This window comes from Corylus avellana, chromosome ca5, assembly GCF_901000735.1.
Source record: "Corylus avellana chromosome ca5, CavTom2PMs-1.0".
Taxonomy (NCBI): Eukaryota; Viridiplantae; Streptophyta; class Magnoliopsida; order Fagales; family Betulaceae; genus Corylus; species Corylus avellana.
The window spans coordinates 29530040-29601239 of NC_081545.1; the positions used below are offsets into that span (position 1 = coordinate 29530040).

At 36.3% G+C, this 71200-nt stretch overlaps 7 protein-coding genes and 1 pseudogene across 11 annotated transcripts in view; 4 read left to right on the forward strand and 4 right to left on the reverse strand.

The window, feature by feature from the left end:
- The first annotated feature begins 1865 nt into the window (after positions 1–1865).
- On the forward strand, positions 1866–2267 carry LOC132182106 (uncharacterized). Its single transcript, XM_059595308.1, has one exon. The coding sequence runs from the start codon at positions 1866–1868 to the stop codon at positions 2265–2267; it is 402 nt and encodes a 133-aa protein (XP_059451291.1).
- A 4290-nt stretch (positions 2268–6557) lies between these two features.
- Positions 6558–8460, forward strand: LOC132182785 (zinc finger CCCH domain-containing protein 14-like). The gene is made up of 2 exons (XM_059596126.1): positions 6558–7611; positions 7749–8460. Exons 1-2 carry the CDS (start codon positions 6868–6870, stop codon positions 8052–8054), a joined length of 1050 nt encoding a protein of 349 aa, XP_059452109.1. The 5' UTR covers positions 6558–6867; the 3' UTR covers positions 8055–8460.
- Positions 8461–9630: 1170 nt separating this feature from the next.
- Positions 9631–12551, forward strand: LOC132183345 (nuclear transcription factor Y subunit C-2-like). Its single transcript, XM_059596771.1, has 7 exons — positions 9631–9859; positions 10003–10060; positions 10971–11041; positions 11624–11830; positions 11948–12034; positions 12137–12225; positions 12450–12551. The coding sequence occupies exons 1-7, from the start codon at positions 9746–9748 to the stop codon at positions 12463–12465; spliced, it is 642 nt and encodes a 213-aa protein (XP_059452754.1). The 5' UTR covers positions 9631–9745; the 3' UTR covers positions 12466–12551.
- Positions 12552–35825: 23274 nt separating this feature from the next.
- LOC132180859 (protein DETOXIFICATION 8-like) lies at positions 35826–43576 on the reverse strand. Its single transcript, XM_059593836.1, has 10 exons — positions 43082–43576; positions 40007–40551; positions 39828–39914; positions 39686–39742; positions 39326–39564; positions 39025–39230; positions 38092–38936; positions 37758–37988; positions 37007–37194; positions 35826–36832 (listed from the first exon to the last, which is right to left on the reverse strand). The coding sequence occupies exons 1-7, from the start codon at positions 43310–43312 to the stop codon at positions 38874–38876; spliced, it is 1428 nt and encodes a 475-aa protein (XP_059449819.1). The 5' UTR covers positions 43313–43576; the 3' UTR covers positions 35826–36832; positions 37007–37194; positions 37758–37988; positions 38092–38873.
- A 1481-nt stretch (positions 43577–45057) lies between these two features.
- LOC132182107 (protein DETOXIFICATION 12-like) lies at positions 45058–48596 on the reverse strand (annotated as a pseudogene).
- Positions 48597–53393: 4797 nt separating this feature from the next.
- On the reverse strand, positions 53394–59041 carry LOC132182769 (2-hydroxyacyl-CoA lyase). The gene is made up of 2 exons (XM_059596107.1): positions 57178–59041; positions 53394–53872 (listed from the first exon to the last, which is right to left on the reverse strand). The coding sequence occupies exons 1-2, from the start codon at positions 58588–58590 to the stop codon at positions 53558–53560; spliced, it is 1728 nt and encodes a 575-aa protein (XP_059452090.1). The 5' UTR covers positions 58591–59041; the 3' UTR covers positions 53394–53557.
- Positions 59042–61453: 2412 nt separating this feature from the next.
- Positions 61454–68767, forward strand: LOC132180945 (uncharacterized). Of its 3 annotated transcripts, none has more exons than XR_009440214.1 (8): positions 61454–61543; positions 62793–62979; positions 63572–63622; positions 66166–66413; positions 67137–67262; positions 67353–67412; positions 67500–67690; positions 68270–68767. XR_009440214.1 is itself a non-coding variant. In XM_059593955.1 (7 exons), the coding sequence occupies exons 2-7, from the start codon at positions 62814–62816 to the stop codon at positions 67581–67583; spliced, it is 735 nt and encodes a 244-aa protein (XP_059449938.1). In that variant the 5' UTR covers positions 61454–61543; positions 62793–62813; the 3' UTR covers positions 67584–67745. The 3 variants fall into 3 exon arrangements, 1 of the variants encoding a protein (XP_059449938.1); XR_009440215.1 differs by having other exon boundaries at positions 68273–68767; XM_059593955.1 differs by lacking the exon at positions 68270–68767 and having other exon boundaries at positions 67500–67745.
- A 90-nt stretch (positions 68768–68857) lies between these two features.
- Positions 68858–71200, reverse strand: part of LOC132180946 (probable histone chaperone ASF1A) — a 3850-nt gene continuing 1507 nt past the window's right edge. For all 3 annotated transcript variants that reach the window (XM_059593958.1, XM_059593959.1, XM_059593957.1), the window contains 2 exons: positions 69630–69745; positions 68858–69526 (listed from right to left, as the gene is read on the reverse strand). In XM_059593958.1, the coding sequence (XP_059449941.1) occupies positions 69167–69526; positions 69630–69745 (476 nt within the window). In that variant the 3' untranslated portion in view covers positions 68858–69166. The remainder of the gene's footprint in view (positions 69527–69629; positions 69746–71200) is intronic.

The following is a 71200-nucleotide window of genomic DNA, read 5'->3' on the forward strand; positions in this document are numbered from 1 at the left end:
AACCATCACTCTTGCCCAAAATAAAAAAATAAAAGACTGAAAATAAACCATTGGCCATAATGCTTGGATATATATCAACCTGCAGAACGAATAATTCAACAAACATATATAAAAGTTCAAACAAAAAATTAGAATTGGTAAACAAGAAATAATTGCTCTTCATATCAGAATTATAATATTACATTAATATTTTTTTCTTGTTTGAATCTGAAGACTTCTGCTTGGACATGTGTGATTCTAAGGACTCGAAACTAAAACCATATCCAATCCCTTGGCCGTATCCAAACCCCACACCAACACCACAACCAATCCCAGCCCCAAAAACCACCTGCAAATGGTTCCACGGCCACCCACCATAACCGATCCCTCCGACCAACCCGAACCCCACTCCAACACCACACCCAATCCCAACACCGACTCCCGGCCCCAACACTAGTTCCTCCGCCGCCTCCCGGCCGTTTTGGAAAAATTTAGCAACCGGGAATTGCTTATTCTCCTTCTTTTTCTTGTTGCTGAGGTTCCCATTCCATTTCCAAATCGAGTCGGAATCGGCTTTGATGCTTTTAAGGCTTGCCATCATGGTGTGAGTCAAGCAGCAAGCGGGTGAAAATGATGGGTACGTAAGGAGAAGTTGGTCCAGTCGTTTGGGTTGAATCCTTATCGGTTAGCTTGTGGATATGCGAGCGTGTGACCTCTCACCTCACACACTTCTTGTCCCATCTCTCTTTGTTTGTTTATGAAGGAATTTTTTAGCATCCCACTTGTAGCAAAGCAAGGAATCTTAATACGTCTCCATCGCACCATGTTCTTCTCTATTTCAACCAACCATTGGGTCGACGTTCAATTAGCTGGTTGGTTAATCAGTTATGGTGGCGGTGGAGCCGGAAATTCCACTTCAGGCGGCGAAACTAAAATAATAGAATGCAAGGAAAATCTTTCAGCTTCCCAACAAGAAAATCTCTAGCCGCAATAAAGATGGTGCATGCCTTTAAGCACAAGGTTGAAATTTTCAACAAAATCGCAAGCACCTCTCTGTTGAGGGGAAGAAAGTCAATGCAGACATGTTTGCACAAAAATTTCCTTGGTAATTTGTGGGTAATTTGTGTTCAACGTGGTAATTCAAGCTAGGCATCCTAGCTTTTGAGTGGGTAGCTAGGAAGAGTGAAGGCGCACCTACAAAAGCTTTTCAAAAATCTCCACCTAATAAAAGCTATTATTAAACATTTGGACTTTTTTGTGTGGCTCTGTGGTCAAACATTTAGTACATATGATTAATATTACGTGTATTCGCGTCATTCTCAAATACATTACCATGTAATTGGATTAAGGACTTTCAAAGTCCCACGAGCGGCATCGTCCTTTTCAATTAGTTGGCTAGGCTCTGTTTGTTTTGTTCTGGTTAAATATATGCTTTATAATCAAATTAAACAAATTTTTTTTTTTTGGGTTTTGTTTAAGGCTCATTTTATTCTACTGGGTATATAGCTCCTGCGATGCTCGGACAAAACTTTAGTTGAATGAGGACTTTTATTACCTAATTAATCTTAGAGAATAATATAGAAACTTATTTTATTTTGGGGTTTGAAAAAACAAAAAGAAAAGACTGCTCAATTTTCTACAGGAACAAACGTGACTATTTAATGAGGTCGTAATCCTCCCAAAAAGCAATTACTCTGTCAAACCGGCTTTCTTGACCATTTTTAATGAAAAAAAGGGTGTCTGTTGAAATTGAAGTTGCCGCGATGGCGAGATGTTTACATGCGCTCTCTTATATATATATATATATATATATAATAAGAGTGTCTCCACCCAGCTCATTCACATTCAAGCCTCTCTCTCTCTGAGTCTCTTTCTGTGTGTCTGAAATGGAGTTAATTCCTAAACCAATTAAAGGTAGCCTGAAGAGATACTGGAGAAGACAACGGTACCAGCGGCTCCATGGATCAAAAACAAGCAGAAAGAACGTAAAGATCGTGAGGTTGGGAGACAGCCCAAGTAGAGTTTGGAGGCTGAGAGCAATCCCAAAGCTGCGGTTGAAGATTGTCTCACCTTTGAGGCTCTGGATAAAGCTGAAGAATGCTTATATGAACACCATGCTTAGCCTGGCAGGCAACGTCGGCCACTTGAGTAGTAGCAACGTTTTCGGTGGAAGGCGCATTCCAAAGGCTCGCCAAGTTTCCCTAAAGTATTCGTCTGAAGAAATTGAGAATCGGCTGATTATTGAGATTTATAAGGCCCTGGCTTCTCGCGAATTAACTCCCATCTAGAGGAACTCTATCTTATTGTCACTTCATTTTTTATTTTTGGTCTTTTTTCTGTAAGGAACTTTTGGGTCTTGCTTGTATCCCTTGAATAGTTGGGAAACTCAAATTGTTCTGTTTTTTCTTTTGTAATTTCTTCTTTCTTTTGTGATCTTATATATAATCGTTATTGGAAAAAGCTTAATGGCCAAGAACCCTTTATTCTGTAGAACATATATGGTTCACATGTTGAAGTTTTGCAAGCACAACAAATCTGGTATTCGAATTTTCCTAAACAGAGACACAAAGATAAAAGATTCACCTCCGTGCAACAAAATGATTTGGCATGCCTATCGAACTATAGGATAAAAATATAGTATTTAACATTACTCTACGACACTCCCCTAAGCAAAAGCCGTCAAGGCAATTAACAACATAATAGAAGCCGCAGGAACATAAGGACATAAATATTTACAAAAATATACAACTAACCTAGGAAAATGTTCAACTCTCATGAGATGCACATATTCAGACCGGACGACAACCTGGGCACAGCAATAAGAAGCCCATTAGTAGACCACCAAGGTGGTAGTTGAGTTAGTAGAAGAACTTCTTTCATCCTAGTGGTCGCGTGTTCGAATCCACTTGCGGTAGTAGATGTGTGAACCAGATGCTACTACGAAAGGGCTCTACCGGCTCACATTTTGGTGGGGTTGTGGTGACAGGCTCGCCTTCCCAGGCAGTAGCTATGGCTCAAACCGGACATTCAACAGCGGATGGAAACCCCGATTGTCACGCCTAAGGGGGGAAACTACACTGGTCGCCCCTTCCCATCCTTTAAATTAAAAAATAAAAAAATAAAAAAAGCCCATTAGTAGGGATTAATGGACATTATTAGTCTCATTCCCTTGGCAATATGGCATTGTGTCCTGAGGGATTCAAATTCATGTCACTCCCCTTACCAAACCACTTAATTAAGAGTAAATCCTTGGAGTTAGCCATTTTTAAGTGAAAAATTATTGTACATTTTCTGTGCAAAAATAAATTCTGAAAATTGCAAGATCAGAAGAGAATTGATCTATTTATTTTTTCAGCGGAGGCAATTGGCAGGAAACCACGCTTCAAACCCCCTACCTCCTACCCATTTCCCCTCCTTGTGTGAACATGTAAAAAAAAAAATCTCATTTTCTCATCCTCTTCAAAAGAGCACCGTTGGATAAGGAAATTCTTTCGACATGATGTGTCGCCGACTATGAGGCTGTTAATCTAATGGGAAATGCTAGACATTCCAAAACTTCCTTCCCAAAAATTAGTTCCTAAATGATGTGTCACTATCCCATGAATTGGTGACACACTTTCCAAAATAATAAATCTCATGAGATTATGACACATCATTTGAAAACTAACTTTTGAAAGGAAAATTTGGAATGCGTAGCACTCCTCTAATCTAATAATCAATTGAAGAAGATTTAATCACTAATTAGCATCCAATTTGGAGGCAAATGCCCACAACTCATCTTTCAATAGTGACATCAATCACGTGGTTGGGCTCGCGTTAGGCCCCAGAACGGCAAGACCACAAGGGATAAGTTCAGGTCTAGCTTGGACCGGAGCTTTAATTTCCAAAAAAATGTATATTCGTCAAGTTAATCCATCCCAGATTTCGACAATTACAAAACAACAAAAGAAACAAATAAAGAAAAATAATAAAAAAATTCAAAGCAGTCTGAGAATTTAGAAGATTCAATCTTGACCGTTGCTTAAACTATAGTATACATATTGTTATTAAAATAATAGCAAGCCGGATCCGGAGTTACAATATTAGTCAACATTTCATGTTTTTAATTTTGAGAGTCAGAAATAATTTTATTTTAGTCTAATCATAAATATAGTAGAAAAAATATCCGATTAATTTTCAACACCAGACAGCTCGCGTACTTCCTGCGTGTAAATTAGAAATAATAATTGTGGTCGTTGGCCCGCCCGACCCCGTGCAAGGAAAATCAATTAGCTATTAATATTATTGCCTTCCACGGAAAGCAAATCACGATTCACGTTAGTTTAAGTCAATGGTTTCTTTCCTTTCTTATTTTTCTTTCCTACATAATTCCTCAGCCGACATTATTTATCAATCAGCCTTACAGTTGTACATACTTAGCCAATTAATAATGAATAACAAGAAAGAATCAGTATCTCTAAAATTCTTTAAATATTCTATTAGGCAGATTTACTTAAATCCTGATTATTTTTTTCAAATTAAATATTTAAGATTCTACTATCTCAGTATTTATACTTTTTTTTTTTTTAAAAAAAATAGTAAATATTTAGAACTAGATAGAGCACCCGGTTGTTACTGAATTTATAGCTTTTTGCTAAAGAGATGGGGGTGGCATAAGGTGAAAATATTCTAAGACAATGCACTTCAAGTTGTGTAGGCGCTTACACTTATGGATAAAAATTGATGTCCTTATAGCCAGTTAATTGATGATGCTTGATTTATGTTGAACTCCTTCCAACAATGGGGGTGTTTCATGTGCGACAGGAGGCTAATGAAGCCGCCTATATGCTCGTAAAGCTCTCACTTTTCTGTAGGAGATGAAGTGGTCTATGTAGAAGAAGCCCTCAATGTGTTATTGATATTGTAATAATTGAACGTTGTTGTTAGGTTTTTGCGTGTAATGAAATACGTGTATGATTTCAGAAAAAAATAAAATTCTAAAATAAGATATGTGCTGTTTATACAAACTGTAAATAAACCGAAACCTATTCACCAGTTAAATTAATTTTTCATTGGTCATTTTTGGCTTTGCAAAATGAAGTTGATCCAACTTGTTTGGATTAAAAACGTTGTGCAAATAGTATGACCCCTTTCTTAATTTGATCCAGGCAATCAAAGTTTTAAGCAAACTCAACCAAATAGCCCATTCTTATTTTGGGGAATGCTTTTAAACTGTAGACTTATCTATTATTTATAAAACCATTTCTTTCATTTATTTTTTTTTAAAAAAATAGTTTTAGGAAATTCAAACTTATTCCAGTAAATATGGGGCAATAAAAAAGAAAAAAGAAAAAAAAGGTCATTTTGCAATAGGACTTGGACGATGGTTACTTTCAGGTACAGTTACTAGTAAAGGTGTACAAACAATTGCGGTTATTTCTTCTTAACCGCAACCGGTTTAGGTGGTTATATGTTTTTAAATAATTGTAATTGATTAGCGGTTAACTACAGTAAGGGTTTTCAGTTAGTGAAGTTCGGTTATCAATTGATGACAGTTTTTCATAAAAATCCAAAACACCTTTTTTTTAGTTATAACTTTTTGACTCAGGAAAAAAAAAAAAAAAAAAAACGTTCATGGCTTTTCACTTTTAAGGCGTACTATTTGAATGAGAGACGGACAAAGAGTGGGGGCTATGGCTCCCTGCCTCCCTCCCTTTTTTGAAAAGTTCGTTATAAACACAGTGCTGAAGCATTACCTGAGCCATAAACTTTAGATTTGGTCCCGGGCCATTGAACAGGCCCAAAGAAAACCACCCCTTTTAAGCATTAGTTCCTTTAAACAGACCAAATATCAAGGGTCCAGTTGGATCCATTTAATTCCATTCCATCTCTCGCCCAAAAGGAAACTAGCTCATTTCAGTTCCCACACCGCCACACGCCCACATGGGTTGGGTTTTCCTAAGCATAAAACATCAGAGATTTGCCTTTTCGGTGAATCCTGTGTTATTCTCAAGAGTCTTAGACCATGACCTCTTTCTTCTTTTAATACTAAAAAAAATACAATTTTGTGGAGCCAATCCGAATTTGTGGTCTTGCTTAGAAAAGGACTGGGGAATTTGATTTACAATCAGTACCAGAAATTAGGCTTAGGACCAACTAATCAATGAAACGAAATCAAAGAAAGTCTAATAATTCACAAATTAAGTGATTGTACGTTGGTTACATAACAAGGAACATATGACCAAATTACAATTTGATTGAGATGGTGACACCAGAAGAGGGCCATAGAGTTAGTTAAAGTTGTGATAAAGAAGCAAACCCCCCCAATGCTACATTACAATTATTATATGTCAACCTTACTTAAAATAAAAATTATATCTTATAAAAAAGCGAGTCGATCTTAAGCCACCTCATGACAAGGAAAACGAAACCTCCTCAAGAGAGAACCACCGCCACCACCACCTCATATGCTTCCATGCCACGCCAACATTTCCCCTCTACCAAACTCTTTTGTTTTTCAACTGCAACCCAAAACTCATTTATATTTATATTCCTCTCTCAATCTTTAAGCCTTATTCATACTCTTCACTCTTTTCTCTCTCTCTATAACTGCCAGCTAGGACTAACGGTCTGGGGGGCTTTCTTTGGTGCCTTCTCGCAGATTCCTTTTAAAGAGAGAGCAAGCTAGCTAGGAATTTTGAACGAAGCCGGCCAATCAACTGTTTCCATGTGTTGTTCAGTCGATTAAAATTCAGGGCTTGATTTGTTCATTCCATGCGTACTGTGCGGGCGCAAACACTTGCACTTTATCGCTCCCGCCATAAATAAATAGCGTTTCTCGTTATCTTTTTTCTGTTTTTCTGTTTTCAGAAACTTTTGTGTTTGGTTGTCCTGAAAATTCAGCCTCACATGGAGAAGGACGCGTCTCCTCCTTCCAACGGCAGCGCCAACACCACCGCGGCGATCTCTTCACAGATCACATCTCACAGCGCTCCAATATCACCACCACATCCTTCATCTCCACCTCGCGACACTACTCGCGCTGATCATCTCCCTGAGAACCAAAGCTTCGGCGCCGACTTCGCGTCAATGTACCACTCCATATTCCCTCCAAAATCATCCTCCCTCTCCCTCAGCCCCTCCACGTGCTGCTCCTCCTCCATCATGGACGACTTCAACGCCGACGCCACCGCCACGCAGCAGCGCCTCAACCAGGCCCGCCTCATCCTTCAGTACCATGAACTCAACGGCCACTACGACCTCTGCCGCGCTAGCCTCCTCGACCTCATTGCCGAGGCCGACGTCCTCCGTCAAGAGAACGCTGAGCTCCGCGTCTCCAACGCCGAGCTCCTCAAGCTCCTCTCCTCTCAGGCTTCCTTCCACAACCGCCTTCTCTCCTCCCCCGCCAATCCGGACCGCTCTTTCCTCCACCACTTTCGCCGCCTCTCCATCGACGAAGAACGCACTCCTACCACCACCACCACCAACCGCTTCGATCGGATTTCCTCCGACCGGTTCACTCTCCCGAAGAGCATCTCCGTCCGCTCCACCGGCTTCGCCAAGGCACATAACCTCCCTGCGGCCACTAGCAATCCGAGTCCAAGTCTCTCCTTCACTAGGCCACGTGTCCCCAGCCAACTCGCCGCCGGATCGGTGAGTGATTTCGAAACCTTTGCTTAACAAACTTCAAAAAGCACGCGAACGGAATTCATTTTTGTTTATTATCAATTCTGTAAATTCCATTTTCTTTCATTTGTGAAAAGTTTTGATAATATGTGCCGCGGGTGCAGCAAAAGGTGTATGTGCCTGGGAAGAGGGACGAGGAACAAGAGGCGCTGGAGTTGGAGGTGTACAACCAGGGGATGATCAAGACGGAGCTGTGCAACAAGTGGCAGGAGACCGGCACGTGTCCTTACGGGGACCACTGCCAGTTCGCCCACGGGATCACGGAGCTCCGCCCCGTAATCAGGCACCCGCGCTACAAGACGGAGGTGTGCCGGATGGTCCTTGCTGGCTCCACGTGTCCATACGGCCACAGGTGCCACTTCCGCCACTCTCTCAACGACCAAGAGAAGATGTTGCTGGGCCCGCGTTGATTCTGTGATGGTACTCCTCCTACCATTCGATTCACGGTTACAAACTTACAAATGGATTGGGATTACACTAAAACTGTGTACATAATTCTCATCTTAATACTCATAAGAACAAATAATAATAGTAACAATTGATGATATTCACTGTGATAAAATAAGACCACAGTTGAAAAATGATAAAGAAAAAAAGGGGGGGTTAATGTTGGATATTTTGGTGACGAAAAAGCGGTGTGGGGGCAGAAATAAAGAATTTGTTAGATTGGTTTTTGGTTACTGGTAGAGAATTTTTGAATGATGTATGCATGCTATTAATTGATGTATACGCATAGATGCTGGCGGGCATCTCTAACTAGCCAAACAGCCAAACTCAAGTTTGTAATGATGATATTTGTTGGCGGTTGGTACGAAACTTTCAGATGAAGCTACTTACAATTGCAAATTACAATGCATCTCTCTCTCTCTCTCTCTCTCTCTCTGGAAGAACATTTTTGGACTTGTTTGGGTGCATGTAGACCATATTTGATGCTGCCTGCTGGAGTTTGGGCTCCAAATATCATTTTCTTTTTCTACATTAATTATTGAATTCGTCTATTTCATACCATGAATGAATGTGAAAACTGAAGAGGGGGAGTTTTATTTGATATGATTGCCAGATTATAGATAACATTTAATTATTTTGTTGCTTCAAAGATAGTTTTATGAAGTAGTAAAGTAGCTGATGAGTGATGATAATAGACAAAGCTATCTCTATACTAAAATATATGGTGCTACAATATTAGGATTTTAAAAATTGCCTCTACATATTATTAAGAGAGAGAAAGAAACAAGCTAATGAGCACAGCAGGAGGCATGCAAAAGGGCTAGGATAATTAAGATAGTAAATTGGCTTTAAGATGGTTGTGGACTTGGGATAAGGATTTTCTTAATTTCACTTGAAATGGAGATGAGTTATTTTATGGTCAAAATTTTATTTTATTGTATTTAACGGTCTATACGATGTTATGTTATTTAAATTTTTTAAATAACGTGACAACATATTCATCACGTGTCATCATGTATACCATTAAATATAATAAAATAAATTTTTTATTATAAATTGACCGATCATTGCATTCCACTTAAAATGGGGAATACTGACTTGCAACCTAACTAGGAATGTTACTATATATCTTGTTAATTAAGTTTTCAAGAAATTTTCATATTGAAAGTTCGGTGTGTGTGTTTTTTTTTTGTGGGTATTACATTTCAGTGGTTGAAATTATAAAATTAAACTGTTTTCAGCCAATTCAACAACTTTGAAAGAATCAGATTCTCTTGTCCATTTATGACTTCAAAAAATAACTGGTCATTAATGGTAATATTAAAGTCAAGTGATTCCTTGGAGAGACATCTGATATAATCCCCTGTGGACAAGGCTATCATAATAACACTCACTGTTTTGCTACAACCACTCTCTATCCTTGAGGATTACCTCAAACTTAATGCTAATTGCTCCCTCTGAGCGCAAACTTATTGCTCATTGATTCTTCTATATCACTTCCACCCACCCCTGAAAAAAAATAAATAAATAAAAAGAAATTAAGGAGAAAACAATCACAATCTTTTAAATACTTTTACATGCATATAGATCTGTTTAATGACAGTCCCTTCTCATGAAAATTGAGGTAGCTAGCTAGAGAGGCCGGCTAGCAGAAATGGATTTGAACCAGTCAGTGGATTTCCCATTTTCCTCACCCCCATCTCCACAACTGCAAAACGTCATGCCTTTGGCGTCTTTCATGTTGCCTAATCACCATCAAACAAGCAAAGTGAGGTTCTATTAATCCTTAATTTTGTGCTTAATAATTAGATCGATACTCTTGTTTTCTGCTATTCTTTTTTTCTAGCTTCTTTGTTTCCTTAACTTAAAGAATGCTGAAGGGGATTCCTGGGTTAATGTGCATGTACACAGAGGAATATTTTGGAGTTTTTTTGGAATCAACAGTTGGTGGAGATTTATAATACTTCAGGTTCTCTCTAAAATATTTTAGTGATTGTTGTTTATATCTTAGAGGGATTGAAAATTGGAACAGGATCCTTTCCGGTCTAGAACTAGAATATCCAGTTTATGGTTAAGATTTTTTTAAAAAAATTATAGAGCTACAAATGAGACACATGTTCCACTACAAAAAATAATAATAAAATATTATTTCATATTAAAAAAATATATAAAATAAAATAATAAAAAAATAAAGAGTGTTCGGGCTACCCCCAAGGGCCAAATCTTAAGGAAAAAGAAAAAAAAAAAAAATTGTTTGGTCATTGGGGGTGACTAGATCGCTAGTTTAGGGTGGCCGAAGCCACCTCAGGCCCAATGGGGATGGTCTGGCTACCCCTAAGGCCAAACGAAAAAATAAAAAAAATTTGTTTGGCCCTTGGGGGTGAGGGTGGCCGGACCACCCCCGTTGGGCCTAGGAATGGCTTCGACCACCCCATGGCCATTGGGGTGGTCTGGCCACCCCTAAGGGCCAAATTTTTTATTTTTTATTTTTTTATTTTTTAGATTTGGCCCTTGAGAGTGGCTGGACCACCCCCAAGGGCCATGGGGTGGCTTCGGCCACCCTAGACCGGCTGTCTAGGGTGGCTTCAACCCCCAACTGTGGTGGTCCGGCCACCACTAATGGGGTGGCCAACCACCCCTTATTATTTTATTTTATATTAAAAAATATAAAATAATATTTTATTATTATTTTTTTTGTTACTAAGACATGTGTCTGATTTGTGGTTCTAAGATTTCTTTTTTAGAAATCCTAGCCATAAACTGGATATTTTTCAGTCCAAAATTGATCGGAGAGGATCCTATTCCTTGAAAATTGTTGTTTTATTAATTTCCCATAATTAGCCAGTGGTTATGTAATGGCTTTTCATGATGCATTCTAGTGTGTAAGAGCCACCATCAACTACCTCTCGCAAGGATCAAAAGGATAATGAAATCCGATGGGAAAGTTAAGGTTAATTTTTCTCTTTATTCTTATCATTTCCTCCTTCTTCTTCTTCTTCTTCTTCTTCTTCTTCTTCTTATTATTATTGATGTTTATTATCATATATGTAGACTCTTTATATAAAGTCTTACACCATTTTTAATTAGAGAAATGTTACATATTTATCTCTTACTCATTTTTTTACAAATTCACAATTGAATTTATAGGACCACATGCAACCCCATGTGAATCTCACAAATTTAATAATAAATTTGCCTATTGCTTGTACGGAAATGAAAAAGAAAAAAAGAAAAAAAAAGAAATGAAGTATTGCTTTAAACCTTGTTCAATAATTAATTAATAATAATAATAATAATAAAGGTTTTCACATAAGTAGATATCTACATGCAAATGGAAAAATGCTACCCTTATTAAATTTTCTTAAAATTTATATAGTTATTGATCAGCACAGGGAGTTGAGTTCACCTTCATAAAATGATTATTTTCTTTTAGATGGATTAATGGTAGTGTAATTTTTAGAGAAATTAGAGTAATGTTATGGAGCTTTTTAATTATTTAAACTAATTAATTAGAAATTACATATATGATTAGATGATCAGCGCAGACACTCCTGCTATCTTCTCCAAAGCTTGTGAGCTGTTCATTCTGGAGCTCACACTCCGCGCATGGCTGCAAACCGAAGAGTGTAAGAGGCGAACACTCCAGCGCTGTGACATTGCCACGGCCATTAGTCACGATGACCTTCTTGACTTCTTGGTTGATCTCGTTCCCTTGGATCGTGATCACCATTACTATAAGGTTCCTACTTTTCTTTTTCTTCCTTTCCTTAACTAGCTAATATATATATATATATATATATTGGATTTCAAGGAATATTATATTATAGCTACTAATTAAGATGGTCAAATTGTTCAGGAAAATGGGACTGGAAAAAATTTAGAACAAACTCTTTCTGGTTCTGCTGAATCACTGCATCATCATCCTATGATGATTAACATAGGCGTGAGTAATTAAAACATGTTTTATTAATAATTTGATCACTTCATCATGATTAATTAATTTACATTATATATATTTCATACTGTCAATCATTTTGGTATTTAGGAATCGGCCCCAGAAGTGCCGTGGCCATACATGATTGACCCATCAATGTGCTGTGCTGATCTGGATCGGAGTATGATTCTCCTTCCAAGGTGTGATAAAATTAATTTGTTACATATTTGAAGATAATATTTGACTATTAGTCCTTTTTCCTTAAAGGGCCGGGAAAGTTTTAAGGCCCCTGAAAAATATTTCTCTTTCGTTTTCCTCCCAATAGGCCTCATGGTATACTTTATTTCACATGTTAATCCAGCAAAAATATTCATTTCATATATACGTACACATTGATATTTTGTACTTTATTTCGTTTTTGCAGTGATAAATCAATGTAATGAAGGAATGTGGCACAACAACATGCAGCTGGTAGCCAACACCATGTTATAAATAAATTAATAAATGTATAAAATATATATCAAAGTGTGTGCCTTTCTTATTATGGATCATAATATAAGAACTTAATTGTGACAACTGTTATATTTTAAGTAGTTTGCAAAATTGTTCTTGTTTGTTAATACATTTGTGTTAAATCCTTTATTGGGTTTTTTTTTTTTTTAAGTAATAGATTAAAATGAAAAGGGAAATGCTAAGTGTTCTTCTAGTGTTCTCTTGGTGTATCTTCCCAACTGTGATGTGGCTTTTAAAATCACATATAGATAAAAAGTCAATAATGATAATTTCAAATTCAACGATAATTTTAAAAGTTACATCACAGTTAGAAAGACACCAGAAGAACACCTAACATTTCCCAAAGGAAAAACAATACAAAAGTAGTGAGTTGCAAACTAAATACACCCAATTCGGATAGAGACTTAAGGCAAAGATTTTCATTCTAATTCGGACATCAGCATGAGCTGGATATTTAAGACTATCTTGACCCAATTAAAGATATCATCTCATGCGTCCACTATGATCTTTACAATCAGGCTAGGTTTTTGTGTAAAAGAATTAATAAAGAGTATTTACAATTAACTCTAATCCAAAATAGAAAATCATAGTCCCCAAGGGGTAGCTCAATCGGCTGTGGACCACGCCTAATGAAGCGAAGGTCACTAGTTCGAATCTCTCACTTCCCTTATGTGGACATGTCAAAAAAAAAAAAAAAAAGAATATCATCATGAATTTAAATTTTAAATTTTGTTATATTAAGGGTATTTTCGTCTTTAGGGAGGTGGACATTGACAATTTTTTAGTAGTTTAAAAGGACATTGTCAATTGAGCAGTAATTTGACGGAGTATGTGAACTTTTGTATGCTAGCTGTTCTCGCAGTCTTGAGAAAGCCTTTTGAAATTCTTCTAGAACTCTTTTCTACCTCTTACCGGACATAATTTTTTTCTAAACTGGGTTGGAAAAACTTTATTCAACCTATTCTACAAAAATGATATGTGTCATTTTTTTTAATAGCATGTGAAATGCACATGAATTTTAATATTATTTATTCTAACTTTGTTCCTGTTATTAAAAAAACATGTTCATCTCACATATTTAAATGACACATGTCATTTTTATAGACTGAGTTAGAAGAAATTTCTCCAACTCAGTTTGAAAGAAAACACTGTTTTCGCTTAATTAAAGTCTTCTCTGAAAATTACCGTGTTTCCATGAAGTCAAATCTTTCTTGCTTTTGAGACAATTAGTGATCGTGTCCATAGTGCGAAATAATTATGTTTCTAGAGGTTGAAAATTTCGTGTGGTCCCAAATTTCACTAAAAGAAAAAAACAACCATACAGCATCTCGGGCGAATTTGGTTCCCATTTCAAGGAAACTGCCCTTCTATATAGCCCTTTTCTCACGCAAAGCATCTTTGCTACTTTTTGCCTTTTCTGTTTATACTTTTCCTAAATTTCAACCTTTGGTCCCTTTTTGTTTCTTTAATATGAAGACACCCTTGGCCTTTGAATTATTAAAATTACAATAACCGGCTATTTTGCTTCCCAAAAGAAAAAAAAAAATGTTCACATCCCTTATACAAATCTTTTACAATTTACTAATACATGTCTGTATGTGATTAAAACAAATTATTATTATTATTTTTAATTCTAGCATCACAAAAATACTAACTTATAGCGGGGAAGCCTGGATGTTCATTCACAGTGGGCAATTTTTTTATTTTATTTTATTTTTTATGAATAAAAATAATAAATTTAAATGAAAATTAATTAAAAAGATTTAAAAAAATATAATTAACAGAATAAGTGATTTAATCTCTATTCCTAGAATGATAATGGCAAAAATTGTAAATGAGATAAATAAGAATACATTTTTATAAAGGATCATTCTGCAATTAATTTGCTTTGTGGGTAAGTGGGCATCGGTGCGCCAGTCTATAAAAGGCCGAAATCTTTCGCTTTTACCAAAGCTAAGCACACACATGGGATGGGGGCAAAGAAGAAGATGGAAGATGTAACTGAGAAGAGGGAAAGGGAGATTGGAGCTACCGGGAGTTGTAGGAATGGGCTCTTTGGGATGAAACAAAGTTCTTAGATTTTTCTTCCCAAAACCGCCCATTCCTATGGTGTCCGGTGGTTCCTCCCTTTCCCTTCCATCTCTACAGCTTTTACCCATCTGGGTTCTGTTCGATCTCCTGCCTTGATTTGTATGCAGGAGGAGGTATCATTTTTAGTTTATTTCTTTTAGCTTTTCCTGCTCTATCTTTTCTTGATCTATTCTATACATTTACTTGGTCACTATTTCTGTTTTTTTTTTTTTTTTTTTAACCTATTTGAGCAGATTTACTTGGAAAAGAGTTTTGAATAAGATTTAATGTTTGAAGCATATTATATTAAACTCGTAGTTTTAATCTTATTTGGATCTCTGATGTACATAAAAAGGACAGCTGATTTGAAGCTGAGTATTTTGCCGTTTAGCTGACCGGTCTTCATTGCGAATTTGAACTATTGCTCGGGAGAAGGGTGTCAGGACTGGGATCCCGGACAATGCTCCCAAAATTGCTCATAAGCTTTTTCTCAAATTTTGACCATTTAATGTCCTTCAACGGTCACAATTTTGCCACGTGTCCCGGTTAAAGATAAATAATATAATATTATTTATTTTTTTTTTAAAAAAAAGGCCGCTACCCTCATGGCCTAAGGAGTGGTTCAGCTACTCCCTAGGGCCAAAACTCAAAAATTAATTTTTGAGTTTTGGCCGGTTGGAGGTGGCCGAACCACCTTCTAAGGCCACGGGGGTGGCTTCGACCACCCCAGGGGCTGGTTGGGGGCGGCCGAAGCCTCCCCCATGGCCTTAGGGGGTGGTTCGGCCACCCCTATGGCCAAAACCCAAAAATTAAGGGCCAGTTGGGGGTGGCCGAACCACCTCCTAAGGCCACGGTGTGGCGGAAAGCCACCCGCATGGCTAAGTTGGGGTGACTAGCCATCCCAGTTTTTTTAATTTTTAATTTTAATATTTTGTTTTATATATTTTTTTAAAAAAAATAAATAATATTTTATTATCTATCTTTAGTTGGGACACGTCACGAAATTGTGGTTGTTGGATGACATTAAATGGCCAGAATTTGTGAAAAAGTTGATGGGCAATTTTGGGTGCATTGCCAGGGATCCCAATCCGTCAATGTCATCATGCGGCCTACCTATTTCTTGGATTTTTACCCAAAATGCAAAGGTCCTTTTTCTCTTTTTTTTTTTTTTATAAATTTTTCCTAATTTTTATCTATCAGGTCCATCTTGATAACACATTTTTTGCAGCCTCCAATTACTATGTGACGCATCATCAATTTAAGAAAAATACAAAAAATAAAAGTGAGAGCAATCACACTAAATCAGACAAAAAAAAAACCCGTAGCTTCCGTGGGTCTTGCCGGACCCACGTCGTGGGTCTCACCAAACCCACGGATTTGGCCAGTGGTGAACGCCTCAAACCCCGCCGGCCGTGACCCGTTTCAAACTCATTTCTAATGTTCAAAAACTCATCTCTAATGCCTCAAAACCCGTTTCTAATGCCCCAAAACCCGTTTCTAATTCCTTAAAACTCATTTTTTGATTCAAAACAAAAACCTAGAGGTGGAAGGTTAACCTTTTAGGAATTTTTATCACCCTAAAATCTAGTGTATTTTTGTCCAACTTATTTTTGTACATTTTTTATGTTTTTACTTATGTGTCTGTTATTGATTGGGGGTTGTAAAAAGAATGTTATCAGGATGGTCCTAATAAAAGGTTTTCTCAATTTTTATTTGTATTATTTTCTAACATTATATTTTTGTTTGGGCTTATTATAGGAAGCCTATTGCTCTTGAATTTTGTTTTCTTTGTAATCCGTTTCTCAAATTGTTTAGAAAATAAAATAAAAATTCAAATGACACTTTCCTGTCTAAGTTTTGGTTCGCGTTTGGAATATAAAATATAACTTGGAAGACCACCGGCTTCGCATGAATTGCTTTCCTAACTAACTTCCTCGATCGCTCAACCATAAATTAGCGACTTGGTCATCCTACACTAAACAAAGATTATCTGTAAGATGCTTTGCTTAAACAACCGAAAAGCATTAAAACAAATAAGGGTTAAACTAATAACCATTCACATTAACAACTAGCATTATTTTCTTGAAAAAAAGTAATAATCAAGCTTTGGTTGGTTAGTACTTGAGCTAAATATGAAAGAATAATCACATCATTAATCTAAATTAATGATGTGATTATCGTTAATTTACAACTTATCAGCAATCGAAGCATTGAAAAAGAAAAAGGCTAGAGCTTGTTACTCATTGATCATGGCAATCACACTTTGCCTTTGAGGGTGACCAAACCGCTCAAAGGCTAATGGTCGGTGGTTGATTTACCTCTTCTATTTTTACTCGCTTTTAAATAAGTTTTTCATTTTCTTCTTGCTTTTGTTCGTGTGTATATATATATATATATTCAAACTAGGGACTTTTATTTTATGATAAATAATTCTTAACCGATTAATCTATCCCTTAAAAACTATTCAAACCCATCTCTCTCTCTTTCTCTCTCTCTATATATAATGTTGCTGACATTTAAGCGGGAATGAAACGACCACGTTTTAGTTAAATATATATATTTTTTTGGTTAAAACTTAAATATGAACCTTTGATGTTTTTACAGGGGGATGTACACAGACACAGTACACCCAGAAGCATCGGATCTTAGTACACCCACAGCAGACTTGCCGTGATGGGTACAGTGTACTCAAATCACATGCCTTTCGCCTGGGGCTCTTTAACGGCTCACTGACCCCAAAGGACAGTTCCGTGAACACACAATTATGTCCTAAAAAAAAATTAAAATGACAAAAATGTCCCTAAATTGGATGCTCACCGGAGAAAGTGATAGGGCTTTGACTAGTCAGTTATGGTCTGAGATAAGATTAAAAAAAAAAAAAAAAAACTGCTAAACACAAGGACTACGCTAGCAAATAACCCAAAATGAAAGGACCATTCAGCAACTAATTTGCTTAATGGGTAGGTGACCGGGAGTTGCATGAATATGCTATCTGGGAGGAACAAAATCGAAATAAAATTATTAGGTTTACAACATCAATTCTTCCCAGAACCGCTTATTCCGTTGATTTCCGTTGGTTCCTCCCTTTCCCTTCAATCTCTACAGATTTTACAAGATCGAAGATGAAACTTGGAAATATAGATTGTAGCTACCTGGAGTTGTAAGAATGGGGTATTTGGGATGAAATAAAATATTTAGATTTACAACATTAATTCTTCCCGGCCAACACCTCCCATTCCTGTGATTTCCGGTGGTTCCTCCCTTTCCTTTCCATCTCTACAGATTTGACCCATCTGGGTTCTGTTCTCCTGTCTGCCTTGATTTGTATAATTAAAATTTGTTTATTTCTTTTAGTTTTTCATGCTCATCTCTTTTTCTTCTTTCTCAAAATTTTTCTCTAAAATTTATTATCTTATGTAATTTATTATTTTGAAAAATACGACACAATTTTATATGATTGTGAGATTGTAATTTTAATTTGCGTTTTTAAAAGATATCGTAAAACATAATAAGCTTTTTAAGAAAATCGTGAATTTAAACCAAAATTACGATTTCACATAATAAATATTTGATATTTTTTAACATGTTTTACCAAACGCTTTTGCAATTTTAAAAACACACGCACTTATTAAAACCGCAATTCCAAACAGACACTAGCTAAGTAAATATAATACCCTTAATTCGTATTAGGAGAATCAAATATTGTGAAGATCATGGGGTCTTTAAGATAATGTTTTTGGGCTAACTTTTTCCAGTCAGTTTTGTTTTCCACGATAGTTTTGTGATTCATCTGGGGCAATGGATATTTGATTAATTAAGACCTACAATATCGTGAGTTTTGATATTTCTGGCTTTGTTATGCCCAAATTTAGTTAAAAATTGAAGAAAATGGAAGCTGCCTTATCATCTTGATCAAATGCATGTTTTATGGATAAAATTGCATGCGTCGGGTTGGATGAACTCTGGAATTGATAGACCAAGAAGATGAGATTTCTTCTGTAAACTTGGAATATTATAGAAACTAAGTTGAATTAAATTACATATATGCTGAAGTTAACCATAAATTTGGAAAGAGAAAAGAATGAAATTATCATCGCCCTGCCTGGCTCCCTCGATCTCTAGTGGCTATATATTAATATAGGTTAATTACCAATAAAACTTTAAAACCCAAAATTTCATGAGACAAAACAAACACCAATTGTGTGGTCAAATTGGGTCCATAACCAGCTTGTTCGGACCATGAAGTTATGGGGTTTATTCTTGGGCTTTGGACAAAGATTTTGACTTCAGGTCCATTATACATTAGAAATCTAAATCGTATTAGTTCAGAAATGACTCCTTTATTTTTGTAGAGAAATGTTTGTTTTCATCTTTTGTTCATCTCTGTATGAAAAATGAGTAAATTTATACCCTTGAATATGTGAAACCACGTTTAGGTTTCATAGATTTAATGGTGGATTTAGAAAAGAGATGAACACACGCTAATTTCTTTATGGTTCTTTAATTGACACCCTCTTTGACTCTCTGGTTGATAGATTTGGTGAAATGATCATCCATGACTCAAATTTAGAAAGGTGTGTCATGTCCTCAAGAGGTAACTCAATCGGTTAGAACCATGCCTAATGAAGTGGAAGTCACTAGTTCGAATCCCTCTTCTCCCTCTTGTGTGGACATGTCAAAAAAAAGAAAGGTGTGCAGTATCATGGTCGGGGTTATCTAATGGTACTATCAATTTCATTTAAAAATAAGGGAATTTATTTTGTAGAGTTGGCTTTCTCAAACCCATGGGTTTGCAGCTCAATCTATTATGTGGAGTGATAAGGAATGGCAATTCTTGAGGACTTTAAGCCCAATTCCATGGACTTAAATATCGAAGTTGGGAGGATATAATTGGTTGGATGATCCAAAGCTTCAAAGACAAGTTTCCCTTGAGCAGAAGATGCAAACTTAATTATGATGGTCATAGCGGTTTATGCAATCTAGCAAGAGGGAACATTAGAATCTTCCATGATAAGGGTCAAAATGTCTGTAATGGTCTTCATGAAAGTAAGTTTGAGTTAATTATCTTTTGCTTTAATGAACTATCATGCATTTATAAGTTGTCTCTATGAATTGACGCTTGTCACACTCTGCTTAGGCGGAATATACCTCTTTTATATGTTAAGTCTCGTTAAATAACTAATACACCAAATTAAAAAAATACCAAAATAAATAAAAAAAAAACCAAAAATAGAAAAACTAAATAAAAATTCAAAATTAAGAATTAAATAAAAAAAATATTAAAAAGCCATTCGGGGGTGACTAATTCACCCTACGATGCTCTTTTACCTTCTTTTTTTTTTGAATTTTTTAGTTGTAGGGTATTTTTGTAAATTTATTTTCTAAACTTAGGGTATTTTCATCATTTTACAATTTTTTTTAACGATTTTAATTAATGGAGGGTTTTTTTTTAATTAAAAAAAAATAAAAATAAAACGGTAGTCCAATGTGGCTGAGTATGTCGTGTATCATTTCATGAATGTATTATTATTATTATTATTATTTTACAAAAAAAAGTAGCTTATATGGGATATTCGATTAATTAAGACCTAGTGACCTAGCTACAATGTCGCAAGTTTTTGATATTTGTGGATGCATGTTATAACAAGAGTAATGTTAGGGATCGACCATCTTTTTTTTTCTCTTTTTATCTTTTAAAAGTTGATGTAGCTTTTAAAATCATTATTAAATTAAAATTTAATAATGATTCATCCCAAATTCAATGATAATTTTAAAAATTACATCAACTTTTAAAAGATAAAAACACAGTTCATAGCATTACTTCTTATAACAATTACATGGATAAAATTGAGACTGGTTGGATGAACTCTTCCGAAATTGATAGACCAAGAAGATGAGAATTCTGTAAAGTACCTGGAATGTTATAGAAACTAAGTTGAATTAAATTACTAATAAGCTGATCATTGAATTTAGCCATATCCCCATTAAAGGAAAGGAGGTTTGAAGGCATCGCCAATCCATGATTTATAAAACAAGAATGTCTTTTTTAACATCAATGATATAACTTTGTTGTCTTGAATGGTTCCATCGATGGAATCAGTCAAGACAACAAAGTTATGTCATTGATGTTAAAAAAAAAAAAAAATTGAATACAGCTATAATTTTGTTGTTCCAAATGCAGCTAGAATATTCAAATATATGGTGGGATGAGTATAAATATAATAAATAGTAAAGATTATAACTTTTTATATATGTGACCAAATCTGAGTACAAAGATATTAATGCTAATTAATTTGTGACTTGGAGAAGTCCTCGTTAGAAGCAGAAAACCATTGCAAGAAAGCTCCATAACCATAAACATACACTAATGACAGAATCTGTTCTTTTTGTGTGAAAGTTGGATGAGAATCATGCCCATTCAATTCAAACAATCCGCATTACCGATCGATAGAGGGGACGAACAACAACATATTCTGATGACCTTTAATTTTTGGTCATATAAATATTTTATGTTCTGTACTGTCCATTCAAAGGGTAAGGGAGAAACAATGGGGAACAGGAGCTTACAATATTACATACAAAGTGGTCAAGGCCCGCAACAGGATATAGAAGTGAAGCAGGCACATTGGCACAATACTATTGCATGCATAGTCAAAATTGTCTGCCTCAATAGAAAAAGTTGATCAAGAGACGACTATAGAATAGCCAAAGTGATGAGTGGTATATATAAAGATAATCAACAACGATATGATTCTCCCTATCCCCTCTTTCATAAATTCCCCATTCACTTTTCAAACCTTCTGAAACCTCTTCCTGCATGCGCCACGCGCTTTTCTTTTTTTCTTTTAGATGAGATATATAGTAAACAAACTACAACACAAACTGCCCAACAAGTTTAAGGTCTAAAGTAATAAGTCAAAATCAGACCTTAATTGTAATACGACAATTATATAGTAACTTTTTATATTACAATACAATATATATGGTTAATCATTTTAATGATTTTTTCAGCACATAATTCATTATAAATATAATTTTATTAATTTTAGGTTTGGATAAGAATTATATGCAATGCATGCATTTGGAAAAGAAACTTTTCAAACATGACAACAAACCAATTTTCAAACAGTGGTAGCTAACAAACAAACTTTTAGATGTGACATCTAAGCACTAACCCACTTTTAAAACAAGTCACATGACACTTTTAAAAAAAACAAAAACACTTTTTAAAAACGAAAATAAAAAGAGAAAGAGATAGCATCATGGTCACCTCCCAATAAAGGAAGGAGATAGTATTGTGGCCACACGACGTCTCTTTTCTAGCTTCTTCTTTGTTCCTTGTATGTTTTGAAAACAATACTTCTCACGCTCTTGCTTTTATGAAACACTTTTCAATTTGTCAAATGAATTCTACTGATCGAGAACACTTTTCAAATGTTTACCATACCAAAAACACTTCTCAGTTTTCACATGCCTTTTTAAAATTATTTTCAAAACCCAAAACTCAAAACACAGCTTGTTCAAAGCTTTGCCAAGTACACATACACATAATTCTGAAAAAGTTTGCAAATCAGGCCCTTTGTTTTTCATATAGCGTGGAAAATTTTATTTCTTGTTTCTAGAGTGCAACACCTGAATTCTATCGTTTTTGTACATTCTTACACATTTACTTTTCAAGATCAAGCTAGATGACTACATCTTTGCGCAGTCCATGGTGGATATATAAAAAGAGAGTAATGTTATACGTACCATCTTTTTATCCTTAAAGTTGGTGTGTCTTTTAATACATTAGATATCCAAAATTTAATAATGATTAATCTCAAATTCAATAGTAATTTTAAAAGTCACATTAATTTCGGAGGTGAAAAGAGACTAAAAGGATGATATATAACATTATCCATAAAAATAGGAGTATTGTTAGTATGTTATATGTACATACTCTCAAGTTTTTATTTTCAAGTGCGCAATTCTCGTACGTGATGTGGCAGTGAAAATCAATATGAAATGAAATAACAAATGAAAACATTTTCATTACTAATAAAGAGTGAACACTTAAAGAGTATGCGTAACATTTATCATATAAAAATGATGCCGCCCAAATTAAGTTTGATTTAATTTGTAAATGATAAATTATAAAAATCATTCTCCATTCCATCTTAATTTGACTCATCTCCATATAATTGAAGGGCGAATGTGAATTTGTAAAAGAAATAATTAAGAAATAGGATGATCAAGAATAATATGCAACATGCCTCTTTAATTATAAAGAGATTCTCTTAGAACACGCACGGATGAAAAGTGGTAGTTGTGAGTGAGTCTTGGACTTGATCACTGCACAAATGGGGAAAGCATAATCATCTTTGTTGGTTCTAGGAAAGGACAGCGCACCGAATATGGATAAGTTTAGGAATCGGCTGCCATCACCCTCGCAGACAGATCATGAGACATTACCTCTTATAGCCATCTCCAAAATGATTCTTTCTCCCTGACCTAGCCTCCAGAAACAAGCTAGCTAGCTAGGGTCTTCCTCATTCTCTACACTCGATCTAGTGCTTTCTCTTTTTCTCCATTTTTGTTTTATCATTTATTTCTACATATCTTGAGATTTAAGGAGGAGTGATGAAAAACATAATTATAATTATTAATTATCGTAAATGGTAGCTAAAATATATTTGACTATAAACATCAAAGAGAATATTTGAAGTTTATATCATTCAATCAGGGAGATAGAGAGAGAAAGAGAGAAGAAAAGGAATCAAAAAGAGACAAAAGCAATAAGAGTGAAGTTATGGGGTAGTGACAGATGGAAGGATCCACCGCCCTTATTGGTAGTAGCAAAATGTGCTGATGATAAGACTTTCGTGGTGGGGGATTCTCAGCATTTTGCTTTCTTCTCCATGCTTCTTGGCAACTTGCATTCGTGCCTAATCCCTGATGCCACACTTACCTCTCTCTCTCTCTCTCTCCCTCCGCCATACTTTTCGCGAGAAGAAGTTCACCGCCACGAGCGAGTCTCTCTGTGCCTCTCGTTTCGTGAGACGCTGGAGCAACTGATCATGGCATATGCTAGCACTTGGGGGATGGGGATCCACTTCCAAAATAAAAGTGTCGCCATGCATGCACACTGGGAATCCATTAATTAGCCGACATGAAGAAGGTTAACAAAAGGAGGAGCACGTGATGTGAAACCAGGCCATCGCTGACCGTATACAGAAGCTTTCCCTTTTAGTGCATGCATCAACATTTACATGTCAGATCGAGCAAATAGTTGAATGGACGTCTGGGATCAATATGCCATTATTGCCCTGCCCTCATTCTGTACCTTTGGCTAAATGCTACGAAAGTACAAACATTGATAGATTCCTGAGACAAAAAAACGTGGAACAAATTTAATCGCTCCACAGTTTTCACTCGCCTCCGTTTATTTCGTCCAATATTTCAGTGATGATTTGAATGCACAAGAAGGACATGGGCCTTCCTTCCCTATATATATCGCCACAGTTTATCCACCACTACACTTATATTCGATCTTGTCATTAATTTTCACTAATATATATAAGTTCGAGAATGCTAATATAGATTTATACGTCGTGTTTGGTTTGCGGAATCATATAATCTCTGTGTGATGCATGACAATTTGAATTTTTTAGGAACGCGTGTAACTATTCCCACATTAATTTGAGAATGGTTGACCGAATTATGGAAATATGAGATTTACATGTTCGGATTATTCCTAGGTATATCTTGTAGGAATTAGTTATTATTTGCAAATATATCCTTATGCCTCTCTCTTCAAGTAAAAATTTATAGGGAAGAAAAATTATATACAATGGTATATTTTATTTCATTTTCTAATATATAAACCGTCTACATTAGTTCCTCACTTTTATATATATATATATATATTGTGGAATAAAATAGTTCCACATTTTTGTATACAAATTTTACAAACCAACCCCAAAAGTAGCATTAGAAAAACAAACCATAACAAAACTATCATATAGTCTAAATTTTCTTGTATAACCATAAAAATATCAAATAAAAAAGGAAAACAAAATATTAGTATCAAAAGTTTAAAACTAGAGACCAATATCACCTATTACATAAACAACAGAGTCACCCTTGCATATGTGAGAACGTGAATTACACAGTTTTATATTTATAGTCATAAGGAAAAGTGTAAAAAAAAAAAAAAATCTGATTTACATATAAAACATATTTGATATATATCACTAATATCTTTTTGTTGTTGACGATATTATCATAAAATTAATTTCGATTTATTGTAGGCTTAGTAGCTATCTTATAATTAACTCTAGCGTGCATTTGGTAATCATCTACCGCCCAAATCGTTAAATTTTTTATTTCTAAAGGATAGCTCAATCGGCTGAAGACTATGCCTCGTGAAGTGAAAGCGATTATTTCAAATCCTCCTCTCATTGTGCGGACATATCAAAAAAACAAAAAAAAAAAAATGTAAAATTCTTTAGCTTCGCAAACCTAAGTAATATCATATCTAATCACCACTTAACCTAAAATCCCTAAAATCTTAAGCTAATAAGAAATTAAAATTTTAATTATTTAATTAATATCTAACATTAATTCAAGTGTCCTGAATTTGTGAATAAGTGCATCTAATGGCCGGTGTATATATATATATATGATGTCAATGTTGGCACATCTTTTAGCATATTTAAATAATATGACATTAAGTATACCATTAGATGTACAAATTTTAAATCGTTAGTACTCATTTCATTTGAGATTGAGATGATCATTATCCCGGAATTTGAACATTGACTCTATAGTTTATTTTTTATTTTAATGAAAATATTCTATGTAGTACTGTTTGATCTCACACGTAAGAAAAAATGTTAATTAAATAATTAAATTTAACATTTCTCATCATTTAAACTTTTAAAATAAATGGTAATTTAGCGTCTATATTAACATGGAGTCAATTAAGATATCCATTTACCATGGTCCATGAATGATCATATGGCATATATGGTTAATCGTAAATATTTTTGGAAAAGTGTGATATAGATTATCATGAATTTTATTATATATGTGGGTGACATATTTTATTCATTCATACATATCTCGCGAGAGGAGCCAGAGGGCTGGGAATAGGCATAACTATTTCACTATAAATAGAGGTGCTGGGTAGTCTCTTAGTACTCCATCCGAAACATTCACTTCTTCCACACCCCCACAGCCAACTCTCTCTCTCTCTCTAGATCTCCTCTCTACCGATATCTCCTCATCTTTAATTTCTCCCATAGGAAAAGGGTACTTGGAAGAAGTACTCCTTCAGGCTATCCGAAGCTTCTGAAATGTGTATTAATTAATCTTTAACAAAAATTAATTTGGTTTTAAAGTAGGGGAGGCACTGGTGATCGATCGATGTTGTTGACAGAAGATAGAGAGCACAGATGATCATGAAATGCATGGAACTGCAGCATCTCAATCCTTCGTGCTCTCTATTCTTCTGTCATCACCCTCAGCCCCTCTCTCTTGATCAACTAATTCATATATATGTTGTGAAAGTATATATCTTTTTATGCCCTCTATATATATATGCTGATTAATTCTATGCTTCAGTTATCTCTCCATAAGCTAGCCCTACTATTTTTTAGTATTACTATTATTCAAATTCTACAGTTTTGTTGAGATCTATTTTGAGATCTCTAAACACCAATATTATATATGCTAATTATAATTAACTAGAGATCCCACTGAAATATTGTTTTCTATTCTTTCTCTGCAGGTTTATATTAATGGACGTGCTGGGGAAACCGTGGCATCTTATCAACATGCTCTAGCTCTAGAGCTGGCTAGCCCTGAAAACTATAGGTTAGATTGTTTTTCAGGCTAGTGATTGGTACCATATATTGGGTTACATGAGTTAATTGATCGTCCATCACATAAGTACCCAAAGTTAGATTAATTTGTATGTGAATTTATGTTTATAGCCTAATAGCTAGGAATGTTTTTGTATGTGCATCTATCATCTCCCCCCTCACAAAATTTCTCTATCCCCCTAATTGCTTGCTGACGAGAGAGCTATTGCTTAGCTTGTTGTTGATTAATATGTATTCAAATGATCAGCTTTTCGTGTTAATAGATTCTTAATTATATCAAATTTAAATCCCAGAAAACTTAAAGAAAATCATGACTGAATATATATAATTAGAATTCGATGCAAAGAGAAATTTGATTGGACCCCTTTAACCTAGATAGCCGGCCAGCAGCCTGGGTTTTAGTCCTTGTTTAATTCCTAATTAAGTTCATGACTTTTTTTTTTTTTTTTTTTTTTCCCTGAGCAAATACATAAAAAAGGGAAGGTTTAAAGCATCATGACTTACATATTCTTTTTTATTTTTTTTTATTTTTATTTTTATTTTTTTCCCTAGGCCTTTACACTGATATTAATTAACAAGATTTACAACAAAATCTATTTAATCCTGAATTTCAAAGCATGATGAAAATCAAGGCCAAACAAACATCGGAAATTAACCCATGAAACCCGAGATTAAATCAGTTAAAACTATCTATTTTTTGTTCTTCAGTTAAACCAAAATCATTTAAACCAATTTTGGGTCAGTGTTGTTGTTGTTCTTATTTCATCATCATAAGAACAACACTTTATTTTTGTTGGTTCCCAAGAGTGCATATGTAGAGTTAATCTGATATATATATATATGCAATTCTGGACAAATCTGAATATGTCATTTATGAAGTATTTATGTGCTCTGGGAAATTGTGCTCTTGATGGCTGCGCCTCTCTCACTCCTTATCCAAAAGTATGCCCCCATTAAACATTAGATGCAGGAAGATGGACCAATGCCTTTTTCTATGCCCCCATTAAAGATTAGATGCAGGAAGATGGACCAATGCCTTTTTCTTATATATATATATATATATATATATATATAGGTAAGGATCATGAATTCTCCCCTAGCCTTCTTTTGTCTTTGTTATTATCACCATCATAGTCATAACTTTTTTGGTTGTTGGCAGTGGTTGGTTGCTGGAAGTAGTTATTCTAAAAGTTTAAATTAATATTTTAATATTTTTTAAGTGTGGGATCACTAAATAACATATAAATTATTTTAATTAAAATAGAGTTAAATTACGAAAGCAAAATTCAAATTTAGGAAATTTGTTTTGAAACTATATTAAATCATCACTAACCCTTGACGTGGAATTATCATTTAAGTTATTGTATAATTGAAGAGTTAGTTCAGTGTTCAGGTATATATAATAAGGGGTGATTCCCTCCAGTACTGAAATCAACTGTCTGGTTGCATGCCAACATTGTGTTGTTAATATTCAAATCAACATCCTAGTAAAGCTATTATTCAAATTTCTTTAAATTTGAATCATCACATTTCTGCTTGGAGTTGGAGAAACATATCCCTTCCTTCTTTGTGAATGCCTCCAGCAGTGGGCTGTTTTAAAGCCGGTTTTGATGTTGCTAGTAGGGGGTCTTTTGCGGTGGCTGCCGCAGTGATTAGCAATGATATGGGAATCATCTTGGCGGCGGCTACTCATAAACTCTCTTTCACTGATGTTTTGCAGGGTGAAGCTTTTGCAGCTCTTTTGGCTATTCGTTTAGCTGCATCTTTGAGTCTTGGTTGTCTATCTTTGGAAGGTGATGCGCTTATTGTGGTTTTGGTTGTGAATAACCCGCCTCTTTTTCATTGTTGGTTTTTTGCTAATTGTATTTCGAATATTAGTTTAGTCTTATCTTCTTTTCAAAGTTGGAGTACTTTGAAAATCTCCCGATGTGCCAACTTTAGGGCACATGCTTTAAATTGGCTGCTTCCAATCATGCATGTTTTTAGAAGCATTCCCACAAGGTTTCCTATTCTCTCTTCCATTCGGATCATGAATGGAAATGACTTTCTCTTGTAACCATTTTCCCTCTTTCAATTAGGAATTTTTTTTTTTTTAATCCAAAATATGCATTATTTTGGATCAAATTCTAATCCTAGACCAGTCAAAAGCATGGTCCATTTGTATCCACCACTCTTGCATTATTGCATATATATATATATAAAACCATACAGCGAATAATCCAGGCCAGATTTTCAAGTTTTCTCTCTGATTGCTCTTGGTCTTGGCAATTCAATGGAAACTGAGGCCACATGTCTTTCTCATAGCTAGAAAGATGAGATTGATCTTGAAAAAATGCCAAGACTATATTAATATTCCATCAAAATTCCCTTGAATAGATTATGCATGAGATGCCACAATATTTTTAATTTTGTTTTTGTTCCGCTTGAAGAAATTATAACAATTAGATCTCAATTCTTTTTCAATACCTATATCATATGGTCCATATATGGGTGGACCATATATATATATGGTGATGCTAAGCCGCTAAGGCCAAGCTTCTACTGCTTCTTTACGGCCATATAACTGGTTATTTGAAGCCCTAATACGTTCATTAATAATTGGATAATGTAGAAAAAAGGGAGACCAATGAAGCCGCTCATATAATTATGCTTGCAAAGCTAGCACTTTCTGTAATAAATGAAGTAGTTCATATAGAAGAAGTTCATCAATGCGTGACTAAATGTTGTGAAGTTTTTACTATTAGTTAATGAAATATGTGAATGATTTTTTTTTTTTTTTAAAAAAAAGTTTTCTCTTGTCTTATCCAGTGATTCTTGATTGCCAATTAAGGCAAGAACATATTCTACATGGACTACTTGCACCTTTTGTAGAAACCTATTGTTTTCTAGCTAGTCACTTCCTTCTGAAGTTTCGCCACGCTTGCACAAAATTAATGAACCTGCAATTGATTTGAGATCATCAATGTCCTTTTCCTCCTTAAAAAATAAAATAAAAATTGAAGCATTAGATCACAGAAATCCATCCTTTGGGCTATATATATGATTTACCTATATATAAACTATGGGAAAATTCGAATAAATGGTTCTTATTTTAGATCTGTGCGCAATGGTTTCTTTCTTTCTGTTTTCTTAATTTTTGTTACCATTTATTTTCGAGGTTCTGACAAATATGTATATATATGAGTCCGGCAAAATGTGCTGTTTGCGTGTCGGGTTCGTGTTCAACCCGATTACGACCCGACATGTTTAAGCCCAACCCGAACACGACATGGTCTATAAATGGGTAATACGACACGAAATCGTGTCGTGTTACTCGTTTATAGACTGACCCGACCTGACACAAATGTAAACTTATTATAGTTTTTAAGCTTTTTTTTAACCTTTTATAGCCATACCAAAATGCATGTTTTTTTTTTTTTTTTTTTTTCTAATCAGTTTTTCCTCTACTTCCTAAACCAAATCCTCAAAAACAATAACCAAATCATCAAAGGGCAAAGCTTACAAAGTTACAAACCATCAAGGGCAAAGCTTTTAGGTTTAGATGTTTAATGAAAAAAAAAAAAAAAAAAAACACATACGGGTCAAACGTGTCAACCCGCGAACCCGGCAGATTGACACGATACGACACGTATACTAAACGTATCGTAAACGGGTGACCCGTTTACGACCCGAACCCGTTTAAGCCCAACCCTAACTCGAATTTTACGTGTCGTATTCATGTCGGGTTCGCATGTCACGGGTTAAATTGTCAGCCCTATATATGACCTTAGACTCAACAATCTCATGATTTCTTTTGCTCAAAAAAAAAAAAAATAGAGCTTTTCACTCCTTAATTTACATGTCTGCTCATAATTTCTGACCATTTTGAGTTTGTTTAGGTGTTACCAGAAAGCAAGACTGAAAACCCCAGCGTCAATGCACTAGAAGAAAAGAAAAATAAAAAACTTATTAGTTAGGCTTTCCTAGCCTTTTACGTTTGTGAAGAAAATTGGACGCAACTCTAATGATAAATATTGCGAAAGTTGCAGTAAATTAATATTGCAGTCATATTAGAGTTTCATCGTCAGTATCTCTTCTGTGATGATTAACCATATTTAACTGTATACCATAAGCCTGGCCACATTGTCTACGTCTAATTTTCCTTTGTAGGGTTTTGTTTAGAGAGAAAATCTTTTTTTTTTCTTTTTTTTTTTCTTATATATGTATTCTGTGAGATCGATCATATCTAAAATATTTGTAGAAAGGTAAAAGAAAAAATGAAAAATGATTAGTCAAAATATAAAGCGATGGTGCAGTGACTTTTTCTCTTTTTCTGTGCTTGCCAATTGCAGAGATAGGACACCATTCTGACGTTGTTGTTGGGAGATAATATAAAATATTAGTTTGCACAATGATTATCGATACTCGTAGCTCAGATGGGCCTTTTGTTTTTGGAAACATTTTGTAATTAACGACGTCGTTTGATTTCACGTGTGACTATTAAAAATTTTAAAGCTTCTTTGGCAATTTCACACTGAGATTCGTTTGAATTCTTTAGGTGGAAATCGCCGTGAAGATGGCTTTGTTCTTCCTTAGACCATGCATCTACAGAAGCAGTTGTTTGTTTCCAACCTTTTTCAATTAAGTTTCCAATGCAATTGTCTAAAGATTTTACTCTCATGTGAACCTTTCAATTAAGTGTAATTGGATATTAAGAGATTGTGGCTGATATTGAAACATTGATTATGGGATTAAAGATTATATTTAAAAAATTAATCCAAACAGAGCGAACTAATTAGGGTTCTGATACTAACATAAATTTCAATTTAGACCCAAACAACACCTTAAAAGAGTAATATTTGATCCCACAAAACAATCACCAAAATTATAAAGCAATAAAAATAATCAACAAAAATGATTTTGATGATGAAGTGAAACCCAAATTCTTAATTTATTGCTTGTCAAGTCTTCTTTATAATTAGGGAAAACTTCACTAAGGACCCTGAAACTTTCACTCGTTTTGAAATACCCCCATGAACTTCAAAATCTCTCAATTTAGTCCCCTGAACTTTCAATTGCTCTCAATTTGGGCCATTCCGTTAATTTTAGCCGTTAAAAATTTAAAAAAAATACCAAAATATCCCTGATTTTTGTTTTTTGTTTTTTTAAATAAAAAAACGTTTTAGAAGTTGAAATTTTATACAAAAGTCAGGGGTATAAACGTTATGTAACTTTTAAAATTTGACGGAGGGGTCCAAATTGAAAGCAATTGAAAGTTCAGAGGACTAAATTGAGAGATTTTGAAGTTCAGGAGGACTATTTCAATGGGTGAAAGTTTGGGGGTTCTTAATGAAATTTCTCCTTATAATTAAGAAAGAAACTTAACGACCAATAATAAGAATGTAAGTATGATTTTCAATTCTTTAAGACCAGGACGTCCATGTGTCAAGACTCATCCAATAATTATGTGGCAAACTCAACAACAGGGAATAGGATTCTCTCCGGTCCATAATAGACTGAAAAATATCCAGTTTATGGCTGAAATTTTTTCTTAGAAATCTTACAACCACAAATAAGACACCTATCCCACTACAAAAAAAAAAAAAAAAAAAAAAAAAATAATAATAAAAAAATAAGAGGCTAGCCACTCCATTCGTTACAGGTGGCCTAATTCACCCCTTAAACCCAAAGTATATATATCGTTTGGCCCTTGGGGGTGGTTCGGCCACCCCCAAGGGCCATGGGGTGGCTCCACCCCAGGCAAGCTGGTTTAGGGTGGCCCAAGCCACCTCAGGACCATTGGGATGGTCTGGTCACCCACAAGGGCCAAAACAAATTTTTTTTATTTTTTTAGATCTAGCCCTTAGGGGTGGTCCGAGTGGCCCAGCCACCCCCAAGGGCCAAACTTTTTTTTTTTTTTTTTTTTTTTAGAAATTGGGGTGGTTCGGCCACCCCTAATGGGTGGCCAGACACTCTTTAATTTTTTATAATTATTTTTAAAAAATATATAATATTTTATTTTTTTTTATTAATAAGACAGATGTCTTATTTATAGTTTCAAAATCTCTTTAAATAGATCTTAACCATTAACTGGATATTCTCCTAGACCGGAGTGGATCCTCTTCCCAACAACAGTGCATTGAAGACCAAGAGAATTACTAGCGGTGGAAGTATTTTCATGTCCATCTATTTGAAGAAGAAGAAAAAAAAAAAAACATGTTTTGAACCACAGTTATATATATAGTGTTTCAAAACAACCAGTCAAAGCTCCAACTACCAAGTATTTCTACAAGCTTCCAGGATCACTTTAAAAGCCACGTCTCCAACCATCGTCCTTCGATCGACACCAAAAATCCCAACTCTTTTTTCCTGCAACATCGATCGGCGTTAGGAGCAAAAGATCAGAATGAGTCACCACAGGCACCATCCACCGCCAGGTCCGCCACCTCCTCCATTTGTTCATCATCCGCCGCCACCAGGACCACCTGGGCCACCACCAGGCCCGCACGGTCCACCACCGCCTCCATTTGATAATCATCCACCACCACCACCAGGCCCGCACGGTCCACCCCCTCCTCCATTTGCTCATCCACCACCGCCACCAGGACCGCACGGTCCACCACCTCCTCCAATATTTGATCATCCTCCAGGACCACCAGGTCATCATCCACCACCTGGGCCTCATCATGCTCATCCTCACCCTCCACCGCCTTACTAGCATGTACCTCTTTAATTATGCGTATGTTATAATAAAGTCATACAGGTTATCAAATATTATATATCTACTCTTCTGTCCATTCTCACTTGTTAATGTTTGTCAGTATGGCTAAATCCATATCATTTGTTTTTTTTTTTTTTTCCTGGTGATGAATTACAAGCACATTATCTTTATTTATTGCGGGATGAAATTAATTGTTATCTTTATGTTCTTTTTTATGTTAAGCTCTTATAAAATTAAACCCCAATGGGTTAGCGGTAGAGGCTTGCGGCTTTCAAGAATATTACCCCTTGAAGTCCCGAGTTCGAAACTTCTTTAAGTGCTACTTTTCTCTTGTGGCCAACCACTTTGGCAAAGTTCGCGACTCAATGTCCAATGCTTTGAGTAGTACGAAGTATTAGACTAGGGATTAGTCTAGTACTAATTTTAAATGGGCCTTTATGCTTGGTTCACAATTGACATGTAAAGTGGGGTGAAGTCTGACTACTGTCTGACTTATAGGTGAAATTAGGATCACCTGATAAAATAAATAAATAAGTAAAAATAAAATAAAATAACAAAAAAGACTGAAATCGTCCCAAAAAACCAAAGGTGCCACCGCTATTTTTTTTCTCATAAGATATGATACGTCCATGATCCATCATATCACAAAAGGCAAAAGCGACACAATGTTAAGAAATAAAAAAAATTAAAATATTTATGGCCCGTGGAAGTGGAGACCTTTTCAAAGTTCCATGGTTGAAAATAAAGGAGAGTTCCCCTGCTGAAGTGAGTTCCTATATCCCTCTTTTCAGGGCTTCCCCTCGAGTCCGTTGAAGCAAGCGATCTAATCATGCCCAACTCCAATTGCCATGGTGATAGAACTCTCCCTAATTTCCTCTTCCTCCTCCAAAGCCATCCATAAGATTAATCTTCCTCTTTTTATGCATCCGCGAAAACCTCAACCATTGAAATTCAAATCAGCTGACAGTTTAGATCCGCCCATACGGCCGAACGAGCGAAGCGACAAAGATGCAATACATCTAACGATAACTGTAAAAAATGTACCCCTACAACTCCTAAAAGAGAGAAATCTTTGACTTAAAAAAGAACCTAGTAGTCGGGACGATTTCCAATTAATGCCGGACTAGAATGTTTGACATGGGAATGGAGTGCAATTGGTACACCGAGTATCCACCCGATTAGCCAAGGTCATGCCCAAATCTTAGAAGGATTATCTCCGATTCAAAATAACTGGAAATGAGCCGGTTATTTTTAACATAAGAGTAGAATTATCAAAAAAAAAAAAAAAAGTAAAATGACAATTATATCCTCATGTTAAAACCAATTGACTTCTCTAGAGAGAATCCTTATCCTAAATTTCAAGCCCTAATGGGCCATGAGAGTTAACATGTGAGCTGCTTAAATAATAATTAATGGAAAATGCATGGTAGAAATGATATATAACTCCCCAATGCCTCATCCTAGTTGTCATATTATTCTCGGCGAGATATCAGGCAACATCCTTAACCCATTAGTGACATAGGCGACACCTGACCAAAGGAACGCCTAGCTAGGGCTCTATCTACAAGTAACACTTGGCTGAGGCCATACTTAAGATAAAAAGAAGACCAGTAGAATCCAATAGGGCTACATTGTGATCTTATTGTTTGATATGATTGTGTACAAGAGGTTCTATTTATAGAGCTTACAAATGATTTGAATTTATTCAAATCTAATCTAATTCTAATCAAATTCCTTTATTTAGGATAATTCAATCTTCATCAAACCCCTAAATTTAAAGTAATCAAATCCTTATTATAGATAAGGATTTCTATCCTTATCATATAATTTAACATGTGCATCGTATAGAGACACTTCGCACAAGAAGTACATACTATAATTTGCATTACTCTTTCTCGTAGCCCCTCTCTTTGAGAAATTCTTCAACTACCATTGCTAATTTAAGTGTCGGAGATACTCCTCGTTGGGACTCAACCTCTCTCACTTTCTCCCTTGTAAGTGCTCATTGTCTGAGGTTGATCATACAATCGACTGCATCATGAAAACCCAAGCATCTTTACAATGTTTTTCACTAAAATATGAAGCAAAGTCGAGGTTAAAATGGCTAATATATGATGCCAAATCAATATGGTGTGAGATTCGCTGATAACTTGATCATCAGAAGAAATCAACTGTTTGTTAATTAGCTTCAATTCTTCCATTAATGCGTGCTTAATTTGTGCACCAAAATAAGTCGATCATTTTTTTTTTGTCCTGAGCACAATCCGAGCAGAGATATTTCCATGTGAACATCTGTTTCTGCCACATGAGTCTCTTATGAGGTGGCCAAGGTTGGTTTCTTTTTGAACCAGCTGTGACACTTCTATTGGATCGAAAGCGCTAGCGAGCATACTTGGTACCTAAGTTAAACACCCCTTTATCCGCCATTCTTCCAACTAACAGTCCATGAATTTCATGTTATCCAGAAACTTCCCCTCAGCTTAATTTCCCACCTATATAAAATATGGTCTATATAGTTTTGATCGTAGTCTCTGTAAGATACATTTCTCCTCCAACCTTTCTTTGCAACTAAGCGTTAGAAAAATAATGTCCTTCCATAGACATCCACATCCGCACCCGCACCGACCACCTCCCCTGGATCCTTTTGGGCCACCTCCACCACCCCCGCCACATATGTATGGTCCGCCACCACCTCCGCCACGTCCTGAATTCTATCATCCGCCACCGCCACCACCTCATCATCACCACCACCATCATCATCCACCAGGACCACCCCCGCCACCTTATGGTTATGGACCACCTCCTGGTCCCCCTCCACCACCGTTTCTAGACCCCTATCGTCCTCCTCCACCCTGGCATCGCCATCCTCCGCCTTACTAGCATGCACTTCAATTCTAGAAGGCTGCTGCAGAAGGGAAAGGATGCATAAGCTTATAAGGTTCTTTAATTTGCTTGTTTTATTTTGAGAAGGGAAAATAAGATGCTAGCTCTTTTCCTGTCTTTATTTGTGCAAGGTGTGTAATTTTCGCTACCTATTACAGCAGTGATATATATGAATATAAGAGGCTTTATAGTCTTGTTTTTTGTTTGATACACTTCATATATAGCTTGTCATATTTTTTGTAATTTGTATACCCATAGGAGGATAAAGAGGGAATGATTATTCTTATCATCGATGTCTAACAATCTGTCACCAAAATTGCTAAAATTTTGATCAGTTGGGTTGCTAAGTCTCTGATGAATGAATAAATCTCTGCTAAGTCATTTCTAAGCTAATGAATGAATCTCATATAAACTCTCTTATAATTGCTGCATAAATTGTTGGAAATCCCAATCCATCTTTGTCTGTGGCCAATATCATGCAGTCAATTATATCGATAAAATGGTCCGCATAAAATACAATATAAATAAGAATTCAAATCAAAATAAAACACAACTTATTACTAGATAAGATATACCATATAAACATAAACATAGATAGTTGTATAGCAAGTCTTTTGCTCCAAGCCAATAATTTTCAGTCTTCTAATTTAGCCACCTTACCTATCTAATTGAGACAGGATTGCAGCCTTGGAATTGTATCAGTTCTTTATGCCAATCCATTATGAGCTAAAAGTTGCCCATCAAAATATCAAATGTTCTCTCTCTTGCCCTGGTTGCCTGCAATAACAACAAAATTTAACCAAAGTACAGCTTTTAGTAGAACAAACTTTTAGATAACTCACTACTCTCTAGTTGTTACCAAGAAATGGGAGAAAGAAAATAAAATGCAATTGCTCCCTTTTTTTCACATTCTTAGCAACCAAGTCAGCCAAAAAAGGTTAGGATAAAAACCTGCTTGTGCCAATTAGTAGATGCTGTTAAAATAGAGAGTATAATTGCTTGCACACTGGATCCTGTCAATATTCCAATCCAAAGCCCCCTTCCTCTTAAATGCAGAACAAAACTCAAAAGAACAGCTACTGGAATTCCCACTAGATAATATGCTCCCATTTGCTGCCATCCACTGCCTCTTGCAACCCCTGATAACAGAGCAAATTTATGTTTTCAAAGCACTTGCACTATGCAAATAAAAGGTTACCTAATTAACGAGCACTCGCATTTGACTAACCAAAATAGCCAAAAGGTTATATTGGCTATCCTTGTAGCGACAAGTAAAAAACTCCTTATCCGGTTAGCCACTTTGGCTAAAGATTTGACTAGCTGGTGTATTACTTAGTGAATTTGCTGAGCATTGTAGCTCAAAAATGCATAAGTTAAATTCATAAAAAAATCAACATGATTATCTCTCCTATTTGGGAATAGTGAAAGTAAATAGCTAAAATGCTAAGCCGAGTGTAGGTTCTTTAAAAAAGTAAGTAAAATAGAAAAATATGTTCCTTAGCTAAACATTTACTGACCTGAATGTGAATGCTTATGCGTGTGCAATGAATACATATGACCAATTTTATTACAGAGGGGAAAGGCTAAGCTAAGAATTCTGCTGTTGGGACATAACGGTATAGCTTGGATTTGAGGTGTCAAATGACCTTAGCATTATATGGACAAAGTATGAAATTGACAGCAATAAACGTTAGAAAGTAACCTGAGAGTACTCCTAATAAGCTGTCCACGCTGACTGAGAGACAAAGCAGGGGAACCATTTTTGCAACATAGGCCACAACTTCCTTCTCATTGCAGTAAGCATATCCCAAGACATGGTGGCTGCAGTAGAGAGCACTGCTTACTACAGCTGCCTCTGCAACTGCAAGGACTGTAACAACCCCAACAGCCACTTGGGCTGCCGGTGGATTTCCCGCTCCCAATTCATTCAAAACTATAATGATTGGCATAAAATTAAGGAACATATTAGGAACTAAGCAAAAGTACATAGAAATAAATAAATAAATACCGATTTTTTAATAGAAAAAGAAAATTACCAAACCATTGTAGCAGAAGAGATGGCAAGAAGGAAGAACTGCCTAATGCTCAGGAAAGTATCCATGGAAAACCGGACACGGGTTATCTCACAGGCTGATGAGTATCTCATATAAAACCAAAGCAAGATAACGTTTGACCAATATGATATGCCAATGGCTAATGCTGTGCCCATAGTTCCTAATTCAAACTTACATACCATAGCGGCATAGCCCAACTGAGAGGTATATGCAAACAAAGAATTGCACAAGAGCTTACAAGCATTGGAAGGATCAGGTTATATTAGAGGAGTATTTTTGTCTTTTCACTTTTTGAGGGAACAAAAATACCTTTCTAATATAACTAACCAAATATTATCCAGTTTAAATGAACTGGAGAGGATCCTAATTCCCATAAGAAAGGAAGTCAACCCTGCAAAATAATGTTCTTGCTGCATTCACAAATTTTGAAGTGTTCAGCGAATTAAATGCCTTGCATTCACAACTCTTAATAATGCCACCTATAACACCCCCATCCCACCTTGAGCTGATATAGAAATGTTATATACTATATTTTCGTCTCGGGTTGACGTAACAATGCTACATATTATATTTTTATTCTATTAGGGGACACTGATATTCCCATGATTAACTCCTAATAAACTTCACTAATTTATTATGTACAAAGTAGAAACTGAATTACATTTCAATCATTCATTTTACATGTTGCATTATTACTAAAAAAATTTGACACATTAAAATAGTCCGGTTTGCTTAGGGGATCTGCTATTATGGCATTGAATCATTCAATCCAAACAATTCTCTGCAGATATTGTTCCCTTAAATACCCTCTCCCTCGCCTTGGCAGCCTGCAAAATCAACATAGAAGTTCATCAACACTAAAGATAGTTTCACATTTTTACAAAGAGGGTAAGGTTTTGAATAATAAGCTAGCACCTGTTTTTGCCAATTTGTGAATGCTGTTACCAGAGCAAGCAATATTGCTTGTACAGTAGAACCAATCAATATTCCAATCCAGAGGCCCTTCCCTCTCAAATGTAGAACAAAACACAATACAACAGCCACCGGTATCCCAACCAAGTAATATGCCCCAAGATTCACAAAAGCGCCTATATGTTGCCACCCGCTTCCTCTAGCAACCCCTGATGTAAATCAGAAAATAGCATTATTGTTGTTTTCACTGGAATAGGATTTAAAGTTGGTCATATAGTTCATGATCAGTAGGTGCAGAACTGACCAGAAAGCACAGCTTGTGAGGTATCCATGATAACCGAGACACAAAGCAGAGGAGTCATTTCTTTGATATAATCCACAACTTCCTTTTCATTGCTGTAAGCATATCCCCAGAAAGAACGGCAGCAAAAAAGAGTTGTGCTCACAATGACTACCTCTATGACTGCTAGAAACATCACAGCATTTACAGACAGCCGTGCTGCAGATGGATTCCCAGCTCCTAATTCATTTGAAATCCGAGTGCTACAAGATGCCAATTGCATTCATTTTCAGTAAAACATGAATGTTGATGTATGCACAGCACATAAATATGTTGCATACATGTGATGGTATATGCATCAGAAGATAGGCTTATAGATTGAACCTTGCAGCGGCACCAGCGCTATATGGAATGAAGTAGTGCAATGACATCGTGGTAAGGCTGCTCACAGAGTCCATGAGAAATTAGAAGCAATCGCATTGATAATTCTCTAATCTTATGCACAGAAGTGATCAAGGAGGCTAACCATATAGAAAGAACAGAGGTTTCAAGCTTCGGATTTGGCAGAAGCCCAGAGAGTAGTATAAGCAGCTCAAATGACCACCATTCAAGACTGGTTTATAATCATTGGCATGAAGATAACAGGTTAAAATGGAAGGAGAATCCAAGAAGAAATCCAGTTAAACAGTAGAAAGGAGATGTTACCAAGCCATCAAAGCAGAGGGGATAGCAAGGCGAAAGAACTCCCTCATGCTTAGGAAAACATCCTTTGAAAAGGAGACCCAGGTTTTCTCACAGGCTGAGGAATACTTTATATAGAGTCCGAGCATGATTGCATTCAACCAATATGATAAAGCAATAGTCAAAGATGCTCCAGTTATTCCTAATTCAAACTTAATTAACAAAGCCCAACAAAGAGGAACATGGAAACATAGAGTTGCACATGAGCTAAAGAGCATTGGAAGGATCAAGCCTTGAGATTGGAAGTACCGAACCAGTGATTGGAGAATAGCATACCCAAATAGTGCAGGGATGAGGTAAATTGAGTATTTGCCAGCTTCAAGTGAGATTGAAGCATCTTGGCCTAGCAGTGTTAATAGTTTGTCCATGAATATCCAGAGGACAGAGACAGGCAGACAAACCAAAGTAAGAGAGAATATTGCACAGTAAGTGTATATCCCCACCTTCTGGTACTGCTCTGCCCCATATGCTTGCCCACACAAAGTTTCCAAAGCACCAGCCATCCCAAACTGCTTGGCATTTCAAATTGGGTCAACAATCGTGCACAAAACCTTACATTAGGAAGTAAAAATTGACATACTGCTGTTAATCAGATTTGAGATAGGTGGGGACAGACTCATAATGAGGGCAAATCATATTAAGTATTTAGTGTTTGAAAGGCTTGATAATTGTCTACTACAAATACATTAGTTCTTACACACGATATATTCATGATGGACAATTAAGGGGAAAATACCGAAGTATCACCACTTTTGCAATATAGTCTCTAATGTTTAAAAAGTGATGATGGACACCCACATACTTCCAAAATTTGACAAGTTAGCCCATTCGTTAACTTCTTCCGTCTTTTTTGATAGAATGTTAGTCACTTACGTTGCACATGACTTTTTACCACCTCAACTCTTCAAAACGCGAATAGGGGGTGAAGTGACAATTAAAAGAAAAAAAACCAAACCAAACCCAACAACGCAAAAAAAAGGGGGTGGCAAACCATTTTGGGGTGGTTTCGGCCACTTCCATTTGGCCACTTGGGGGTAGTTCGCCACTGCCAAATGGGGGTGGCTGGCCACCCCTACTTTTGTTTTTGTTCCTTTTTTTATTATCTTGTTATTTAACCTTTTGTTTTAAGGGATTTCAACTTCTTAGCTAGCACAAAACTAGGTAAACCCTCATTAAGAGTACGCTCTCTAATCTACCGACTTACTTTTTGTCTCTGTTTCCGATCCCTATGAGTGTAGCCAAAAGACTGGAGAAAGTTCAAAGAGATTTCTTATGGGGAGGGATGGGAGACGAGCCTAAGATGCATCTTGTCAATTGGAATCAAGTCTGTCGTCCCCTTCGGTACGGCGGGCTTGGCATTCGAAAGTTGCATCAGTTTAATCAAGCTCTCTTAGGAAAATGGCTTTGGAGGTATGCGAATGAGAGTGAGGCTCTATGGTATAAGGTTATCAAATCTAAGTATGGAGATCAGGATGGTGGGTGGTGCACAAAGAAGGTCTCGGGTTCCCATGGTGTGGGCTTATGGAAACACATTCGTCAAGGTTGGGATTTTTTTGCCAAAGGCATCCGTTTTGAGGTGGGGGTGGGTTCGAAAGTTCGTTTTTGGCATGATATTTGGTGTGGGGATTCCGCTTTGAAGCATGCTTTCCCGTCCTTGTTCAACATTGCCAGACATAAAGAAGCTTGGGTGAAGGATAACTTCATGTGGAGGAGTGGGGTGGTCAAGTGGAATGTCATTTTTGTGCGGCCCGTACAGGACTGGGAGATGGATTTGATTTCTGCTTTCTTGGACCGGTTGTACTCTTGCAAGATATCCACAGGTTCTGAGGATCGTATTCGATGGTCATCGTCTAAGAAAGGCAAGTTCGAGGTTAAGTCACTTTTCAAGGCCTTGTCTAATTTAGATCGTGAGGTGTTTCCTTGGAAGAGCATTTGGCGTACTAAGGTGCCTATGCGAGTGGCTTTTTTTGGGTGGACCGCGGCCTTAGGCAAGATTTTGACTCACGACACCCTACGGAAGAGAAGCTTTGTGATAGTGGAGTGGTGTTGTATGTGCAAGAAGGATGGAGAGTCAGTCGATCATCTTCTTCTCCATTGCGAGACAGCGAGCATTCTTTGGCATACTATTTTTGATCGTTTTGGGTTGCATTGGGTCATGCCTTGCAAGGTGAGGGGCTTGTTCGATTGCTGGTGGTCGGGAGGTCGGTCCCGAAGGGTGGTAGTGTGGAAGATGATCCCTCTGTGTCTTATGTGGTGTATTTGGAATGAAAGGAATGCTAGATGCTTTGAGAACTCCACTAGGACCATAGAGGAATTGACCCATTTCTTCTTCTTTACTTTGTATTCCTGGACAGCCGCTTGGCTTGCTCCTAAAGGGATCAGTTTCTTTGATTTCCTCTTTCATTTTTCTCCCTCTTAGGCGCTCTCTTTTATACTTTCCGTGTATGTGGGTTGCGCCCCTCTGCGCTTTTTATATCATTATTACTTATCAAAAAAAACCTTTTGTTTTTTTTTTTTTAACACTTTATCCCAGAGGCATGTTAGGAAGTTTATTTGATAAAAAAATCATGTGCGACACACATGACTAACTTTCTGTTAAACGGAAAGAGTTAATGAATGAACTAACTTGTCTTATTTTGAAAGTATGCTAGGTCTATCATCAATTTTGGAACTTAAAATGCAAAAGTAAGGATACTTGGAGGTTTTAAAAGTATTTTCCTCAACAATTCATGTAATTTTCTTTCGTACACCGAGCAGAGCTATTCAAAAAACTTAAAATATTTTAATTCTAGAATCATTGGTCAAATCAAGACAAGAATTTGAGACATAGAACAGAGAATTCTTATGCTAATCATGATAAGCAATTGAATTAATATAAGCTTTCAAAGTGAAGAATATTTTGAAATGTCTCGAAATAGAACAGAGAACAGAGGACACATCTCTCTCCGCGATCCCCATCCATGCGAATGTGTTGAAAGTGATTGAATGAGGCAATTAGCAATATCAATAAAATTGAAAGGTAAAGAAAGGGAACATTACAAGAAGACTGAAGCCAGTGACGATAGTAAAAGAGCTGGCGATAGCGACGCTGGCGAGTTCGAGTTCACCGAGATGTCCAACCATCATCACCGATACGACCCGCAGAAGAAACTGTGACAATGTAACCACCACCATGGGAGCTGCCATGCAGCTCACTCTTTTAAGCTCCTCCGTGAAGGCACCCCATGTTTCCCTCCCTTCCCTCCTTGACAATAGTAGTGCCTCTTCCATTCCCTTACTAGCTCCGTGTATGAGAATGCTCTTAAGGAGCTGTTTGGCTCATGGAACCCTAGTTACTCCCTGGTATCAGATTAATTCCCAGAATCGTGCTTTCTGTTTTCTAGGAAGGATACTTCGTGTGAGAGAGATTGAGCGGTACTGATGCCAACCGTGGGATCAGTTGGCATATATAAAATCGAACCAAATCGAAAAGATACGAGGTCCGATCTGACTATAGTGGAATGGAACCTACTGCAAAACTGGAAAGAGATTTTCTTGCCGTTCTATGAATGAAGTTTGGGATTGCTATCGAAAAATAGAAGTTTTAAGTGAGCAAAAGTTTTATTTTACAGTTTTTGTCATAAGTGCGTTTTGATCATTTTTAGGCTTTTTGGACCCTTAAAAGCGATTTTAATTTTTTTATTAAATGAATACTTTTTTTTTTTTTCAAACGGATTTTTTGAGTGTTAAAAATATTTTTAGGCCCCTCAAACGCAATCTCAAACAGGCCCTAAGTGCCTTTTAAAAGTATGAGAAGTAATTTTTTCTTAAGGCAGAGTTTTCTTCCAAACTGGGTCGAAGAATTTCCTCTAACCTAATCTATAATAATGACATTTGTCATTTGAGCATGTGAAAGTCACATGTTTTTTTAATAGTATAGACAAACTTTGAAGCAATGTTATTTAAAAAAAAAATGTGCGTCTCACATGCTATTAAAAAAAAAAAAGATACATGTTACTTTTATAGACTAGGTTGGAGGAATTTTCCTCCAACCTAGTTTAAAGGAAAACTCTGACTTTTTTTTTTTTATTAACATAAGAATATTTGATATTATTTTATTTTATTAAGTTGCCTAATATATTCTAGGGTTTAGTATATGATTTCTTCCACACTGCTTAATACAATGTAGTCGTTATATGCTTCCGCTCTCTCTCCTTCTTCCGCTCTCCAACTCTCCAATATATTTTAACAATATATTTAACATGATATCAGAACTATATTTAACATAATATTGGAGCCACTTTTTTGTCGTCTTTAACATAGTATTGGAGCCACTTTCTTGTGGCCTTCAACGTCATTGACGTTGTCTGGCACAATCTGTCTACTCTCTACTCTATGATGACTTGTGGATCTTGGGAAATCTGGAAGGTCTTGGCATTTCATTTCTTGAGAAACTCTATCCTCCTTTTCTACTTCATTTTGAGGATGATAAGAGGTTTTGCATGGTTCAATGCGATTCTGGCATTGTTTACTGCGTGATAATTGACGTTGTTCCTAAACCCTCGGAGAATAGTTTGGCTATCTCTCTCGTGCACACCCACAAAAATAAGGCGAACAAGCCTTCTCTCATCAAGAATTGCTTTTTACTGGAGCAACAATATAATGGGAACCTCAAATGAACCTCCTGTGCTGTCCGTGATGTTTGTCTGCTTAGATTTTATGATATTTGCTTTTCAAAAAATAAATAAATTCAATCCGTATTTATAACTTATTTAATTAAACGAATTAAACTTTTTAATCTTAACCTTTTAGTTTTGTGTCGGGTTCGTATTGAATTCGTGAATAGTGTAAAAAATTGTGAGCTTGAATTAAAACTACTAGTACACTCTCTGCAAACAGCACGCTTGAGCAAAGATGATTTTAATTAAGTAGCTACACTTCAAAAACTTCATCTTAATCACAAACTTTAGCACATAATTAAAGGAAGCCTTAAAGAAAAAAAAAAAAAAAAAAAAAAAAAAAATTATCAACTTCTTTCAAGTTTCTTCTTTGATGATGACTGAATCTGATCCATTGTCTACTGCAGTTTTCCCTTCAAATAACCTTTCTCTGGCCTTGACTGCCTGCAATGTCAACATACAAATTGAACCCAGCTATATTCATATCATCCAATTATTTCTTGGCAACCAAACACATATTATAGCAAGCATTCCCTGTAAAACGAATGGCATTATATATTGTTCAAGAAATGGACACTAGGGCTACAAACCTGTTTTTTTCCAATTTGTGAATCCTGTTATAAGAGAAAGAAGTGTTGATTGCACAATAGTACCTGTCACAATTCCAATCCAAAGCCCCTTCCCTCTTAAATGTAGCACGAAACCAAGCACAGCTCCCACTGGGAGTCCAACCAGATAAAATGCCCCAAGGTTGACATAGGCACCTATATGCTGCCATCCGCTTCCTCTAGCAACCCCTGATGCAAGAAATATATAAATATATAGCCTCCTCAAAAGTAAAACAAGAAGGTTTTGCAGAAAATTCAAATGCTTGAATGAAAGGTAAGAAACGAACCAGAAAGTACTGCTTGTATGCCGTCCATAAAAATGGAGACACAGATTAAAGGAGTCATAACTGCAATATAATTCACAACCTGCTTCTCACTGCTGTACGCATATCCCAAAACATAGCAGCAACAGAAGAGAGTCACGCTTACAATAATTGCCTCTGTGACAGAAAGGAAGATTGCAGCCCAAATAACCACTCTAGCTGCTTGTGGATTTTGAGCTCCCAGTTCGTTTGAAATCCTAGTACTGCAAAGTAGTTGGTGTTTTATTTTTATCAGTCAAATAGATGGATACTTTTAGAGCATGTGTTGGGATTGTATTATGCATCTTAAAAAATACTTCTATTACTTCGAAAGTTCAGCGAAAGTAAAAAATTGGTATGTTCGGTAAAAAATTGGCTTGTTTGGCACCTTTTTACTCTAAAAAACCGACCCTCAAAACTTCATTTTTAAAAAAACTTAAAAGATGAGGCTTTTTTTTTTCAATGCAATCCCAAAGGGATTCTAAATTAGTTCAAAAAATGTACATTATGCATGTGACAAAACACCTGTACCTTGCAGCAGCCCCTAATCCATAGGCTACAGTGAAGTGCAATGTAGAAATTGTAAGGCTGATAAAACGTAAGAAGAAGAAAAATAAGAACATGTTGTAAAAGTATCAAATTTGTCCAATACAGAGGTGATAGGTAGAGGTATAGAAGGGTACCATATGGAGAGCACTGAGGTCTCCAGCTTTGGATTTGGTAAAAGGCCACACAGCAAAATAAGCAGCTCACACGACCACCATTTTAGACTGAATCGACCATTAACATGAAAACCAAACCATGTAATTTTCATGGAGGAGATTAAATATTTATTGACAGAAAGAGAAGCGAGAATTAATCATTACCAAACCATTACAGAGGAGGGGATGGCCAAGCGATAGAATTCTGAGATACCAAGCAAAGCATCTTTCGAAAAAGGGACACGGGTTTTCTCAAAGGCTGAAGAATAAATCACATAAAAGCCTAGCAAGATCACGTTCAGCCAAGTTGATGCACAGAAGGCTACAGCTGCACCAAAACTTCCTAATTCCAACTTATACACGAGTCCAACATGCAGGAATATGGAAGCATACAATAAAACAGGACGCAAAGAGCATTGGAAGAATCAAACTCTGTGACTGGAAGTACCTGTTACAATATAAATTAAATGACTAAATGCATCTCTTCGTATTAGCTTAAACTTTTGAGATGAATTGTAATTTAACAGTACCGAGTCAGTGGCTTAAGTATTGCTCCCCCAAACAGTGCAGGAATGAGCCACATCGAGTATTTGCGGGCTTCAAGTGATATTGTAGGGTCTTGACCTATGAGAATCAACAGTTTGTCCATGAAAATCCATAGAACACAGACTGGGAGACACACCAGAATGAGAGAAATGATTGCACTGTAAGTATAAGTTCCAAGTTTTTTATACTGCTCTGCTCCATAAGCTTGCCCACATAGTGTTTCCAACCCACCAGCCATTCCCGACTGCTTGCAAAGTTGAAACGCAAAGTTCAAGTAGTTAAAATATGATAAATGACTTCATAAAAGACATGCAATATGCTATTTTCACAAGCACCTTTTCGCTAACAGAGGAATCAAGGGTCAAAAGCTTGCCTACCAAGACCAGCATTTGTTTAATTTGTTGACTTGAAATGACAAAAACTGTAACAGTGTAACCATTTACCAATGTTATTGTCTTGGGTTGATTTTGGTACCCCGGCAGACCAAAGACTCAATCTTATTCTCATCATCACTTGTTTTTTTAATAGCATATAAAGAGTTTGAAAAAATTCTATAAAAAAAAGTATATGTTTCACATATGCTAGCTATTGAAAAAGTGTTGCTTCTCGCATACTAAGAGACACATGACGATTTTATAAACGGGATGTTAAGAAAATTTTCTCTAACCCAATTTGAAAGAAAATTATGTGCAACTCCAACCCCATAGTTGATGTAGAACAAGTTTCCTTATAATTTCTTAAGACCCAAGTTTGTTTGAAATTAAGGCGACCTTGAATGAAGTAATGTCCTTAATCTCAGTCCGTTGACCCCTATTTTCAGGCCTTAAGTCTATTTTGTTTGAGTTTATTTATTCTAATTTAGTCTTTTGGCAGAATCGATGGGAACACAAAATATTATTTTTGTAATTTTTTAGTATCTAGGCAAAGAAACTTATCAGGAAAAGAGTCCCAGAAGTTTGAATTGTATTGACTTTTTTTTTGTAAGTAATTGTATTGACTGGTTTTATATATTGAAGTGAAATACTTCTTTGAAAAATTTATCTCAAATTTTGGTGGACATTAGAATTCAAGGACATTAGCAGCCCCTTCAACTTGCATATTCTTATGAAATTTCATGCATGTTCAAAATATGTAATATCTCTTTTTCAAACCATAGTAAATGAGTTTTTGTTACAAAAATACAATATATTAATCCGTGTCGTCTATTTCATGACGACTATATATTATAACCAAGTCAAGAAATCAATCGCTAAAATTAATTACTGTTGCATGTTTAGTAAATAAAAATAATTGTTTAAAAAAAACAGAGTAATAGGTTGAACAATATCATTAGTACAAAATAAACTGTGTCTTTCATAACAAGATCACGGTGCAGATTGATAACCTGCAAATTAGATTAAGAAATCAAGGTGATTTGCATGTATTATATACCCTTAATATTGCTTAATAATAAGAATTTTCGGTCGAAAATCTTGTGGAAGTGAAGATGGTGATCATCAAAGACTTACAAGAAGACTAAAGCCGGTGACATTGGTGAGAGAGGTGGCAATGGCAACGCTAGAGAGGGAAAGTTGACCGAGGTGTCCAACCATTATAATCGATACCACTTGCAAAATATATTGAAATATTGACACCGCCGCCATTGGTGCAGCTATAGAACTTGTCTTCTTCAGCTCCTCCACAAACCCACCCCATGTTATCGCCCATTTCTTCTCTTCACTCTCAAGCATTTCTTCCATGCCTTCTGTTTTTCCTCACAAGTTGAGCTTTATAAAGAAGGAGTAAATAACAGGCTCACTGCTGGTTAGTTATTCTTTTGCTTGGCTTCATGTGGTATCCAATATGACAAAATTGTGGTTAGGATTTTGATTGTTGCTAATTTACTACTCTGCTATATAGAGTTTGTTATGAACAGGGACGGAGCCAGAAATTTTTATTTGAAGGAGACGGCATGAAAGAGAAATATATTAATATATATAAAAAAAATTAAAATTGGTACCCATTCCATATTAACAAAAAATAAACAAAACAAAAGAAACAAGATATTTGTTTCTTAATATAATTCAATTTTCAACTCAAACACCTATTAAAATAAAACCTAGTGTTTTGTTGCAGTTGTGTTGTTTCAGCTTCTATGTTGTTGCCCTTGATGTGTTAAAATCTCTTTCTATTGCTCATGCCTAATTTTTTTAAGGGTTAAATATTTTTTTGCCTCCTAGGGTTTAAACTCTTTATTATTATTTTTTTTTCTCTCTTTAGGGTTTTATTTTTATTACAGGAAGTACTTGTGGTTTTCATAAAGACAGAGATGGTACCTCCGTTAAAATTCCGTCTAAAACTTAACGGAACGCCACGTTAGCACCAATCAAATATCGCCACTTGTCATATAATTAATTTTTTCAAGAAAATATTTTTAAAAAAAAATTTATATTTTTTCAAAAAAAAAAGGGCAAAAAAAAATAAAAATTGGAGGGTGGCTTGCAGGCCGGTTTGGGGGTGGGGAGCTACCCCACGGCCGGAGCCACCCGCAAGGAGCCAAAGGGAGTGGCTGAAACCACCCCCAATGGGTTTGAGGGTGGTTTCAGCCATTCCCTTTGTCTCCTTGTTGAAGGAAGCCAGAAAGCACCAAAACCCAGCGTCAATGGAGATGAAGAAGAGAAGCAGTAGTACGGTGTTCTTGGTGAAGGAAGCCAGGAAAATCATGGTGGCGATTATGACAAGCTGGTCCCCCAATATCCTCCAATTAAGTGGGTATGGCTTGGAAGCCATGGATCTTTGTGAAAGCTTGTTTGGTTATTGGCCTTGCTTGGCTAGAGAGAAAAGGAGATGCAGTAATCATAGTCAAGAAGAATGTGCAGATGAAGGAGGTAGCAGCACTGTAGAAGGGGGTGGCCGAACCACCCCCAAATCCGCTGGGGGTGGTTTCGACCACCCCTTTGGCGAGCCACCCCCATCTGGCCATGAGGGTAGCTTGCCACCCCCAAACAGGCCAGATGGGGGTGTGCAGCTACCCCCAATTTTTTTTTTTTTTTCTTTTTTCTTTTCTTTTCTTTTCTTTTTTATTTTTTGAAAAAATATAATTTTTTAATCTTTCTAATTTTTTTTTTAAAATATTTTCTTAAAAAATTTAATTATATGACACGTGGCGACATTTGATTGGTGCTGATGTGGTGTTCCGTTAAGTTTTGAATGAAATTTTAACGGAGGAACCATCTCCGATTCTCCATCTTTATGAAAACCACAGAAATAAAGAGTTTAAACTCTAAGAGGCAAAAAGTATTTAACCCTTTTTTTAATTACATATTTGGCGAGTACGACTTTTGCTAGATTTGGGTTGTTTTAAGTAGGGGTGAGTATCGATCAAAACGGTCCGATTTTGGTTCTTATCGGTTATTAACCGATAATTTTCGGGTAAACGATTTCTTAACCGATACCGGGCCTATAAAGATTTTAACTGGAATTATCGATTATAAGTTATAATGGTACACGATTAAACGGTTCGGTTAAACCGGTTAACCGGTTCTAAATCTCACATTTTTCAGTTTTATCTATTTCTCTAACCTCCGAGCACAAAAAGGCACTCTTACCTGAATTGAATCTTCGATGCTAAAAGAGAGGTCTGTGACTATGAGAGCAGATGTTGCGAGAAGTGGAAAGACAAAAAAAAAAAGAAACCCATTCTCCCGCAATGGCCAGACGGAAAACTGGAAAAGAAAGAAAAAAAAAATGAGGAAGAAACTAGAAAGAGTCTGAAAGTGAAAGACAATTGCGTGCCAGCGTGGGAGGAGGAGAGAAAATAAAAAAGAAAGAATAGAAAAGAAATATGTGGCATGGGAATTGGGAAAAGAAAAGAAAAGAAATGACTAAGTGTGTGAGTAGGACTGTTGGCCAAGTGGAAAAGAAAAGCGAAGAAAAAATAAACAAAAAGAAAAAATTAAAAAATGGCCATTGTAGCATCTTGAACCCACAATCACAAAGTTAAGAGCATTCCTCCATACCGGTTCTTATAAGTTAAAACGGTTAACCGATAACAAATGGTTAATCGGATTAATAAAAATTTTGGTACAAAATTTTTAACTGATAAAAATATCGGTTAAACGGTTACGGTTATTATCAGTTTGGTCAAAATCGGTAGACGGCCGGTAATCGGTAACCAGTTAATCTGTCCACCCTTAGTTTTAAGGTTAAGATATAAAATTATTTTTGTCATAATATCGCCAAGGACCAAGCCCTTTTTTTCTGAGCAAGGCCAATTATAATAAATAAAATTTTAAGCCATGGGAAACATATATCAACCAACCCCCTCCCTCCGTCTCTGGTTATAAAGAAACTTCTTCATAAAATATATGATATGGGCCCGTGAATGATTTGTTGGATAGTTGAGTTTGATGGGTTGCTGAGTTTCCTAGTTTTCTGGAGAGAAATTTAGAGGTTTTGGGTTGATCTGATGCCAATAATATGATTTGAAAATTATATATTATTCAACAAAATAATATGTATGCGAATGTAAACATAGCTTTCGTATAAAAAGTATAGACTATAGAGGTCGGGTCTTTTTATAAGCAAAAGCATTATTCTAAGTTCTAACATTCTCAATAATAATATTATTAAAATAAAAAAAATAAAAATCATACGAAAATAATTATTATAATGAAAATGCCGAATGCGACAACCATATATTAGTCAACAAAATAATATATGTATTCGGACGTAAACATGGCTTTAATGTAAAAGCAAAGGTTAAAGTTTAAAGGTCGAGTCCTTTTACAAGCAAAAGAACTATTATAATATTTTGAATAATATTATTATTAAAACGGTAATACTCATACAAAGACAATTACTACGAAAAATATTAAGATTAAATGATAATGTCGTAATATAGGTTTAATGAAAAAATGATGACAAGTGGCAAGGTCAAGTGGCTAAATTACTGAATAATATTATTATTAAAATAATAATTATAATGAAAATTTTATGATTAAATGAATGCAACAACTATATTTTAGTTAACAAAATAATATATGTATTCGAACGTAAACATAGCTTTAGTATAAAAGCAAAGGTTAAAGAGTCTAAAGGTCGAGTCTTTTTACAAGCAAGAACATTATTATTCTAAACATTCTGATTTCTGAGTAATATTATTATTTAAAAAAATAATCATACAAAAACAATTAAGTGATGTGTAAAATATGTAATTTTGAGTAATATTATTATTAAAATAATGTAAAATCAATTATTGAATAAACAATAGACGACCAATGTAATTTTTTCCCATGAAATAATGTAAAAGCAACAAACCAAAGGATTGACGAGTCATTTTGACAAGGAGAAGACAATTGCAATTTGCATTGATTGAAGACCTATTTTATTTTTTTGGCCTGGTTTGAAACGTGACGTAATCAAAGTTGGACAACGGAGTAATGTTAGCTTATACTCAGCATTCTGTGTTCCCTGTACTCCTGTGAGATATATGAGCATGGATTTTGTCATATGCTTACTTTTGTAATTGTAGATAAGTTATTTCTGTTTCCAAGAGGTAGCTCAATTGGCTGAGACCATGTCTAATGAAGTAAAGGTCACTAGTTCGAATCCCCCATTTCTTGTGCGGACAAATTAAAAAAAAAAAAAAAAAAAAAAAGAGGTTATTTCTGAAAAACCTTGTGGGCCAAGTCTGGAACTATTGATGCATTTCTCCGACACATCCAAAGCATTCCCATGAATGTGAAGTGTTACATAACTAAGAGCAACGATGTATATAAGCAAAGAGCTATGTGAATGTGAAGTGTTCCATAAGGACCATAACTAAGAGCAGTGATGTATATAAGCAAAGAGCTAATCGACACAAGCTGCTTGTTGAGTTCCAAGTTGGGGATCTTGTTCTTACTCACCTACAACCAGAGATCAAGTGAATTGTAAGATCAAATTAAGTTTGAAATAATGGTTGAGATCAAGTGATAGTTATTAACAATTATGATTTAACATTTATAATTAAATAACTATTAATAAAATTTTAATTAACGGTCCCAACAGTTTTATTACTTAATTTTGAAATTAAGTGACTATAAGTGAATAGACATAAATAATTGCCATGTGAGTATTTAACACTAAATAGTCCACTGCAATTCAGTTTTAACACAGAAAAATTCTCTTTAAACACCTTATACACCTTATGTAGTTTTAAAATTCGAGTCTCTCTCTTATTGGAATTAAAAATTTGAGGATGTTCAAGGGTACAATGCCGTATTTCAATTGTACCCTTGAACTTCAATGCTCTCTGCTCTCGGACTTGAATGTGCATTAACTGCACTTTTACTAACAGTTGTAAACCGTTCATACAAAAAGAAGAAATACAGCATATATTTTCAGGAGTAACGATATAATTAGTGATTTTAAAAGTCATGTTATATTTGAGATGATTCTAAGAGGACTCTAGTCTTCCTTATATCATTATTCACACTCCAATATTATGCTCCAACTGTATGCCACTACACTAAATATGGCATCAATTTCATGATAACAATAGAATTACAGGGCTATTGGCAACAATTTTACATTATTATTATTATTATTATTATTAATTTTTTTATATATATATGTATATAAGTAACAATCGTACGTTATTAAACAGCAAGTAAAAAGAAGCAAACTGGTAGACAGCAAATGATGCTCAAATCAGAGAAAGGAAAAAGGTGGGGCTACATCAGTTCTTGTGTTGCAGCCTCCCACTTTCTGAACCAGCGTAAGGGTCAATGGTGACATTTATAACAGCTGGTTTCCGTGCAGAGAAGGATTCTGAAAGAGCAGACTTGAGTTCTTCGGGTGTCCCAACAAGATAACCTTTGCCTCCAAAAGCTTCAATTACAGTGTGATATGCTGCACCAGGGATAAGAGAAGTAGGTGCAGGATCATCTTTGTAAGGCCCATCAATTTCTTCGGGACTCCTCCGGTCACCCCCATATACTCCACCATTGTTAAATACAATCACAACAACCGGCAACTGGTATCGAACCAATGTCTGCAAAAGTCGAGAAAAATATTATATATAACACATAAATTTCTTTATTCCAACTGATAGAAACCAAGTAAAGAAAACTGATAACATAGTACACATTGATAGAAAAAAGAGAGTGGGATTTTACTTAAATTTGTAATTTGAGAATTCCCAAGGTTGATATCTCTTGTTTGGGTTAATAAGAGAGTTATTTCAAAAATTCTGTAGAAATTCCAACTTCAACATTTTTAGGCATCCAATCCTTCAAATTTCACAGGAGAAAATATCATTCTACAACATCTACAAATATTATTATTCTTATATCACCTTCACACTGCTATCACTATTGCTGTTGCCACTGCTGCTTCTACCACCACCCTCCCTCGCTTCCACTACAGCTACAATCACCACCCCCTGGACTATCATTACTGCTACCACCACCGTAGTAACACTATGACACCATACTACTATCATCACTACCATCACTCATCAACATTGTAACTACCACCATATTCTAATTTCTTCAACTTAAAAGTATACTTATCAAAACAATGAAAGATTAGATTGATAATATTGAAATTCCTATAAATTAAATCCATTCATTTTAAAAGTCAAATTTTTCATCCAACAGACAAACCTTCACAAATAGTAGAATTATAAGTAACCCAATGAGAATATTTTAAGATATCCCTAATATGTAAAGAAGAAAATGGATCCATAAAATTAGTTCTAGGCACGATTATTTTGTCTATGAAACTTAACAAGTATCAACTCATCCCAGAACAACCTAAAACATAGAGTGTTCTTCCGTTCATCAGCCATTTGAAAGATATGTTTTCATTCAGCTTTTTTTTCTTCTCTCCAAGCACAACCCCTCTTCTCACATTCCTCATCCCTCCGCCATGCTACAGACCCTGGAAAGTGTGAGGTTGGGCACTTCACTTCCCTCTTTTTCCTTTTTTTTTTTCTTTCATTTTCTCTCTCCAGAAAATGATAGAAAAAATGGAAAAAAGAAATCATATCCCAAACACAACAATGGAAGAAAGGCACGAAGGTTTCAAATCGAGTCCCATCAATGACCATGAAACCACCAACACCACTCACATCAGCAACAATGACCACAGCTGACAAAAGGTCATGTACGTGAAGCATCAAAGGAGGATCAAACCTCAATTCTTTCACATATTCCAATATAACCATCTCCAATGGTACCTATCTGTTTTGGGTGTGATCCAAGCACCAAGACCCAGCTATTGACCCTGTTGTTAATGAAATTGTGAGAATATTTGCGAGATATGAAGGCCAGGAATAAGGGAACAAGACTGACAACTGGTCATGTAGGGGTGGGCGTGTGGTGTGGCAGAGAAATGACAAAGCACTAGATTATGCTAAAATATGAAGCTTCCAGCACTATACTTTTTTAACCAAATGATCACCATACACACCTCATATCAATATGACATCCAAAATGAAAAGGATTCTACGATTTTCACTAGCTTTAGGGGGTTTTGAGGAAGGTATTAGAGAAAGACCAGCAAGTGATATGACGTGTGGTCAGACTAAAATGTTCTACAACCTGTCCAACAGTCCACTCATCAAAAAGATGTAATTTCTTTATGCTTGGAAATCTAATTGAACCATGTTTCGTAAATGCCACTCACGACGGAAATCTTGGTGACCATCTGCATATGATAATCCGCATGCCATCTCCATAAAGACATGATATGTCAATTAGCATCAACAAAGACTTGAAACTCATGTTAGCCTCCAAGTTCTTTGGTTACTTCCATTAGCTAACCAATATAGAGGCTTGGTAATGCCATCATTCATGATGACCATGGTGGCCTTTCATATGGCTGAAACAGCCAGAGCCAACTTTAACTAATGACCAATAGGAACCATATAGTCTTCAGAGCATGACAGTAGCCTGATGACGGCCAAACCATGCTGAGTAACCAAATATGGCCAAAAAGAAGACAATCCCCCAGCAACGAGAAACAAATGACCCAACAAAATACTTAAGAGCAGCCAGTTGTTGCCAAAACATAAGAGGGAAGGAAATCTTGCTCTTGGATGAAGGACATTTCTCTTAATGGAAAAGCATGATCCATATTGATTGTCTATTGCAATAAAAAGTGAAAAACTTATTCTTATTTTGAATGGTATTTGTTGCACCTTGAGTAAGGCTTTTAAATCAAGAGAAAAGCAATAATGCAACCACAACAAAATTAAAACTAGATTAACTTTTTTTTGTTAATGGAAAAAAATGACTACCACACAAACAAAATAGCTACAACAATTGTAAGCACTGTGTATCCATAGCCAGAATACATCATGGCATCATAAGAGTCCACATGAACACAGATTGACAAGTTAGAGGTAGAAAAGAGGCTCATTTATATAAGACAGTTAACATGCAGCTGAAGTCATTTCAACTTCCTAGATCTTGGTTGAGAAGTGGACAGCCATAAATGGAGAGCCTCAAGTTAGTGCTTGCATGACAAAAAGAAGGATCTTTCCAATGTTACCAGTACAAATGACACAAATGTAAGAAATCCACGTCAAAGGAAAACAACAACAGATACAGGCACGCAAGAAATGTGCATACTATATCTGTTTCACTAACAGACTCTCTAGCCATTTTAAACAAATATTAAACATTGAAGATGTGACCAAACTCTATTCTCATAAGGGCTTGATGCAAAAGGCTCTCCAAGTACCTTCATAGTGGGGGAAAAAAAAGGCAAGACATACAGGTGTTTATGCTTCTAAAACAATCCTTTTACTCTGCATAAAAACTCAGCAGGTTTTTGCATAGAGTTCACATTGAAAGCAAAAATGAAATGCACCAAACTTATTACTTCAGACTATTAAGTTGCAAGTGGACTATGTGGGAAGTAAAACATTGCTTGATAAGTTAAACATTGCATTAAAACAAGTTAACATCATTCTACGAGAAAGATGGGGAATACTAGTGCCAATTGCTAACAGCACATGCAGTTCAGCCTTTAAAACCTAATGTGGGGGAGGAAGCTAAATATTGAACACCGAAAAACCCAAAATGTGTGGTATGCCCTTCATTTCAGTGTTAGTTTCCTATTCACCAGAAGGACAAAATTCATCAAGTCTATACCATCCAACTTTCATTCACATCCCAAAATGTAGCCAGAAGTATCTGCCTATAAAGATAGTGAAGAAAAACACATTATGCTTGTTAACTAAATAAAGCCGATCATACATAACAGACAAACTGCAATTATCAATAAGCATTTTCACAAATCATAAAACATAAATTTAATTTATAAGCATTGACATATAGAGGACCATACCTCAACTTCGATTGCACTAAACCCGAATGCAGAATCCCCTTCAACCGCAATCACCAGCCGGCCCGGCGAAGCTACCGCAGCCGCAATGCAATAACCTAAACCAACCCCCATAGTCCCCCAAGTCCCAGCATCCAACCTTGTCCTCGGCTCCGTCTGAACCAGCACCGCCCGCCCCACGTCCATAGTATTCGCCCCTTCCGAAACCAGTATTGGCGCCGGACTCCCCAATTCCAATATCGCATCCCTTATAATCCTCAGCGGCGTGTAGAAGTTAAACGGCACTACAACCTTGGCCAACTGGACCTCCATTCTCGCCACATTGTCCTTCACTTTCTTCGCTACCTCCTCCACCCAAGGATACGACTTGCCAAAACAAAAAGGGTCGTCCTTGATCGCCTTATTGATCCTTTCCAAGACCCGTTTCGCATCTCCGACTAAACCCACACTGGGTTTCCTTAGCTCAATCTCGTCCTTGCTTATATCCACCAATATGAATTTCACGTCCTTGGACCACTTGGGTGGCTCCCCAAAATGCAACAACCAGTTCAGCCTAGCACCAACGACAAGCGCTACGTCGCATTTGCCAATGGCCAACGATCTCGCCGCCGTCGCCGCCAGCTCGTGCGTATCGGGCAACAACCCTTTGCCCATCGGAGTCGGCAGGAACGGGATTCCGGTAGTTTCCACTAGCTTCTTCAGTTCGCTCTCTGCTCGAGAAAATGCCGCGCCTTTTCCAAACACAACCAACGGTCTCTTCGCATTTCTGAGCAACGACACTGTTTGCTCGATATCGGAAACGGGCGGGTTCGGGATCGGAGTCTCTTCGCGCTTTATAGAACTCTCCGCCGCAGCTAATAAAGCCTCGGCTTCAGAGTCGGAGATGGTTTGGTGCAGCACGTCGGACGGGAGGTCCAGATAGCAACCGCCGGGACGACCCGAGCTGGCCCAGTGGAGGACTCGGGCCACGGAGTCGGGGATTTCGGAGACATGCTTGACTTTGACGGAGAACTTGGAGAAGGGCTTGACGGCTTCGATCTGATCGAGCTCCTGGAAGTCGCCGCGGCCAACGTCGTTCTGGTCGCAGGAGCCGGAGATCAGGACCATGGGCCAGGCGTTGATCATGGCGTTGGAGAGGCCCGCAAGGCCGTGGACGCAGCCCGGGCCCGAGACGGTGAGCAGGACGCCGGGACATCCCGTGAGGTAGCCGAAGGCGGAGGCGGCGTAGCCCGCAGCCTGCTCGTTGTGGAAGGCGATGAAGCGGACGCCGAGGGCCACGGCGCGGTTGGCGAAGGACGTGACGGGGATGCCCACCACGCCAAACATGTGGTCGACGCCGAAGCGGGCCAGGGACATGGCCGCTAGGACGTTGCCGTCGATCAGGGTTTTGTTGTGGGTGGGATCTGACTCAGCCATTGGAGCTTCAGCTGGAAGATTCTTTGTTTGTTTGGAGTGTTATCAGATCGGCGCGACGGTATTGATGATAAAGAAGAAGTGGTGGGTGGTGGCCGGAGTTACGAGTATGCCCCTGCTGTTATTGTCTTGGTAGTCTGCCGGTGATTCACCGACAATTAATAGGGGATAATATTGTTTAGTGAATTGCCATAATAAGATTCGCGTAAACCAAGACGTGTGGATGAAGAGATATACAGAGAGGGCAAGAGAGGCAATTATTGTTGCAAAGGACAGGGCTTTTAAAGGACAGGATTGCCACCAAAATGGATTGCGATCATCTGGGGAAGGTGACGGCGCCGGATGAAGCCAAGTTCTGAGTTCTGAGTCCCCCACGCTCTGGTTCACTCACTGCCCTTTCAGCGTTTGGTTGCTGCCGTGTCAAAAGTGGGAACCCAAGCTGGACGTTTAAAGTAGGACTCCACTTCTAGCAGGGCCGGCTCACTGTTTTCAGCCTAAGGCGAAACTTTTAAATGAGCTTTATTTTTTTTTTAATATTTTTATATTAATTAAATAATATTTATTTTAATATTATTATTATATTTAGAGTTCTCATTTTTATTAATTTTTACAAAAATAAACACAACAATAAAAAAAATTAATTTTCTTTTTATGAATCATTGCCTCTTTGATACACTTGTTTCAAACAAAACTCACCAAAAAAATCATAGCCTTATGAAATTTCATTAATGAAAATTTCATATTTTTCAAAAAATAAAAATTAAAAAAAATTCCCGAAGTTTGGAGACAAATACTGAAATATCCATAAACTTGGAAAACAAATAAAAATAATTGTAGAGAAAATAAAAATATATTATTTTAAAAATAATTCCTAAATATTATGTATAATTCTTTCTATTCTTGTGAAGATCTTTTTTATTAAAATAGTTTAATGCCATTAACTCCGTATTTCGCAACTCAACCACCAATTTAATATTTTCTAATGCATCAAATAAATTAATTCTAACTTAACTTATTTAATTAAATTAATACACCCTTATCTATGAGACTATGACTTTATAATCAGTCAAGTTAACTTGACTGGACCCGGGTTAGCACTTAGCACGGCCTGTGAAACGTCAATCTTGCCCTTAGACGTAGCAAAATTTGTTTTTGGGCGCCGTCCGTCGTCCCCACCACGGGCCACCACTACCGTGAGGCAGCAAGCCATTTTGGTTTTTGGTTGGACCCCGTTCACTGTTTTATGGGGGGATTAGCGTGTGCGTGTCAACTTTTTTTTAAAAAAATTGATATTATGAGACATTAATCACATTATCAGGAATCTTCAAGCTGAAGTTAATTTTAAAATATTCATTCACTCAATATATATAACCACGTGTATCATGGCTGCAAACCTGCAAAGCAATTTGTTTTTAATTTCATTCTTCTCCTATTTTAAGATGGAATTAAAGCATGCAAACAATCACAATGAAAACAAATTGTTTTTCACACTCTAATGAATCCTTCAAGTACCCTTCAATCATTTGTTCATCATGCATACTAAAAATAAAGGTTTTTTTTTTTTCCTTTACTTACACGAAAAGTCTCCCTCTACAATCACCACCTTATTGGGAGCTACTTTATTATTATTTTTTCTTATGTTTTGATAATTGTTAAGGAGAAAATATGATATGCCCACTTATTTATCTTCATTTACCATTTTGCTATTGCCCATTCATATGCTGCCACGTGTTTTCATTGGCTTATAAAAAGAGAAAAGTCTCCCTTTCTTCAGGACTCTCTCCCACTTTTCCCTCTCTGGAGGAGACTTTTATTTTTCTATAACTTCTCTCACTCCCTTTCATAAATCTCACTTTACACACAAACTATATGATATTATAGGCATATTATCATTTATATTTTTATCCACACACAAGATGCTAACTTAAGCATCAGAGAGTCTTCGGCATCAACCAAAAACCCTCTGACTGTGTTATTATTTTACAGGAATTCCATTGATGCACAGGGATTCAACTCGAAGCTTGATCATGAAGAAATATCTCAGACTAGCAACACTTTGGACCAAAAATTGCTTATATGTTAAAATGTGTGAACCACACCTAAAATGGTGTCATGGGTAGAAGCTACTTCTAAAAACTCGTTTAAATAACTATTTTGAAAATATATTCTAAAAAAAAAATAAAAATATTGGGCCATTAGAGGCTGGCTATTAGTAAATTCGACAGCCATGATGTGAATCTATGATCATCAAAACATGTGTGACGACCAAGTGGTAGCCATTAGAAAAATTTCCAAAGCCATGGGTGGTTCTACCCCTTATTGGCAAGTTAGGGGTTTCATGAATATAGAATAGTCCAATTTCAAGGGAAGTTTGTAGTATACTTGTACATGTGGAATACTATAAACCCCTCGTATAATATACAACAAATATATCATATAAAAAAATCGTGGATATTAGGTCTCTAGCGTGTGGATTTGTTGCTCTCTTTTTTTTTTGTTTTTGGAGAACTTGCCTCTTTCCATACCTTTGCAACATCATCTTATTGATCATTCCATTATTTCCCTCAATAATTTTTGTATTTTATTTTTATATATACAATAAGGTCTTTTTTTTTTTTTTTTTGATATGTCCACATAAGGGAAGGGGAAGGAGGAATTCGAACTAGTAACCTCCACTTTATTAGGCGTGGTCCACAGCCGATTGAGCTACCTTTTGAGACAATTGGCTTATATACAATAAGCTGTTTTCATACTATACATATGACCAAATTTATATGGGCTTCAACATGATGGGCCTTTTTGCGTACGTATCATGTGGCCCATATACCAACTCGTTCCCATATTGGACCGGGCTTCATTACCAATATTTCTCTCTGTCTCTCTCGGCAGCCGAACCTAAAACCTCTCTTTCGCTCTCTCTCCGTGCCCGGCCGTCACCAGCTTCGTTCAATTCAATGTGAGAGCCTCTCTCTCTCTCTCTCTCTCTATATATATATTATCATTTTGTTGAGCTTGGTTTCGTAGCCGTGACAATTCTAAATGCAGTATGTATGTATATCTGGTTGAGATTCAAAGAAAATGTCATGGTCCAAATTTCGAATACGGGATATATAGCTTTATATAATTTTGAATGTGATATTGGAATTCTGTAGTCTACTCCAAGTAGTTGGTGTATTAGACTTTCTTGAGTTTTTGTGAGTTATTAAATGTTCAATTGCATGAGATCACTTATTTTGCTAATAAAGTTGAAAATCTTGCTTGATTGCGCTTTTTATTGATTTGTTAATCTCCATTGAAGTCATAAGATTGGCTGTTTACTTCTATGATCTTGTGTAGCTCGCATGTTCTTTGTTCCCCATCACTCCTTTTTCATTTTAATTTTATTATTACCTAGTGTGTTGCATATTTTTTTAACATTTTTGTAGGTCTTTTTATGTAAAGGTTAGTATATATCTGGGTCATTTTTTTTTCTTCCAATCTTATGATTGTCATTTGCTTGTATATTGAATGCTAAATGATCTCAATGGGTTTGATAAAAAGCTCCAATACCATGGTCTTGGTAGCCAATGATGAATAATACATTTTTGTTGGTGTTCTTAAGTTTTTCAAATGGGTAGGAATTTTAATCCAAATACTGAAAATCACTCTAGCAGAAACTTGATCTTTATTCCATGACTCTTTCTCTCTCTGTCCCCAAACACACACACCCACCCACCCACAACTACTCTACAGATTTTCTTATAACATAAAAACTTCAGAGATCTGAACTCCTCAACTAATAGACCTAAGTTGAAGCCTAATTTAATACGGTGTGGGTGGAAGTATTGCTAGTTCCTTTTAAGATCAAGCTTGTGATGGTGTGCAGTTGAGAGGATAATGGTTAACCAATGATATCAGACATCCAGAAAATTCAGGTAATGGTACGATACAAGATATAATTCCGGACAGTGACAGATGGGTGCAGTATTTTGGCTGACTCACTCTATCTTTTGGCACTGTGAGATATTGAAAAAATCATCCCTGAATGGGAACTGATTTAGTGCTAAACTTCTGGAGTCTTCTTTCTGCACTTGGTGTATTATATGCCATCGCTATAAGATACATTTGAATCTTTGTTCCACACATGGTTTATAATATTTAATCCCTGATAATTGCAAACTAATCCACTTTTATGTTCTAAATTGATTACTTTTTTTGTTTCTCAGAATTGAATTCCAAGAGCAGTAATGATAAAGAGGCAATTCTACAAGCTAGAACATGCCAATAGAGATGAGGCCTCAGATTCATCTTCGTCCTCGGACTCCGAATTAGAAGCAGAAGCCATAGAAGAATCAGAGGATAATGCAGTTGCAGAAGTGAAAGGGGATAATGAATCTTGCTCTACCTCATCTGGTTGGTTCACTCTTATTTAATTTTCTTCTCTCTCTAGACATCTATGCATTCTTGATATCTGCTGCTATAGTACTCACAAGTATGCTTACAAGTATAGAATTGCATTTACATTGCAACACGAGTTCATATTTCTTTTTTAGTTGGTTACGTGAATAGGATGATGCTGGAAAGCTTATTTGGTGTTTTTTGTCTGCTATACATTTGTTTTTAGCTAGTTGATTGTGTTATTTATCTTTGAGGTCTCCCTAGTCCATGATTCACAAACTATATTCTTTGTTTTTGATTTGGGGTCTTTTTTTGTATCAAATCTGATTCGATGCGTAAATGTAATTATTCATGTCTACTTGTTCTTTGTTCAATAATACATATATTTACCAGCAATAACTACTGCTGATGCTGCTGTTGTTATATCATATGATTTTCTTTTTCAAAAGCTTCTGTATATACTTCCTGTAATTTTTGTTTTGGTGAATGTCATGTTGCTTCAACTAGAACCAAAATGTTCGTAATAGACTTTCCCCCCTTTTAATATTCTTCAACTATAATGTCATCATTTCTAATTTACATATATACTTTTTTCCCCTGGTTTCAGGATATAAGAGTGAGGATAGCTCAGCAAATGAGGTTGATCTTGACTCTTCAGGTAGGATTTCTTTGTATTGTCTTCAATGCTGGAATTTAAGTAATCTTTATGTTTAGATAAAGTGAGATGCATTAATGATATCTCCACCATGATGATATTGCCACTATGCTTTTCGCATGACCAAGCAACAAAAGGTATGCCAATGTTTGATGCTGACTGTCAAAGTGTTGGTCTCTCTTTTTTTGACATTTTTTTTTTTTCAATGTCGGGGAACCTCTTCAAAGCAGGGCCCTTCGAACCCACCCCTGTTATCTAGTGATGCATCTTAGTACTTAGAACTTAGGCAACTTAGCTCACAAATATATGAATAAGTATGGATTATGTTTGTTACTTGTCAAAAAAAAGTATGGATTATGTTTGTTGAAGCACCATCTTAGTGTCTTCGATATTTGCTTCTGTTTCAACAAAGTACTTAAAAGTCTCTTTTGAGAAAATGGCTATGGCGCTATATGCATGAGAGAGAGGTTTGGTGGAGATTTGTGGTGGATTCTAAATATTTCATCTTGTAAGATGGGTGGTGTTCTAATGAGGTTCTTGGGTTGAATGGGGTGGGGTTATGGAAGAATATCAAGAGGGGTTGGGTGGTGTTTTCTAGTCATAGCAGATTTTTGAGTTAGTACCAATAACTAGGTAATTATGGAATTATTAAATATGCTATGGGATTATGCCCCATAGTGGTTGGTCCTAATAAATTGCTTACCTAAAAAAGAAAAAAAGAGAAAATTTGTTATCCACTTCCTGAACTGTTCTGATCATATTTAATTTTTCTGTTATTGCATGACTTTAGTATAATTAAGAGAGAGAAGAACATTTGACCTCGGCAAGGGTGGGCTGCAAAGTTGATATGAAATTGGCTTGCGATCGAATAAGTCAGCACTTCTTATGATTCCTTTTTAAATGTATGGCCTTTTAAGGTGGGTGGAGGCAATGGATCAATAGTTAATAATTTTTTTTATAAGTAATGTAATGCATATCAAAACCGCAGAAGGGGCACAACCTTAGTAAACAGGAAGTATACAAGAGAACGCCCAAGTAAAAGAAATAGTTATTAATTTTTCATGCAACTTTTGTTTTATCTACTTTTCTGAATCCTCCTCACCAGTATGGGGAGAATTACGTGGAGCAATCCATTCTTTTCTCCGTCTTGTACAGTGAAGAACTTCCTTGGCATGCTGTGGGGGGAAGTTTTGGACAGGCTTGCAGGGATAGTTATCGTTGGTGCAAGTGCTTTCCTCACTCATTTATAGGAGGTCAGGAGTGCTCAATATTTGATTGTGGAAATGCTTATGGAGGTTTGCAGTGGGAAGGGTCTTTGGAGGATGGTGGATGACTTGCATATGGGTTGGGGGGATTGTTCTTTTTTAGCTTGTTTGAGGTCCCTATGGAGGGTTTTTATAGTGGAAGTTTGTTATGTGGTTAGGGTGCTTTTAAGAAGTTTCTGACATTTAAGATCGGGGATGGAACTTTTGCATGATATATGGTGTGAGCTGGATTGACCTTTGAAGGTTGATTTCCCTGTTCTATTTTCCACTATAGTGACTCGTTTATGTTGGTTGTTCAGAAGGAAATATGTATTGGTGGTCCATATCTATTAGGCTTGAGTTAGAGTGGGAAGTGTGCTAGGCTGGGAGAGAGGAGTGGGGGCGGGGAATTGGGTGTGTTGGGCCTTGTCAAGCTGTAGGGGGCATCTTGTTGGTGCTATATTATCGAAGTAGATGGGGAATTTGTTAATCACCTGCTTCTTCATTGCCTGTTAACTCGTTAACCATGGTCTAGTTTTTGCTTAGTTTTCGAATAGCCTTTGGGCAAAATGGCACTTATATATATATATATATATATATATATATATATTTGCTTTGTTTGGTCAATGTGGGTAATGCTGAGGTCTGATTAAGTCTTTATGATTGACGTGGTACATTTGAGATGAGCAGAATGACAGGACTCTTGAGGTAATGATCCCTCTTAAGAAACATGATTTTCCTTTGATTACTGTAATCTTGACTCTTTGTCAGTTTAGGATTTTGTTTTTTCTTTCAATTTTAGGAGTTGATTTGTCCTAATTACTGGGAAAGGCTCCCGTTTAAATCTCTTTTCATGGTGCTTTGCCTTAATTCTACTTTCTAACAGTTTTCATTACCCTTATCACAAGAATAAAAACTGTACTCTTCTGTGTGCTACATTGACAATTAAGAATCCTTTGCTAAGATTAAGCGACTTCAATTAATTTGCAATTAGATGGAGTAGGTAGTGGAATAAACTGGAAAAATTAAAAAGTTGGTCTTAATTCTGGATTAGATGCCAGAGGAAGCTATTGGTGTGGAAAACATGCTACCTCCTGCCTCATTACAGATTTTCTTTTGCAAAATTATTTATGGAAATGTAGACTTTTGTCTGCTATCCTATTTCCTATCTTTTGCAAACTGCATTCTTTGTGATGTTCTAGAGCACGTTGTATATCATAACAATGCTTCAAAATGCATATTTCTCTTGATTCTGAAAGGATTTATTTTTCCTGGATGTTTGACATAATTGTTGCATGGCAGGTCTACCCATAAGCGATGATAATGCTGAAACTGGAAATGAAAGAGAAATCCTTACTGACAGTCAGCTGTCTGGTCAACGTGGTTCCAAAACACTTGAGACACAGTCCAATATCGAAGCTGAAAAGGAATCATTACCTGCAGATATTCCAGACTGTATATTAAAATGCAAATCAGTTTTTAAGTGCAGGATGTGCCCTAGAATTATCTGTTTGAATGAGGAAACTCTAAGGGATCATCTCAAGTCCAAGGTAAGATGTCTGGCATATTTTCTGCCTAAAAAATCAAATCATCATTTACAAACATTAACCCAACTATGGCATAAACAACATGAATCCTTGTCGTATAAGAAAAAGTAAATCTTCGACTGTGACACTGCAAATGTTAATATCCTTCTTTTCCTTCATATATTTGAAATTTAATTGTTATTACATGCAGCTGCAACACCCCTACGAATCCTTTAATGATTTTATATTTTAATAATAACTGCTGAATATTCTCAATCATTTAATGAGGGCATTAGTAAATCTTTCCCATCATGCTTTGGCAAGAATGGTTGTTGTTTCAAATGCTTAATTATAAGCTCATGCAGTTTCTAGGATGAGTGTACTTGGGCAATCATATAGTTTCTAATTTACATTGGTACGATGAAGTTAGATGAAAAGCATGTGTCTCTAAGCACCAGATTTTAGGGGTGTTACATGTGGTATCATAGCCAGGTTGAGTTTTGAAAATAAAGTCTCATGTAATAATGAGAGATTGAATGAGGTAATGAGAGAATAATTTGGATTTCTATCTTTAAATATATGCAGCCTAAACTTTTCCTTATTGGTCTTGGGAATAATTTTGGAAACTAATTAAAAGATAATATATACAATCTGGGAGAATTGTCGCCATTTGTTTGTGGATTATAAAGGCTTTCAATTGTTGGCCTACTTATAACATTTTTTTTTTTTTTTGTAAATCTGATTTAGAGACATGCTCGATCTGAGAAATTACTGAATGAAGGTAGGCTGAAGGCCATGCTCAACAGTGATGGGGAAATTGAGAACCAAGAAACTGCTGCTGAGATGAATGCTCGAATTTTAGCTCTTCCACTGGTTGGTTTTCATAAATTGATAGTTCCAACACAATGATTAAATAAACAGGTTGGATATTAGATGTTCATACAGCTCCATTACTTGCTCCAGGGTAATAAAAAAAGGAAAAACAGAAAAAGACATGGAGAACAAAAGAGAAAAACAAAGAAGGTAATTAACGTTATAACTTGATGATTGCATTTAATTTGTTATTTGAGCTTTTTTAAGGTTATTCAAATTGCTTGATATGAGTTGCAGAAATTGGGATCTGCTGATAACATTGGAAAAGCAAAGGGATCGACAAAAAGCCCAGCTGAGAAAAGGCGTAAAAATGAGAACTGAAGAACGTTATGTTGTTTTTGCCATACTGCTAGTGGCAAAATGGCTGCAAGAAATGAATCAAAGGATTTTACCATTTCTGCAGAGCTACTAACATTTGGGCATCCTGTGTAAGTGTTTGCTTGGTTTGATAAATTTATAAAGGGAATACTTTTGTTTTTCAGAGCAAGATAACGTTAATATTAATAGAAAATAAAATTACAAAAAGAGGGGGTGGGAATCCCAACCCCAATATAGTCAGGAGAAGGATCCTCTCCATTTCAAGTGAAATGGAGAGGGTCCATTTAGTGTATTTAGGGGGGACATAGTTGTCCAAAAACTAAATGGACAACTATGCCCTTCTAAATATACTAAATGGACCCTCTCCATTTCATTTCAAGTGAAATGGAGAGAATCCGTTTCCATATAGTCATGACAGTACAAGAAATAAAAACTAAAACCCAAAATGAACGGGTCCCATAGTTCCTTGACTAAAGAGCAAAGGAGAGAACTGCCTTGATGGTGGTCTGTGAAGTATTCTGATGGTTAGACTGCCAAAAATTGTCTACTGTCTATGAGATTTACAGTAAAAAGTGTGCACTGATGATAACTGTGATTATTTTTCTCGCCTTCTTGAATAAAGGAGCATGCTTTGCAACAAATTTGAACAGAAATCACTTTTTATTGAGGAAGTGAAAATGAATTATTAGCAGGATGAGTGCAATTTGGACAAATAGGATGTGGGATGGCGTGTGCGCGGCGGAGATGGATGGGTGACGATAGATTTATCTCAACTTTTCACAAATCATGCAGAATACCGTGATGTGCTACGTCTGCTGATGTTTACAATTGCACATTACAATGCTGCAAACATTCACGACGAAGTAAAAAATTGCTTCTCCCGACAGCCTTCGTTTGGGTTTATAAAGCAAAACAAATGTCCCAGAAGAGCGTGTCAAGGCAAGGTGAAAGACAAACTCTCTCATTCGATGCAATGTAACTTTAGTCAAAGCAATTGTATAACATTTTAGTAATATTGCTGAGCTTGTGTGGCCCTCAAATGGGTCTTGTTAGTTGGTTTAAAATCTGCAGTGGGATTCTAATCATGAGTAGCAGCTATTCAGCTATCGCGGAAATCAGACTCGCTCGACAATACCCCTTGATTTACTCTTACCAAAGTTTGAATAGAAAGGAGATAAATTATCTCTTTTCATTCAATTGTCCTTGCAAAATTAGGAAGCCTCAACTGCATAAAAGTGGGCATTAGTCATGAATAAAACATTCAACAAACAGACAAATGAACACCAAGAACTAATAAGGCCTAATTGACAAAAACTAATGAGACCAGAATTTGTGTTTCGAACAAATGCGAATGCGAATACAACTTGCACCACAGTAATCAACTTGACAAAATAGGATTTTTAACAACCCAAAACCAAGGTGAACCCCAGAAATTCAACCACCACTTCCACAAACATTTACTTCGCATTTTTGTAAAGTTGAAATTCGCCCAAAATTTTGGCCTCCAAAATGATTACCATGATATATACCTTGTATGAGAAAATTGGAAGGTCAGGGATTCGAGGTAGTTCCTGTGATTGCATGATTTAAGGTCCCTGCTCGTCAGAAGGATGATAATCAGGTGAAACAGGCAATTCTTCCCCATTTCTATCAGTCTCAGCTGCGTGATCAGGTGGAGGTGGTTGTTCTCTACTTTCACTGTCCTCTGGGTGGAAATTGATGGGGAACTTTGTGACCCTGGGTTTATCAGATAAAATGTTCCTTTGAACCCTATCAATCAAGACCTTTGGTGGAGGTTCCTCTCTCAGCTGCTCATCATCATAATCGTTGTTCACATAGTAGCCCACGCGGACAAATTCTTGACCCAGATAAGAGCATGTCAAAAGAAGCACTGTCACACCAATAATATCTTCTTCACGAATTTTTGATGGGTCTGGCGGGTCTGCCTGCAAATGTCCAACAAAATTATAGATCGAAATTGATTCCATATGCAAGTCAAATGCAAAAATGCAATAGAACAAAGCGGAACAAGGAGCCAGTGAAGATTGCCTGCAACACAAAACGATAGTTTCCCACATTGACAGGCCCAACAAGCACACTCTCCAATAATTGGTCATAAGTCTCATCCTCAGCAGACCCCACATAGATGAGTTTCCATTCCAAATCTGTACAAAGACAATAAAATGATGATTGCTACTCACAGAGAAGGCAGCATATACAACAAAGCCTAATAGAGAGCTCATACAATGGGACAGAAAAATTGAACAGATCAAACTTTCCAAAAAGTAGTAACCACTTTGTTAAATATTCAAGTGTGACAATACACAAACATGAAACAGAAATTCTATAACACACGTAATCATTAGTGATGTCTTGAAGCTATCATCCAGTATTGATGCTCAGTCCAAAAAAATAAACTTGTACGAATACATAGAGTTGCAAGTTGCAACCACCCAACTCCAAGGTTTACTAAAACTCTCCAACTTCCAATTTTCCATGAAATATAAACTCACCAATTTACGATAAATTTTTTTTTTTTTTTGATAGGTTACCATTTTACGATAAAAATAAACACACATGAAGACAATTTAACAGCTATACACCCAGAAAGAGAGAGGAGACATTCAAAATGTCTCTATACCTAACTCATTCTTCATATGCAGCCATAAACATCAACTCTATGACCGAGGCTCAAAGATTCAAATAGTTTGAATTCGCTGATACAAATCCTTCGTTTTGTGCATGTCGATAATTGTTTGACTTGTGAAGGCAACAAAGAACTCAACTGCCAGGAAAAGAATGATGGATGCCAAATGCGTACAAAGTATCTTAGCACTCATAAGTTTAAGATACCTTTGGTCTATGTATAAGGGTCTTCTGATTATGATTTCCTCAGTAATTTAATCTAATTCTCTGATTAGGAAGAAAAAAAAAAGGATCTCTCTCAACATTTTCCCCTCTAACCACCCTCGTCCTTTACCATTACTTCTTCTATCCTACTTTGTTAGGTTTCCATCTGCATACACTAAACACCTATGCACCCCTCAAGTCCACAAAAATTTCATCTTGCCCTCAAAGTATGCAAAACCCAAAACCACAGAGGAAAAGACTCCTAGTTGAAAAAAGTGTTATTAACCAACACCATCTCTTTATAGCTCATAAAAATGCTAATCTACCAAGATACAAGATCTTCCTTTTTTCACATACAAGCTTGGGGCTCTAAGCATTTCATGCAATGTCCTTAGCTTAAAAAATCTAATCCGAAGCTGCAAGGTGATGACACTCAAAAGAGCATGATACCACTTAAACCAGATTCATAGTAAATATTCTATTGTTGCAACAATATGTGACTTTCTCTAAGGAATTCACAATGGAACTACGAACACAAAGAAACATTCTCAAAAGTGGATTCGACCCTAAATGCAATGGTCCAACTGCACATGAAATGTTTCAAGATTGATGAAAAAACAAGCACTATGAACTTAGAAAGCCAATAATGAAAGGAGAAAACAAGGTAGCAAAAATACAGGACCAAAGAAAACTAACACGGTTCAGTGGATCCCAACACCATCTGGAGGCTTAAGGATAATTTTCCACAAATACCACTATCTAATGCAACC

Excerpts from the sequence above, each read along its gene's own strand:
- LOC132182785 (XM_059596126.1), top strand. The coding sequence starts at position 6,868 with ATGGAGAAGGACGCGTCTCCTCCTTCCAACGGCAGCGCCAACACCACC. Across the intron at positions 7,612-7,748 it reads GCCAACTCGCCGCCGGATCG|CAAAAGGTGTATGTGCCTGG; the intron begins GTGAGTGATTTC and ends CCGCGGGTGCAG.
- LOC132182106 (XM_059595308.1), top strand. The coding sequence starts at position 1,866 with ATGGAGTTAATTCCTAAACCAATTAAAGGTAGCCTGAAGAGATACTGG.
- LOC132182769 (XM_059596107.1), bottom strand. The coding sequence starts at position 58,590 with ATGGCTGAGTCAGATCCCACCCACAACAAAACCCTGATCGACGGCAAC. Across the intron at positions 53,873-57,177 it reads TTAGTGCAATCGAAGTTGAG|ACATTGGTTCGATACCAGTT; the intron begins GTATGGTCCTCT and ends CGACTTTTGCAG.
- LOC132183345 (XM_059596771.1), top strand. The coding sequence starts at position 9,746 with ATGGATTTGAACCAGTCAGTGGATTTCCCATTTTCCTCACCCCCATCT. Across the intron at positions 10,061-10,970 it reads GGAGATTTATAATACTTCAG|TGTGTAAGAGCCACCATCAA; the intron begins GTTCTCTCTAAA and ends GATGCATTCTAG. Across the intron at positions 12,035-12,136 it reads CTATGATGATTAACATAGGC|GAATCGGCCCCAGAAGTGCC; the intron begins GTGAGTAATTAA and ends TTTGGTATTTAG.
- LOC132180945 (XM_059593955.1), top strand. The coding sequence starts at position 62,814 with ATGATAAAGAGGCAATTCTACAAGCTAGAACATGCCAATAGAGATGAG. Across the intron at positions 66,414-67,136 it reads GGGATCATCTCAAGTCCAAG|AGACATGCTCGATCTGAGAA; the intron begins GTAAGATGTCTG and ends AATCTGATTTAG. Across the intron at positions 67,263-67,352 it reads GAATTTTAGCTCTTCCACTG|GGTAATAAAAAAAGGAAAAA; the intron begins GTTGGTTTTCAT and ends TACTTGCTCCAG.
- LOC132180859 (XM_059593836.1), bottom strand. The coding sequence starts at position 43,312 with ATGGAAGAGGCACTACTATTGTCAAGGAGGGAAGGGAGGGAAACATGG. Across the intron at positions 39,915-40,006 it reads CCCTCTGCTTTGATGGCTTG|TCTTGAATGGTGGTCATTTG; the intron begins GTAACATCTCCT and ends ATTATAAACCAG. Across the intron at positions 39,743-39,827 it reads ACCTCTGTTCTTTCTATATG|CCTTACCACGATGTCATTGC; the intron begins GTTAGCCTCCTT and ends CTCTGTGAGCAG.